We start from the raw sequence: 59,743 nt of genomic DNA, 5'->3' as shown, positions 1-59,743 counted from the left end.
AGGAAAAACAAAAACAATGACAAGTCAATTAAAAAGTCAACGAAGCAACGATGAGATTCAGAACATTTTTCACGGCGTCGCTGACTGACACAGAACAGAAAGTCACTTAATACTGTCACAGGTCAAACATTCAGTTATCAAATTTGTACCTCAGATGGAAAACATAAAAAGCATAAATAAAAGTGCTCACATACATCTTTAAAATTAGCTGCTATTTATTGGATGATTAGCAGAAAATCGGGCGCTCACTTTGGGTTCAGGGTAACGTAGATGAACCATGATGTTGCCATGTTGCAGTCTTCCCAGATTTTTAGCAATGTTGTGTTGTTGTTTTTTGGTACCATATTATCATGAGTGATCAAATCGAATGCCCAAAAATGATTTACAAAAAGCCAGAGCAGCAAAAACACCAGAATTTTCCTTTAAAAAAAAAAAAATGCAGCAGGTTTTTTTTTTTTTTTTGTAAACCTTCGATAAAACAGCCGAAATAGTGAAATAAATCACCCGCATGTTTGTTTGGTTTTTTTTCCAGCGTTGTAACGGTGCGTTCGGACCAAACGCCGAGCCGACGATCCGCACGGAGCGACTACGTACGGCGTGAATGTCCGCAAATTCACGCCGGGCAACGCAAAGGGACGCGAAACCGCTGCCGAAATTGAATTTAACTGGAGTGGCCGTGAAAAAAGTTCCAGACCGCGTACGGAGCGCTGGCGGCAAGAAATGAATCGTCCAAAACGCACCAAATCAAACGCAGCGAATCTTCACATTTCAGGAGCTGAAACCGGTTGATATTTGGCTTAATTTTCAAACGGGACGAGGACGCGACCCGCGGGCGACGGGAAAACACTGCACACGACGAAGGGACGCTACAATAAATAAAGCTGGCTTTGTATAAATAGAGTTCAAGTTAAAATATTGCTAATATTAGTCTTTATATGATGTGTGACTATACAATATAAATGTTACATTTGAAGTTTTTGTCGTGTTTTTTTGTTTTTTTTAGAAAAATCCTCGACTGCTTTGTATTTACAGGATGTTTCGTAGACTTTTCACAGATTTTCACAGGAAACCAGGCGAGGCGCCCTCGACGCTGGACGAAGTGTTCACGAACGCTGCCGAGTGTTTTTCCGTCGTCACAAAAGTCTTTTCAAGTTCAGGCTACGTAACGTTGACCGCAGTCGACGGTACCTTTTTTCTTTTTTAACGGGGTTCTTCCGAACGTTCCCGTAGCGCACATTCACAGTCTTCCAACAGGTTGTTTTCTTTTCTTTTTTTTTGTTTTTTTTTTCCTGAGCTGGTTCTGAAAGCGACGATGAGGACGATGAGAGTCGAAGGTTGAGCGTTCACAGGTAAGGCTCTCCGAACGTCCTGCGACACTCCATGACCCCGGTGCTCGGGGGACGGTCGGAGTTGTGGGTCAGCTTCACCAGGTTCGGCACCAGGCGGTCGTACGCCAGCTTGTACTCCCGGTCGAAGGCGTCTGAGGGGACGGGGGGGGGGGGGGGGACGGGACGGGGGGACGGACAACAACATCGTCAGAAGACACTCGACGCAGAGGTGCTTTTACGGTTTGTATTCTTTAAAGCTGCTGGTGTGGACGCGCTCCGGCTCTGTGGAGCAACTTGGCGTCTTTCAGCTCATTGTTTTGGTTTTATTGGCATCGTTTCCAGCCACGACAGTCAGCTGATCAACTTCTTGCCGAGCATCAAATCACAGACTGTAATCAGCCAAGTGCGGTTTGTGATGCTCCACCTGCAATGCCCAGTGACACCAGCAGGCGGTGTCTCCGCCCCTTTTTGTTGTGACATTAGGCCGGAGATGGGAGTTGTAAACACGAGAAATTACTGTGCGAGTAGGATTAAAGTACAAAAGTGGACAACTTTTAATTTTTCTGTCTGCTGTCTCTCGGAGCCGATTAGCTACTCCCGAGTTCAAGCTCAGGATATTATTAGATGATTACGTATATTAACGTACGGGACTATCTAGTCGCCATCGTTAAGCATTTAGCAGCTACAAAGTCAAGTGAGTTATTTTTTTTACAGTTGACCAAACAGCTGAACAACAACAATCTGGATTCAAACAATCAGACAGACACAAAACATTTAAGCCACGAAAGACAAAATGAGCAATAAAACAAAATTTAAAGAAATTAAAACGATATGTGAAGCCAAAACGACACACGAGGGCATAAACATAACAAATACATACGAAACATTTTATTTATTTAGGCCTAATGTCTTTTAATATGTTTTTTAAGTTCCTGGTATTTAAGTTTACGTTTTTTTAACGCTGTTCCAAAGTTTCGGAGCAGCGACTGAGAAAACTATTTAAAAAAAATGTTTTATTCAATTCCTGCCGTGTCACAACTTTTGAATTTATTCTATTTAACTTGAAATATTGAAAATTTGTATCCTGAAACTCAGCTTCAGTGAAGGAAATATACCCCAAAAAATTAAAATAACTACCATTGAAACAAATGTAAAATAATAATAATAATAAGCAGTGCAAAATGTAGAAACTCCGTCAACGTTGGAATATTTTTATATGTTATTATTAAAACATAAAACTACGACTCACCGATATCAATGTTGTCTTTTCCCAGAGCCACCAGGGAGAGGAAGAGGATGTCCCGGTACAAACTCCTGAGGAAAAGAATTGACGTCAAAATACAAACATGAGCTCTTTTTTTTTTTTTTTTTATGTAAATTTGTTGACATTTCAATACCAGACAAGCCCCCAGATATGTCGACCCCTGTCCGCCCTGCTGACCTTTGCCTCTTGACCCCGAGCGTCTGGCCGAGCAGTTGCAGCAGTTGACCCATCGGCCGGCTGACGTCGTTCCTCTGGATGCTCTTCACCACGCTCTGCAGAAACTCCTCGCTGAACGGCTTCTCCTCCTCCGGGACCGGCCGGGACAGAGGGTAACCCACGTCTGACACAACACACACACACACACACACACACACACACACACACACACACACACACACACACACACACACACACACACAGTTCAACTTCAGTTTGTTTGTAAGAAAAAGGCTCTCAGTCTGATGAAGACGACTTGGGGCTGGGTCTCTGTACCGGCATGAAGCAGTACTTCACTTTGAGTCAAGTTGGATCCAATAAACGGGACAATATTAGGAATTTACACTGATTTAAAAACAAATTGTTGAATACAAACTTCAGATGTACAAAAACGAGATCAAATTGTTTCACTTCAAATGCATCTTTTAGTATTTCAACAAAATAAAAATACCTTAATAGATTTTTTTTTTAAATTTTTTATTTAGTTTAGTTAGAATCATTAAAATAGTTCAATAAAACAGGCGCTGATGTTGTAATATAGTTCAGGTTTTAGTCATTTGTTTTTCATGATTTTATTTCTTTTATTTACTTCTTTGTTTTCAGTCGTTTATTTTTGGGGAATATTTTAAACCTGCTGCTTAGAGGCTCTAACAGCTGTTAGACTAAAGAGTTAAAAACAATTATTGCTGTATTGTATTGTTGGGTATATATTGCTTTATTTTTTTACAGTCCACTCTATTTTCTTTCATATTTTTTTCTTTTTTATCTGACTTGTTTTTCTGACTTCTCGTGAAATTCCCCTCAGAGATAAATAGTCAAACTTGGAGTTCACATAGTTTCTGTTTTTGTAACCTATTTAAACATTACTAATATGAATATTATTAATATAATTAATAGTGCAACATGATTTATTAAACCACTGATTGAAACCTCGATATCAGCCGCTAAGAACATCAGCGATGGATTTACGGAGTCGCGCCAGCGCGTCGCGGTTGTTGTTTTTTCTCGACACCCAGCCCCATTTAAACACCACGGCAACATCCATCTTTTAAGTTTCAACAAAACAACAACCGAATGTCCGCGTCAACGAGGGGGGGGGGAGGACGAACACAGGCGGACATTCGGGCGGAGATGCAAAAGAACCGACACTCCAAATACAGAGCAGGGAACTGTATTTGAGAACAAACACGTCAAAACAACCCCCGAAAGTGTCGAGACGGTTTCACACTGCACAGACACGTAAAAAAGTAACAGCTGACTTCAAGCATCAAGCAGAACGAGAGACGGGGGGACGGACAGAGCAGGGGACAGGACACCAAACAACAGGACTCGTCTGAGGGAGGAACACTCACTCTCTAACAACAGAGTACAATTAAGTCCTGAAAGACAAGAGAGCAGACAAGAGCCGGTTAGCACACGGATCACATGACTCCTCGGGTCGCCTCCACGCCTCCTCCTCCGTTAACAAATCCAAATCAAATCCAAATCAATCGCTGCGATCCAGCCGGGGAGCCGTTCTTCTCAAGGATGAACTCCAAATACCACGCTGACCATTTTAAATCACTGCATTTGAGGTTTTATATTTAACAATTTATTCCTCAAAATGTTTTTTTTTTTTTTGGCTCAGTTTAAACTCACAAAACAGAAAATAAGAACAACGACAGAAATCGGCGGGTTTTCGCTCCAAAAGCGGCAAAAACTCCCAAAATAATTTCCCAAAAATAAAATTCTTGCGAAATGAAATGTAGATTATTGTATATTTCCATCCACCGCGGCGCCTTTACTGTGTGTTTTTGCTTTATCCTACATTTGAACTCAATTTCAGTGAGACTCACTGAATGTGTTCCAGAGGATGTACAGAGGCTGGATGGGGTCCTGGTGCAGCTTCAGGTTGTCCCACAGGATCTGGATCAACACGTGTTTACCGTCCTCCGACATCCAGTGACGAGGGACCTGACGAGGGACACGACAACAGAGACGCCGGGAGTCGAAAATGTATCAATTTATGAATAAATAATAAACAATCCAGAGCTGGTAAATGAAAACTGGTCGGATTTGAGTTTTTAAGCATTAAATAAATGGATGAAAACTGGATTCAAATAATAAAAATGACACAAATATTTGACTATTTACTCAAACTATTTACATGATAAGATATTTTTCTTTACACAAGAGGACGGGTTTATTTGCTGTAAACTGATTAATTAGTTGTTTTGGACTTGAAAAACTCAAATTACTACGTAGCGGTTGTAAGCCTCCGCTAACCACTCAAGTTGTATATGTAGATGTATATCTGACCAAACACATATAGATACTGAACTCGCAGTGACCTTGACCGTTGACCTCCGAAATCGAAACACTTCATTGCCGAGCCGAAGGAAATATTTGTTTCAAATTTGAAAACATTTTCTCAAGGCGTTCCTGAAGAATTGCGTTTACAGGTGTGTGTGAAACAGTCTTCGACCTTTGACCTTTAAACACCAAAATCGTATCGGGCCATCGTCGGTACCAAGTGAATGGTTTTGCCAAATTTGAACAAATTCCCTGGAGGCGTTCTTGAGATACCGCGTTCCCAAGAACGGGACGGGCGGACGAGTGGGGCAACGGGAGGTCACAGTGACTTTGAACTTTGACCTTTGACCACCCAAATTGAGGCCGAGTGAAATATTGTGCCAATTTTGAAGAAATTCAATCAAGGCGCTCCTGAGCTATCACGTTCATGTGAATGAGTCGATTTGGGGTCACAGTGACCTTTAACCTTTGACCTTTGCCTGATCAGTTCATCCTCGGTATCAAGGGAATGTTTTATCCGAGTTTGACCAAATTCCCTCGAAGTGTTCTCGAGATGGACAACCGGAAAAAAAAAGCCTCCGTCTGCGGCTATCGTTAAATTTAACTCCGTTTTCGTGTGTTTTCGTGTATTTTCGTGTGTTTTCGTGTGTTTTCGTGCGTCCGACCTGGGAGTCCTGGTTGCAGTGCTCGGAGGTGAGGATGAGACCCGGCAGGTTGCTGGGCAGGTCCAGCCGTCTGAAGTACCAGACCAGGTTCCAGTAGATGATGGGGTGATGGTCCACCATGTCGGCCTCCGTGATCACCGGGTCGCCCTCGTTCTCCAGCAGACTCTCCAGCTCCTTCCACAGCACCAGCGGGCTCAGGTAGGGAACCGTCACCGGCTCGGGGTTGTGGAGCCGCCACTCCACGCTCAGCGGGTCCTGGGTGGGTCCGGAAAAATCGGAGGGGTTAAGATTTCAGCCAGGAGACTGAAAACTAGTTTTTCACAGGACGATTCATGACACAAAAAAAACATCCACACTCGGTTTTTCCTCTTGTTGCTTTTTAATTTTAATTTTTTTTTTCCTTTTTTTGTAAAACGGTTTTAAAGATGCCAAAAAAAAAACCGGTTTTGTTTGTTTACGGTTGTCGCATCACAGCAGGAAGGTTGAGGGTTCGAGCCCCGCCTGAGGGCTGATTTTTGGTGAAGTTCGACCAAATGTTTCGGGGAAATAGAAAATAAATAGATAAATAGATTTAGCATATTTAAACAAATATAAAGTGACAGACTTTTGAATTGACCATAATGTTGCGGTGAGCATGTCCTGAACAAAAAATGTCCCGTCGGCCGTAGACGGTGATCTATTGTAAATGTTTTGAAGTGTAGGGATGTGAAATAGCTGGAGGTTTAAAAATAAAAATAAAAAAAGTTTATTTCTACATTAAAATCTACAGTTGAGTCGTACCGTGGTTTCGTTCAGACGGCACGGCAGGCTGCCCGACGTCGGCACGCAGCGGTTGAACTGGGCCGCCTGGTCCAGAGGGCCGAAGACGCTGACGCTGCGGGCCATGGGCGCTCCGGAGGACAGCGCCCCCTGGCGGCGCTCCGCGGGGATGTCGATGCCCTGAGCGCGGGTCGATCGAGTCCTGCGGAGACGCATCACGTCCATGATATCAACTGTAAAACCTAAACTATATCCCTGAATAATGGAACCGCCGATCACTGCTGAATAGAGACATAAATAAATAAACATATATATATATATATATATATGTATACGGTCCATAACCTGCTGCTGAATGTTGATTTTGAATTCTTTATTACGATATGGGAGATCTCTTTTCTTTGTTTACACTTTTTATTTCCACAACACACATCCAAATAGTTTTCTGTCAGAATCGATCATTTCTGTCCTGTTTGTGTTTGTTTGTTTTTAAGTACATTAAGAGCAACAAAAAAAAAAACAGCTGAATTATTTGAACCCGAACAACATACTGAACAAAAAAAACAAAAAAAATCCCAACGGGGCCGTCGTGCACTCTTCATCCCTATTGCTCTCACACACACACACACACACACACACACACACACACACACACACACACACACACACACACACACACACAGAGAGAGCTTTGTTCGGACCAGGTGCTGCAGATCACCTCTCGCTGCTCTTTTACAATGCAGATGGGGAGAGTGTGTGTGGACGCAGCTACAGTAGCTTCAAAAGCATTGTGTAATCAGACAAACTGGAAGCTGCATGAGGATGAAAAACAACAACAACAACAACAACAACAAAAATCATGCAGCACATCTGAGAATACACGACGAGAACAACAAAACTGGAAACTGTGTCGAGCTTCCCGTTGAAATCTCCGTAACTGTGTTTCAGGACGTCGTGTCGGCTGGATTTAATTCACGAATGTGTATTTAATGTCCCGTCAAACTGTCCGTGGAGACGACGGCTGACGACCAGTCAGTGACGTTAAAATGAAATATAGAAGTTGTTTTCATTTGTCTTCATTTACAAGAGAACCGAAACGACATACCATAGTACGACATTTTCTTTATATTTTGGTCATACTACCGTATGACTTTATTTATTTTTTATATTTTGACAACATAACTGTAGTATGACTTTTTTTAAATATATTTTGACGACATACTATAGTATGCCTTTTTATTTTATATTTATATATATATTTATATATAGCATGACTTCTTTTTTTTTTGGACATTGTAAGGCTGTGTGACAGTGAATACCTTCCTGAGCAGTCCTGCACGGCGATCATGGGGGACGGGGGTGAGACCGCTGTTGTGGGACACGGCGTGGACAGAGTGGACGTCCCCGTGTCCAAACCTGTGGAGGCGGAGTACGATGAGGTCATCGCCTCGTCCACCGACGGGCTGCCCTTCAGGAAGAGCCTGAGGATAAGAGACGAGATCACGATCACGTCCAGGAGAGGCGAAATATGACGTCGAATGCACCTTTTGTAAATATAACTATAGAATGATCGTTTTTGATTGATTTATTGATTGTTAAATATAAAACAATGTGCCCCCAGGATGCCCCGCCTCCCGCCTACCTGCCGGGTCCTCGCATGTCCCTGATCTCCACGTTGAGGAAGGGCAGGAAGGGGTTCCCGCAGAAGGGGCAGGTGGTGTTCAGGTTGGAGTCGTCTGCCGTCCAGCCGGCCATGATCTCCTCGTCGTACACCAGGCAGTCGCACGTCTTACAGCGAGAACAGCTGGAGATCAGCAGCTGGAAGAAGGCGACGAGCTCCGTTCAGATACGGTTTCACCCACAAGGTGAGCTTACAGATTATTATTATTATTATTATACAACATCTTAATGTTTATTTAAAGTTCTTTCTAATTCAAGTTGCTTTTTTTTTTTTTTTTTTTGCACGTTGCAGTTGTTGAACAAAATCGAAAAATCTTCAAAGTTGCTTTTCTTTTTTTTCTTTTTTCTTCAGGCACTTTTTCAGACACAAAATGTTCGAAGATAAAAACGCAGACGAATGTGTTTCTTTAAACGATCAGGTGTTCATCGACCGCGTGTGAACAACCGGAAGGTAACGGCCAACAGCGACCACCAAAAGAGGGAAAGGAAGAAAAAGAAGTTATTCAAATTAAACAATATAACAAAACAACATTTATAATACTTTGAATAAAGTGAATTAAAATAGAAACAACAAGAAAAAAAAGCACAATTAAAGAAAAGAAATATAGAAAACTAGAGAAAAAAAATTAAAAATTATGAAATGAATTAAAAAATAGAATTAATTAAAAAAAAATCGGATAAAATTTGAAATGCAACCCTGAGAGGATAATATGTTGAAACTGTTCCTATGATCGCCGGCTGCATTATATCGTTATGCTGAAAGGTTTGTAGCTCCTGGTTTTACCTCCATGGCGTAGTTGTTGAAGATGCTGGTGTTGCTGGTGTAGCGCGACGAGCCGAGGTCCGACTTGTCCGGCAGAGGAAACCCGGGAGGAGAGAGGACGCATCCTGGAGGGAACACGTGACAACACGCCGCTTACAGATTTATTTACATGTATGTTTTACAGACACACGGAGATGGACGGCATCGTTTCCAAGGAGTGGTTCGCTTTTTGTGGTGCGTCACGTTTATTTTCTGTATTTTTAAAGGTTCCTTTTATGTCTGTTTTACACGACAAATGTGAGAATAAAGAATTGAACACTGAACCGTAAGTTAAAATATCTGAACAATCAAACTCCTGCAAAAATTCTGTTTTGGAAAAAACAAGTCACAAATCTGTGATTTTTTTTTAGGATAATTTTTGTTTTGTTTTTGTTGACAAAACTAAAATGAACATTTTGAAGGTGGTCCTCACCGGGGAACAGCGACGCGGGTCTCCTGTGGCCGGAGCCTGCAGCGGTGGTGGGGCTGCGCAGGGGGCTCCGTCTGGGGCTCCTGCGGGGGCCGTTCCTCTGCGGGGAGACCATGGAGCACTCCGACCCCCCGCAGGCCTCCTCGTCCAGCAGGGAGGAGCGGTCCGGATCTCCGACGCCGAGGAGGTCGCCGTGTCCGTCCTGGAGGAACAGAGGGGGAGTTCATGTCATCACGGACTGGACAAGAGTCTCCTCTTAAACCCTCGTAAGACTGTAATGATTGAAAAGGTGTCTGCTCTCTATTTAGTTGGTAAACGGAGTCCACGGGAACAAATAGTCAGACGTTGGAATGACCACAAGGTGGCAGCAGCACTCAAACTTGGGGGTCACGAGTTGCATCAGAGTTTTTATATACTGCAAGTGAGAGATGCTTGCTGGAGTGTTATGATACAGTCCCATCAATGTTTGAGCAGGTTTAAGCAACAACAAAAAAAACAACAGTTTGTTTTAATTTAAATATGTAATAAAAGTTTAAAATTCGGCCACTAACTAATTTCCTTCCTTTTTAAATGGAAGCGATCATGACGGCACATGAAGAGAAACGTGTATTTCGTATTGATTTACAAACATTTTGTTTGACGATATTACGTCACGGTGATGAGGCGGCGCTTCTTTCACTGAATCTCTACCTTGGTGGGCGTGGTGTACGTGGCCAGACGGGAGTACCAGCGGCTCGCCTTCTCGGCGACGCCCTTCCCCGCCGAGAACACGCTGGTCTTGAACACGTCCAGCGTCGGCGTGAGCAGAGTGTCCAGGGCGAAGGAGGAGGAGGAGGGCGAGGGCGACGCCAGGCCCGTCCGGTCGGCCCGCTCCCTGTAGGGGCTGGGTCGCGGGCTGGGGCTCGGCGTGGCGCTGGAGCTCCGGCAGGGCGGCGACGACCACAGGCGCTGGCGGGAGATGGGCCGGGAGGGCGAGGGCGGGTGGAAGGTGCGGGAGCGCGGCACGCCGGCCGTCCTGACGGGGGAGCCGTGGGGAAGGCTGGCTCGGCGGGGGGCCGGCTGGAAGGAGGAGGAGGAGGAGGGCTGGAGGAGGAGGAGCGGGCTGGCCGGGTCCTGCAGGTCCAGGCTGGGCGTGCGGCTGCTCAGCGGGCTGCCCATGTGGTTCATGTAGAGCTCGATCTCCCGGGCCAGGTCCCGGCGGGCGCTCGGCGTGCTCGCCTCGTCCCCGTCGGGGTCCCGGTCCTCGCTCTGCTGCTCGGCCGCCAGGAGGGACAGCGGGTCGTAGCCGGTTTGGATTCCCGTGCGTTTAACGGCCCCTCTGGACGCCGCCGCCGCCGCGCTCACGCCGCCGTAGCTGGCGCTGCGTTCAACGGCTTTCTTCTTGCCGTAAGGTTTCGCCCCCGTGGCGGGCTTCTCCAAATCCAGATCCTCCAAATCGAAAATGGCCTCCGTGTTGTTCCCGTCTTCATCGCTGGAGTCCTGCCCCTCCGTCTCCTCTTCCTCATCCCTGCGGTGAAGACCCCTCACGGCGCCCGCCTTAGCGACCACCTCCTCCAACCCTCCGAGAGCCAGCGAGCGAGGCCTCCTGTTCTTGCTGAAGTTGGCGGCGGAGAGGATCTTGGCGTCGGCGCCCAGGTGTCCCGCGATCTTGTCCGGGTCGGTCTCGCCCCGGCTCATGCCCAGGCCGAGGACGGTGGTGCCGCTGCCGGCGCTGCCCGCCACCTCCTCCAGGACGCTCTTGTGTCTCCTGAGCAAACTGTTGGTGCGAACCTCGCCGATGTCGTCCAGGGAGGTGGTGAAGAGGAGGCCCGCGACGTGGCCTGGCAGCGAGAGAGAGGAAGGACGACGATTAAAAAATGGATCTGCAGTTTTATTAGGAGGTCACACGAGAGGGGAGGAAATATCTGGAGCGCCTCAGGGCTCATTTCAGACATGTACGTTTACATTATGATGGATCTCGTGTGACCACTTGGGATTGAATCTCAATTCCCCGCTTTATATGCAAATTAATCCAATTAAAAATACGAGTAATTAAAACACGTGAACACGAACAGAAAAACTGGGAGAGAGGAGTCGAAACATTCATGTTCACTCGAGCCTCATTTGAAACCTCCGTCTGTTAGAAATGTATGAAGTATCCCACGTCTGTAAATGTCTGAACACTTGTAATTCACAACCTGAACCGTCAGACTCGACTCGACCACGTCGGTTCAGGCTCAGATTATTCAATCATCCCTGCAGGTTTGAGAGGGTCGGGCTCTGCGCTGCGGGGCATAAATGAACTGTGCCGGAGGGGGGCGGAGCTTAGAAAGTAAAACACACTCATCTGTTGGAAAATATCCCAATTAAGCCTGTAAACATGAAAATGCGATAAAAGACATAAACTACAACTCCCATGGTGCATTTCAATAAAAAAAAATTTAAAAAATACATATAGCTTCAATGTTTTGTGCTACAAAACCATAAATGGCTGATGTAGAGACATTTAGTGCACCAAAACGGACTGTTTTTAAAAATAGAGAATATAAAAAAAACACAGTTCAGGTACCACTTCACAAAATCTGTGAAACCGCGAGTTTGTCTTCACGTCACCTGCGCTGGCGGAGCTCTTTGGTTTAGACGCCGAGTCGTCGTACGGACAGCCGCTGCGAACGATGCCGCGAGGTCTGAAGGAGGAACCGATCTCCAGGTCCAGCTGAGGCAGGCAGTCTTTACTCCCCTTGGCGCTCTCCGTCTCCGACACTACAAACACCAAAACATTGAAATAAAAATGTCAGCTTGACACGCACCATTTTAAATCAAATGGGGGGAGAGGGAGGGGGAGTCCCACGTGGCCACCATTTTTATTTTACAGAAATATCAGGTGATGTCAGATGAGACCAGAGGTACTGACAGGAGCTGCAGTCGCTCTCCTTCTTGTCCTCCTTGTCGGGGGCGGAGTCCTGGGCGGCGGCGTCTCCTCTCCGGACCTCCTCTTTGGACAGCGAGTTATAACCCAAATCTGACTGATCTCCTACAACAGCAGAGAGAGAAAGAAAGAAAGAAAGAAAGAAAGAAAGAAAGAAAGAAAGAAAGAAAGAAACGACACGGTGTGAACGAGACGAGAGAAAGAAAAACAGGCGCTGAAGTCACGAGGTCACAGAAGTTATTAAAAACACGACGGATGAAAAAAAACAAAAAAAATCCAGAACTTCAAACGCACTTTTGAGGTCTTGATTTTTCAAGGCTGTTTTTGATGTATAAAGAAAAACAAACAAAAAGTGGATCTGCTGTAGCTGTACAGGATAGACTGTATAAAAGAAAAAAATGAGGCTGATGCGGATATGCGTTAAGCCGCAATACCACAGAGTGCCACCAGAGGTCGGCTCCAAAAAGACTCCGGTTTCCATTGACTCCCGTTCAACTTCTCATGAAATTTCTCATGTCAATCAAATGTCTTTCTAATTCGGTGTTGTTAGCTAAAGTCGCTCCTTCTTCTTATTTTACTGGCGGTCCATCTGAAAATAATCCCGTCATTAATTATAAGCTTCAAAAAGTTGCGTTTTTGAGGGGGGGAGGGGGGGGTCTGTTTGATTGACAGGCCGGTGGTGCAGTCAGGTTAACGGCTATCGTATCGTCGGAGTTTCCAATCAGATCGAGTCTCTCGCCCCTCCCCACCCCCCAAATATGGTCACTTCCTGTCCCAAAACCCGGCGCTGGACCAAATTCTGAACTGGCGGCCGTTTGCAAAACCGACGGGTGACGTCAACGAACATACGTGAACGACCGAGGCTTCTCTTCCCCTTTCATCTCCTTGATTTCTGGGGAGGGAGGGGGACGGGGGGTGGAGGGGGGGGGGGCGTTGCAAAGATCTGCAGTTACTGTATAAGAAAAAAATAAATAAACAAACTGCATTTTCACAGCTGCTAATGACTGCGACTGCTCCGACTGGAGGCCGACGCCTCCATCTGTCTCCACAACTTCCTCCGTCGGGTCTCCAGGCAACCGGCTGTCTGATGGATCCTTCTTCCTCTTTCATCCTCCCCGTCAACCTCTCCGGCCGCTCTTCTCCCTCCAGAATAAATAAACCATGAGCGCAGCGTTTTGGGATGTGACGCGCTTACGGAGCAGGACTTTTGCGACAAAACCGATTTCCAGGAGTGTAATAATCAACGAGACAACCCCCCCCTCCCTACTCCACCTCCCCACCCCCACCATCCCCTCCTCACCCCCCCCCCCAGCTACCGTGCAGCTTCCCTCCTTTAAAGTCTTTTCTCTGCGGTGCCGAGGTGCCGTCTCACCGTGATTAAAAACGATTTCCGTAATCACAAAGAGCGTGCCTCCGGGTAATTACTCGCCGTAATTCACAGAGACAAATCAGTCGGTGGGTGAAAGCGAAGACGTTGAAAAGTCAAAAAAAAAAAAAAAAACAGTGACATGAGAAAGAGAAGATCCCAAAAGGAGAGAAAAAAGGGACAGCGATGAAGGAAATAAACAAACAAAAAAATTCAAAAAATGTTGCAGAGCACGTTAAGAAGATGAGACAACCAGAGAGAGACTGAGAGGTTTACCTGGGTGGAGGGAGGCTTCTCTGAGCTCACAGCCCCCCCGGTGGGAGGGGACCACCGGGGCCCCGCCGCCCACGCCGCCGCCCCCACGGCCGACTGCATGCAGGGGCAACACAGGGCAGGGGTCCAGAGTGAAGGGCAGGGTTAAAGGGTCAGAGCAGAGCAAGGAAACCACAGCCGCAAAAAAAACAAAAAAAACAAGGGGGTCGGGAGGGGGGGGGGGGGCGATGACGTCGTGACGCACAAAAAAGGAGACGGACGGGAAGGTTCGGAAGAAAAAAAAAGCAAAGCGGGAGACGAGGAAGAGGCCGGTTCGGTGAGCGGGGGGGACAAATGAAGGAAGGAGATAAAACAAGATGTCATTGAGAGAAAGAAAAAAGAAGATGTGGAACAAGATGGCCGCCGTTGAAAAGATGGGGGTCACGCAAAGCAGCCGTTGTTTTGGGTTGTTGTTTGTTTTGTTTTTTGTGTACCTGTGCTAGATCTATCGTCAGCGGGGTCTACTTTGGCGGAGTCGGCCACGTGAGCATCGGCGGAGCTATCCAGGCTGCCGTGACTCACGGCGTCCAAGTCGCTGCCATCTGCCCAAAAACAACAAGATGTTAAAAAAAAAAAAAAAAAAAAAATAAAAAAAGGGAGGACGGGGCATCATCTCGAAAGTCACGAAAAAAAAAAGTTGATTTTGTATTTGCCGTCGATGCGTCTTTTTCTAAATAGAATCCAGTAAAACCACTTTGTAAAGATGTGAAATGAAATGAGAAAGCTTGAAAACAAAACCAAAAAAAAGACTTCAAATTTCTTCAAAATAAAAGCTTTTTATTTTTATTGAATAAATACAGTGACCGTAATACTTTTATTTATGGGCTCTATAAAATCCAGTAAAACCAGATTGTAAAGATGTGAAATGAAATGAGAAAGGATTTTTTTGAAAGCTTGAAAACAAAAAATGGACAAATTTCTTCAAAATAAAAGCTTTTTTTATTATTATTTATTGAATAAATACAGTGACTGTAATACTTTTTAATTATGGGCTCTACAGTTTCTTAATATTTCCTATAAAACAACTGATTTAGCATCAATTATCAGGAAAAATGACGACTCAGCAACTGATTAATACTAATTGCCTGTTTGAGTCTGCGTTCAGCAGCCCAGAAAATTTGCCACGTTTTATAGATTTCATAAAGTGAAGAGAAGAGACGAGTGTGTTTTACGAGAAGCTTCGCCTCTTTCTGGTCGACGGGGGGAGTCTCTTAAAAAAAAAAAAAAAAAAGACGGGATTAGCGGGACGGGGGATTAGCATGCGCCGGGTGTGCAGGTGTTCACTCACTCGCATGCAGGTGGGAGTTCAATCTGTGTTTTATAGTTTCACTTTTCAACTCGTGTAATACGATTGAAAAATGTAATTTAATTTAAAAAAAATAAAAAACGGTTGGTAGATTTTCTTTCCTGGGATTGTGATTTGTGGGCGTGGCCTGCGTTGCTCCAGTTTGCTCTGCAACAATCTCAGATTATCATCTGTTTAGATTATATTTAATTTGTTATGCATGAAACTGATTTTATTTAAACTGCACAAGTTTGTTTGCCTGTAAATTTATAGCTGAGAACACAGAAGTACTAAAAAGTACTTGGATCTATATTTCTTTTTATATAATTGTTGTTGTCGAGTCTCTACTTTCGTACTTTTGTTCATTTTGCCGCCATTTAAACTTTAAAACTCGCCTCTATTTTGGCCGTCTAAAATAAAGCGTTTTTTGGTAGATTTTTTTTTTAATGTATTTTTACGCTTGTATTGTTCTGTATTTTTATAATCAACACGAAGAAATACAACATTTATGTTCCTCTCATCTGACCGGAGGTGCGTCGGTTCCACTGATTTGCTTCGCCGCTCGACGTCAACATGTTGTTTAATGTTAGCGGCGCACTTTGTCCTGGTTGTTTTGGCGGCTCATTCGACGAGCTGACGTACGGAAAAGGGCTGCTGTCGGGCTCCTTGTGTGTGTGTGTGTGTGTGTGTGTGTGTGTGTGTGTGTGTGTGTGTGTGTGTGTGTGTGTGTGTGTGTGTGTGTGTGTGTGTGTGTGTGCAAGATTTGATTGGCCGTGTCGAAAAAAGGTCTTTTAAGTTTTCAGATTTTCACCGCAGATACAAAAAAAAAAGTACGACAATTTCAGTTGGACTTAAAAGTTTTCCCTTTAAATCTGGTAAAAGAAACCACGAAGAAATAAATTGTGCATTAAAACATGTTAAAACATCCCAGTTCTGTTGCGTCGGAGCGAAGCGGGTCGCCGGTACCTGAAAGAGGACTCTGGGTCAGCGGAGCCGGTCGGCGCAGAGCCTGCTTGAACTGAGCGACGCCGAGGATGACGTTTCTCAGCTTCATCCACAGGAAGTATCCTCCTCTGGTGCTGGAGGGCCACGTGCTCTCCAACACGGCCTGGAGGAGGAGGAGGAGAAGGAGGAGGAGGAGGAGGAGTATCAGGACAGAAAAGGGGAGAGGAAGGAGGAGGAGTATCAGGACAGAAAAGGGGAGAGGAAGGAGGAGGAGGTGGAAGAGGAAGAGTATCAGGACAGAAAAGGGGAGAGGAAGGAAGAGGAGGAAGAGGAGGAACAGGATACGGAGGAAGAAGGAGGAGGTGGAAGAGGAAGAGTATCAGGACAGAAAAGGGGAGAGGAAGGAAGAGGAGGAAGAGGAGGAACAGGATACGGAGGAAGAAGGAGGAAGAGGAGGAGGTGGAAGAGGAAGAGTATCAGGACAGAAAAGGGGAGAGGAAGGGGAAGGAGGAGGAGGAAGAGGAGGAGGAGGAGGAAGAGTATCAGGACAGAAAAGGGGAGAGGAAGGAAGAGGAGGAAGAGGAGGAGAAGGTGGAAGAGTATCAGGACAGAAAAGGGGAGAGGAAGGAGGAGGAGGAAGAGGAGGAACAGGATACGGAGGAAGAGGAGGAGGTGGAAGAGGAAGAGTATCAGGACAGAAAAGGGGAGAGGAAGGAGGAGGAGGAAGAGGAGGAACAGGATACGGAGGGAGGAGGAGGAAGAGGAGGAGGTGGAAGAGGAAGAGTATCAGGACAGAAAAGGGGAGAGGAAGGAGGAGGAGGAAGACGAAGAGTATCAGGACAGAAAAGGGGAGAGGAAGGAGGAGGAGGAAAAGGAGGAGGAGGTGGAAGAGGAAGAGTATCAGGACAGAAAAGGGGAGAGGAAGGGGGAGGAGGAAGAGGAAGGGTACCAGGACAGAAAAAGGGAGAGGAAGGAGGAGGAGGAAAAGGAAGAGGAGGAAGGAGGAGGAGGAGGAAGAGTATCAGGACAGAAAAGGGGAGAGGAAGGAGGAGGAGGAAGAGGAGGAGGAGGTGGAAGAGTATCAGGCCAGGAAAGAGGAGAGGAAGGAGACTTATATTAGAAAAACGTTGCTGTTAGATTATTGTGAAACTTCCCTCTCAAAGTGAAGAAGTTCTTTTCTTCATCTCCGAAATAAATTAATGAACTCGGCGAGTCAAAATTTTTGTGTGAATTCCGACATCAAACGTCATTCATTTGGTTCCAACTCCAACATTTTGAACTAAAACTGAACGGATCGTCGTCTCGTATAATAACATCTTTAATTAATTTTTCATCAAAGGCAGTAACTGCAGCGTTTTTTGTTTTTTTTAGATCCACAGTCACACTCAGAAAAAGAAAAAAAAAAAAAGAGGGGGGGGGGGCTGCAGCTGTCGGCGGCCGAGTAACGTTCAACAGCCTCCCGTCCGCCCCGAAAATAAACTTCAGGGAGAAACGCGATCGGTATGCCGCGGAAAAGAACCGCGTGTTCGGAGGCTCTGAGGATTTGGATCAGGTGAAACTGGAGCTGGAGATGTTGTTAAGTGTTGTTAAGGACGGTTAGCGCTCGTGATCGCTCCACGCGGAGTGTAAAAGTGCATCTTTACACTTCTGGTGTTTAATCAATAGACTGGATATAAAAGTGGTCGTAGCCTGCCGATGCAGAAGGGCCTTGAGCTGCAATACCACCGAGCGCCACTAGAGGTCGGCTCCAAAATGTCTCCGTAGACTCCCGCAATAAACTTCTCTCATCAAATCCAAAGTGAATAAAATGTGCCCATCAGTTATCTCTGTGTTTTTAGCTAAAGTCGCTCCTTATTAGTTTTCTGGAGGTCCATCTGAAAATAATCCCTCATTAATTGGAAAATAAACTCCAAAAACACGTGTTTTGGGGGGGGCGTGTCTGTTTGATTGACAGGCCCGTGGTGCAGTCAAGTTACAGCTATCAGTGGGGCGGGACGTAGTATTATCAGGTTTCCAATCAGATCGAGTCAGATCCAGTTTCATACAATTTCCATAAGAATTTTCCTTCCTGTCATTTTTGTTTTTTCTGATATTTTTTATTTGCATTTACATATTTCGTTTGCTGGTTGTTACCCGCAGAAAAAAAAAACCCTCTTCGCTCCTCTTTCTCATCCTTCAAAGATCTAAAGATGCATGAAAGGAAATATGAATAAAAACACCTGCAGCTGTCCGGTGCAGCAGCTGCAAGTGAACACAGAATCTGTTTCCGCCTGCTTCTAACATGAAATACGATCCTGGCTCCCACATCAGCTGATTTACTTCCCGCTCTCCCGGATGAGGGACGACCCTGCAGCGATTCATCCCGACACCTCAGTGTGATCACACACGCTGTCGTACAACCTTGAAAGAGGGGTTGGGGTGATTGGGGGGGGGGGTTACATTAAAAAATGTCACCGCTGTTTCTTTTCTCTTTCTATTTTGAAAAGCCGAGCGTCTGCGGAGGCCTTAACCGGTGATGAAGCATATCCGTTTTTCTGTAAGTAACATCCAGAAGGGAAATGAACCGGAGCGATTCACACGCAATAATTTATGCGGCTTATTGTGTGGTTGTGAATAAACGATCGACATGGCGGCTGCAATCAGGCGGCTTCAATCATCCGGGATTAAAGCTATATTTATCCGAGGCCACGGGGTCAACCTTTAGAGAAACTGGGAATTTAGAGCTCATATCACGAGACGTAAATCACAGTCGAAGATGTTACGTATGTAATAACACCGCGATCGTTAACAATCGTTCTCCTCTGCGTCTTTAAAGACTGAACATTTAAAATTCTTTCTGTTGTGCACATTTGCACGGCGGCCAGTTTCTCCAAACTTTTATTGCTCGGTCAGCAAATTCATCCATCAACTGCTGATGGAAAAAAGAAAGGAGAATCCCGTTGGGCAGTTGTCCCGGGGATGTGTTGTTGTTTTTTTTCGGCTGTCATGGGGCGCATTCGTCAAACTCGTAGCAGAATCAGCAGAATATTCATAACAACCCCAAAAAAAAAACCAGGAGGAACGGCGAAGTACGTGCGAGTCTCTGCGCTCGTATATTTCTATTGGACGCCGCGGCAAAATATCGGCAAAGCCAAAGAGAGAGAAAAGACGTACCTTGTTGTAGTAGCCGTAAGTGATGGCGTTGGGGTGGACGCCGGCCTTCTTCATCTCGAAGAGCACCCGGACTGCCAGGACGGGCTGGCCGTACTGTCCGCACAGCTGCATCAGCACCCGGTAGCAGACCTGCACACGTACACGTGAGTTACATCTTGAAAGTGTTTTTTTTTTTTTTTGGTGTTGAATTGTTTGTTTGTTTGTTTGTTTGTTTGTTTTTTTTGGGGGGGGGGGGTCGTACCTCATCGGGGGGCTGCAGCTTCTTCGCCTGCATCTTCCTGAGGACGTCGTAGGCGGTGCGGAGCGCCCGCACCTTAGAGTGGCACACCTTGACGTACGCGGGCAGGCAGATGAACCACAGGCCGTAGCAGTGACGCAGCAGACACTTGGACCACAGCTGAGGGATGGACGAGTACTTCTTGGCGATCTTCTGCGCCGATTTGATCTCCTGTTGGATGAAAAAAAAGAAAAAGAGTCAGAGCTGGAGGACGTGTGGGACTCCCCGTTGGAGTATTATGTGCGTCTCTCCTCATCATCGTCACCCCGGAGAATCACACCCACTTTCTTACTATTACAAAAACAAAAACAAAAAAAAGCTTAAATCTTTTAGCTGCTTTTGTTTTTTTTTTTTTTTTTTAAATGTGAACTGCTTCAGGCAGTTTTGTATTTATGCAAAATTTAAAAATGGACTCTCCTGAGTCTCGTTTGCCAAGTTTAGAAAAGTTGTTTTTTGTTTTTTTTTTTTATGTCAGGCGTTTACTCAGAACTTGAACAAATCAATCATTCCATTTGAGTGCCGACCTGCTTGGTGCGTCTAAACATGGGGGCGGGGCTTGCAGGGCAGCTGTGCCGGGCGGCGAGGCGGGAGGACGAGGTCAGCAGGCCCTCCACGGGGTCGAACAGGTCGAGACTCAACACGGGGAAACCGTCGTACCTGATGAAGAACACACGTTAGTGACGGCGCCGGTTCGCCATAACAGCCTTCGTTTCGTTTTCACGGAGCGGGGTTGTAAATTATTTTACGAATCAAGCAGCTCATCGTCTGCAGGGAAAGAGATATCGTTTAAAAAAAAAAAATCAAACATTAAAAGGATTTTGTTCAAGGTTACAATGACGTGAAAATGATTTTTTTGTTTTGTTTTTGTAATTATCTACAAAGAGAGCAGATAAAAAAAATAATTAAAAACCTGAAGAGCTGCTTGTCATTATGGATTATTATTGGCGCTTAGCTTAAGTGGTTCTGAAAAAAAAAATCTCTTGTTTTAAATTATTCAGAGCAAAGCATGACTGCAGAATACAAATTGCACATATTAAAATCCACATGGTTCAGTTTTTTTTTTATCTTTTAGTCGTCCCGCTAAGAGACCTGGACTCCTGCTGGTCCTCAAAAATGTATTAACCAACTTTCAACTCAACTTATTATTTAGATTCTCCAATTTTAAACAGTTAGTTTTGTGGAAGACATCGAGCAGAAAGACGATACTCAACAGCGCAGTAGTTTATGTTTCTTATTAAAATATTCGTCTATAAATTCCACAGTTTTATTTAAAAGCTTCAGGCAGGGTTTAAAGCACTGCTGTGAATGAGAGTTTTTCTGGTACGAAACCTTGCTTACAATGTAATGAAATATAAAGTATAAAAATTAAGTCAATAAAAGAAGTGCCAGAGACTGCAGTTCCGCAAATGGCCACTTGATGCTGGTTACAAAAGCGAGTCAACGACTGTAAATCCACAGACTGTATATAAAAGTGTTCGTAGCGTCCGGGTTGTAAAAGTGACGCCCGTGCAGAAGTGCCGTAAACTGCAGTACCACCGAGGCCCACTTGGGGTTGCCTCCACAAGGGTTTCTGACACTATAGACTCCCACTCAACTTCTCATTGAAATACAAAGTCAGTCGATTTTTTTTTTTTTTTAGTCGTTATGGTGTCACTCCTTATTTAGTTTTCTGGCAGTCCATCTGAAATTAATCCCGTCATTGATTAGATATCAGGCCTCAAAAAGTGGTTACGTTTGAAGGCGTGTCTGTTTGATTGACAGGCCTGTGGCACAGGTGGGTTTCTGCTGTAGGTGGGCGGGGCATAGCTCTTCCCCTCCAGCTCGTCCAAATATGGTCACTTCAAGCTACCGAACTAGCAAGATGGTGACGGACAAAATATCGAACTCGAGGCTTCAGAACTTTACAAACCGACCGTGACGTCACCCACCTCTTCGCCCATATTTGGATTAGCCCGGAGTTGGGGCGGAGTCAGGAGCCGCCACCCACACTGAGCTTCAAAACCGCATTTCAGAAAACCTACGGGTGACGAAGCTACATCCATTTTCTTATACAGTCTTCAATCAAAACTGTTTTCTTTTTGTTCTGTTATTTTTACCTGTAGCACAGAGGATGCTCCTCCCCCTCGGGCAGAGGAGGCAGCTCTGGAGGTGTGATGAAGACCGTGTGCTCGCTGCGCTGGGACTCATCAATCTCTATCAGCCGGGTCTCCTCCGGCTTGTCGCCGTCCACCTGCGGAACAAGAGCGCACGAAACATGAGCAGAGACGTCCGGGCGGAGGTACGGCGACCACCTCATTTATCACAGCTGAAGGCAAACAAGGAGCACATTTTGGAGGTTTTTAGGGGGTGGGGAGGTAGGGGGGGGGGGGGTCACTTTTTTTTTTTTTTTTAAACCTGAAGTATAATTTTAAAACAATTTTGTAGCTGCCACCCTGATTGCTGAGGGTTTCTACAGAGCGAGAGAGAGTCTGTGAGAGCTGAGGGAGGATGACAGCAGGTGACCTAGATTTCCCGAGTGAACACGCTTCCCCTCCCTTTTTTTTTTCTTTTCTCTCCTCTCTGCAGCCTACCTCTTTTCACCGTGCACAAATCTGACTGTGCAAGTCGGTTTCATTTGTCTCCCGACGCTGCAATATTTTCCTGAATACCGCCTCAATAAAAAAATGTGGCAAATCCTTAAAATGACAGAACGCGATATATACGTGTCCGTACCGAGTAGACAGTATGGCATGCTTTTCCCAGCATGCCTTTGGGGCGAAGGTGGGGCACACCCTGGACATGTATTCACACCAACGGGGAAATTTATAATCAAAGGTCCCACACCTGAAGTTGCGGTTCGAACCTCGTCCCAGGCGGGGATCGAACCCTGAAACCTTCTCGGTCGCGCGAACATCTGTAAGTCACCTTCTCTGGAGGTCAGTGGTTCGACTCCCCGAGTGGACAGCTACGACTGATTATCAATGTTGCTCGCAATTTGCTAACACACATGATGATGAAACAGATTTTTGTTTTGTTTTGTTTGTTTGCTGGTAAATTCTGGTTTTCTGAGGCCATGGGGAGAAGATGCAAACTCCACGTGGAGGAGGTTCGAACCAACACCCATCCGAGGCTCGAACCTCAACCTTCGAAACCCTGAATCTTCTTCCGGTTAATTGATAGTTAGTTGATATACAATTTTTCAAGAAATGAATGAAAGAAAACAGGACAAATATCACTGTGTCCACACACATCAACCTGGGGTTGATTTAAGGACACAGATGAATGATGGGAGCAGAAGTTGAGATGTCCAAACTGCTGAAAACTGGATCCTGCACCTCCTTAAAATGTGTCTCAATCACTTCGTCGGCCCATCGAATGCTTAAAAAAGGCCTTTCAATCCTCCAGCTTTCAACAAACCCCAAGCTGATGACCTGAGATGTCTCTTCATTAGTTTTCTCCCACTTGACAAAACTCTTGCGGAAGCCACAGGAGACATTATTCAACTGTTTTCAGACTAATTTAAAAATCAATGAATGTAAAATCAGCAGACATCCTTCAGCCCCTCTGAGGATTTACTGCAGCTCGATGTTTTGGAAACGTGTGAGGAAAAAGAACTCCCTCTGACTGACACTAAAGTGAAAAGAAGACAATGTACGCAGCCGGAGAGGACAGATCGACAGGTCGATTGTCGACTCTATAAATCTGCACCTCGAGGGAGCCGAGTTGGCGTGAGTTCATTCCGACGCAGATAATTCAAAGTGAAACAAAAAAAAAGGGCATTTCTATAGAGATTAATTATCGAGGCATCGTTAATGTATTCACAGCCAGCTCACACATTCCTTGGATTTTTACTGAAATGTTTCATAAACGGTTCATTAAATTCAACACCAGCCTCTGGACGACCATCTGATTCATTAGTATTCAAGGATCATCAATCAGTCATCGTTACATCAATGAGCTTTAAGTGCATATTAGCAGCGCCGGTTTGTGTTTGATACACGGCAGGTGTACGAGCCGGCAAATTAACTCGGCGGGAGCGTTAATTTTTAATTTAAAGCTGAGTTTCTACTTTCAACGGGACGATAACATGCCACGCAAACGTTGTTTTATTGCACAACAAATAGCTTCCAAACCCAGCGATCTGATTGGTCAACTGTACATTCAGAACGCGCTCAAATCATCATGACATCACACACTGATCATCACTGGTAAATATCACTCCGCCGTCTCAGTGGCAATATATAATTAGAGTTGAATTTCATGTAACATGTAATATATAATGTTGTTTTTACTTGTTATAGGTCCATTAAAATGTGACCCATTTGGTGAAATTTTTGGTCACTCTGAGCACCCGTACCGTAACACCAGAGAGAGGATAGCTAAAATCTTAAAAACACATAAGTCCATCGATATCTTTGTTCATCAGATATCTTACTTACAATAACACTGAGGTAGCTAAGCAGTTTAGTGTTTCTATGTGCTGTATTTATTCAGTTTAAGTAAGGAGAAAGAATTAAAAACGGACTCGATCTTGTCTCCGTTGCTAGGGCGTTGCTAAGGTCCGGCCTACTTCCTGGAGTAGTAAAACATTGCATACATTGCACCCTGCTGATTTGTTTACGTGTTGTTTCTATGTAACTATGTAAACCGACGCATTTGCGTTTAAATTCATGAGCGGAAAGACGTCGTTCGGAAAGTGCTGAAGTGTCCTACGGTTTTAAGTGGCCCTCGAATCTCTCGCGTCCTCACTGTGTGTGTGTGTGTGTGTGTGTGTGTGTGTGTGTGTGTGTGTGTGTGTGTGTGTGTGTGTGTGTGTGTGTGTGTGTGTGTGTGTGTGTGTGTGTGTGTGTGTGTTTATTGGGTGGTCAGGTGTCAATGTTGTTGCTCAGCCAATCAGGACGAGCAGAGAGTGACTAATCGTGACCTATCAGTGTCATGGTCCGTTTTTATGAGAAAGTGAGCCGCTTAGGACGCAGTTTAAGTGAGTAAAAATACTTAAGTGGACGCGGAGGTCATTACCGCTGAGAGGACTTTTTTTTTTCTGCTAACAAGCTAGCTTCGTTAGCCGGGAGGAGAAGACGGAAAAAACAACAACAACAACAACTTTTGTTTTGCAAAGAGTTTCTGAGGAAAAAAAAAAAAGAGACTCAGGCCGGGTTTCTTCAGGACAAAAGACGGTTACCCACATCTTTCTGCGTTAACAAGGAACAGTGAGTACAGACAGGTTGTTGTTTCTTTCTGTATTTCCTTTTAACGGTGATTCACCCAGTTTGGTTTTATAATAACAGATTCTTGTTATTTAACTCGAAGCAGAGCAGCTTTATTTTGTAAAGCACATTTCAACAATTCAAACTGCTTCACATAAAACCACTAAAAGCATGAAGACATCAGGCCAAAGTAAAGGATATTTTAAAAAAAAACAATTTTTGCACACAATTGTTGACAAAAGAACAATATTTTGGTGAGTTTTTAATTACATCCTAAATAACACCATTTAATGTTTGTTTGTTTTTTTAGTTTTTTCGTGTCGTCAATGTCTCTTAAATGCCTAAAAACAGATCGCACTAACAAAAAAGTTTTATATATATATATATATAAAGAGTGCACTACCACAATGTAAATACATTTTTGACTACGTGTTTTATTTAGTCGGTGAAGAGAATAATAATAATAATGATGTTAAAGCACACGTTTGAATGTAATATTTCTTTATTAAAAGATGTCAGAAACGAAAAACATGTAGGTGGCAAACTACCGTTTCCATGGTGACGTGGAGTTACTGCAGCTGTGCTGACGGGGACAGATGAGACTTAAAGTGCATCTTAAAGTACGAGGTCTGAGCTTTAATGGTGGATATATAAAAAAAAAAGAAAAATAATCAGCAGTCATGGAGGGAAGCCTCAAACCGAGAAGAGATTCGTGACAGGTTTTAGCGCTGCGGGCGATGATTGTATTCACGTCGGAGAGAAAGGGAGGCGAAGCGCTCGCTTTAAAGTTCATAATTCAGCCTCTTTAGTCTGACGGTAATAAAAGTTTGATAACAACTTCGGTCAAAGCGGTGAAACTGGTAAGTGTCTGTTCTTTATTGGTGCCGTCTAAAGAAAAGCTTTCGTTGCTCTTCTGTATGACGCGGCACATCAAAGCTGAACATAATGCTCTGTCATTTATTTTTATTTTTTTCTGAGCACATTTGTTTTTATAACCCGTTGCTAAAAGTATTAAAGTGGTCCAAGAAAAAAAAAAAAGACACAAATCAACATGTAAGTGTGAAACAGGATGTGACTGAAGGGACATCAGTGAGTTTGTAAGCACATAAACGTTGACGAGAGTTGTTTCAAATCGCACACTGACAAGAAATGACCTCATCATGTGAACACATCCCAGAAATTGACATGTTTGACTGACAGGCCTGTGGTGTAGTCAGGTTACAGCTATCGTGGGGGGGGGGCGGAGTATGTCGAGTCAGATCCTCCCCAGCATGTCCAAATATGGTCACTTCCTGCTCTGAACTATTAAGATTGCGCCGGCCGAAAACTGGACTCGAGGCTTCATCACGGCCGTTCAACAAACCGACGGGGTGACGTCACTGCTGCTGAGGAGTCGCAGACGATTTTCAATTTATGTTCGGTTGTAAAACACCTGAAACACACAGCTGCCGTACACCTGTAAGTTACATGTTCAAGAATATTTGTGCGACTCCTTTTGTTTCGCGCCGCCACCGCATTTAATTCGTTTTGTTGCTGCGATGAACTTCTGTCCTTTCAAGGATCAATACTTCTTAACCTTATCTCTCTGCTGTCTGTGTGTGTGTGTGGGCTGCAGTGTAGCTTTCTCTCCCAGAGACTAGATAATGTAATCCAGTCACAGTCAGCGGATTTAATCGCCTGTAAAAAAAAAGAAAAAAAAGAAACGACGTACAGAGAGCAGATAATGAGACCGCGGTAGGTCTGGGAGCTCAGACAGACGAAGCTGTGGATGCTCGGCCTCTGGATTTACTTCCACTGTGTCTCAATTACAGCCAGGACACACACACACACACACACACACACACACACACACACACACACACACACACACACACACACAAAAGAAACCCAAGGACGGCCAAGTCTATTTCCGAGTCTGTTACAAATGTCACCTGCAAAACCCAGTGACCCACAGACGTGACTTGGGAAGCGAAAGGCCGAGCGGACTTTAGGACCGCAAACACACACATTTCCAACTTTTAGCGCGCACACACACACACACACACACACACACACACACACACACACACACACACACACACACACACACACACACACACACACACACACACACACACACACAGTCTGGTAAGAGGGGAACACAGAGCCTGCGAGGACACCAGCTCAAACTACTCGAAACGCTCTCAGCGGAGAGAAGATCCACCGACAGCCTCTTCACGGAGATGAACCCGAGGGACGTACGAGAAAAAAAAAAAAAACTAACTTCAAGCTCAGTTAGCGCTTCAGAAACCACTGGAGCGATAAAAGCCCTTTACTCACCCCTCATGAAAAATTGAGGGCAGAAATCTCGCACATTGGATTTTCTGCAAAATATGCTTCACTACCGCTCCGGACAAACTGCTGAGGCAGCAAATTTTTAACGCGGACGGTGAATATTTATTAAAAACGCATCAAAATCGAGGGGAAGGTGATACAGGAATTTAAATTACGCTACAATTAAATGGGTGGGACGATACACAAGTTTGAAGGGAATTTATTCTATTCGAACACTGTTTCCTGTAAAAACCTATTGTGATTCTAAGTAATTTAGTCGTATTGCAGAGATTGTGCAAGATGCGGCGAGACCAGGTGAGAGTAACAGCAGACTTACCTTCCCTCCTTTGTCTGCGCTCCGCTCTGAATTGTAAAGCTGCTCGCAGATGGAGGCGGGAGGGAAAAAGGAGAAAGAGAAACTCAAGAAGTTGGAAGCAGAACGGAGACAAGTCAGAGCCCGACCGATATATACTGTTTGGATGATTTTAACCTGCTATCGCATATATATCGGTATTAGTTTATATGTGTTGTCCATTATAGAACATAAAGGATTCTTTGGAAAAATTTGAAATGGTTCTATGTGTTTTTTCTTTTTTTCTTATATTCCCACTAAGGTTCAGAGCTCAGCCACTCTGAAAGGTGAACCAATCAGCGACCAGCATCTGTGGGTTTGTCCCGCCCCTCCTTTACTGCGATTGGACGGCTGGGTACAATGCGACAAAGTCACGAGCACCTTGTTTTTTTTACTCTAAAAGTTGAATATAAAAAAACAAAAACGCAGCGTTCCCATAAAAAAAATAAAAATACGCTGTGCTCGGGGAAAAATTTGGTGGAATCGGTTTGGTCGCATGCTGATTACTTCCTAACATCAGCATCGGTCCCAAAATAAATCCAGTATCGGTCGGGCTCTAAAGAGAAGCGAGGTAACACAGAACAAAGTCAAAACTACTAATACGACTAAAAGTGAAACACGAGGAGGAAAAAAACAAAAGGACTTCAAAACAAAACCCCCCAAAAAAGATTGATGAACAGAAAAGTAACAGAAATGACTGGAAGGCAAAAAAAAAAGCTCATGAGAAACTCCAATGCATCAAAAATGAATATTATTTTTATTTAAACAAAAAGCTCACTTTGTCCACGCAGTCGTCGAAGAAGGCCAAGCTGGCGTCTTTGTCGCTGACGAAGGAGCACTCCTCGATGAAGCGGATGAACATCTGCGTCTTGGTCATCAGAGAGTAAAACTTCTGGTGCGAGCGGTCGCGACTCTTCAGGAACCCTGAGGGCACAAAATGTTCTACCTTTAGAAAAAAACAAAACACTTGAAATTAAATTTAAAAGACAATTTAAGTTACAGAAGCTCAACTCCGCATTCACAGGGCCGATTTACAGACGTGTTGACTTTTTTTTTTTTCTGTGCTTAAAAGAAATCCATTTCACCCTAAAAGGCCCTCCTCCCTCTGCTGTAGGCAACTTCCATTTGTCTTGGTTTGGATAATGGACGCCACAGCGTTATTAGTATAATGGCCAATTTGGGATATGCAACAAACGTGGTGAAAAGCTTCCTTAATAGATGCTGAAAGCAGCTTAACTGAGTAATAAGCCGCCGCTGTGAAGCTGAGAGCAGGACGGATGTTCGCTGGCTCGCAGCGCCGAGCTGGAGGCCAAATACTTCCTGCAATCTGATAAATATTTTAGCGCCGACGGGCCACTTGTAACTCGGACCATCAGTTGGTTCTGGAGGAAAAACAAACTCCTGTCAGGAGCTCCACGGTGCCATTTTTAATTTTTTTTATTTTACATTTAAGTACTGCCCTCTACTGCAGCCAAAAACATTAGCAGTGTCCGGGGGGGCTGATTAAGTAGTGATTTAATGATTAGTCCGTTTATTCATTACTTGGACTTCAGTGCCTCCATAAAACACGTCGAATCGCTTAGTTTTTATTGTTGTGTTGTTCTAAAACAAAAGAGTAATTAGCAAAAATGCTAATATCTTTGATAAGACTTTGATTAATGCTTCTTTTAAAACATTGAAAGTGAAGCGCGTAGAATTAAATGATAATCGTCATGATTTCTGAATTAAGAAAAGGAAAATATATAAAAATCAGAGTGGATTTCAGATGGCAATTAAAGCATTAGACGAACCTCAACTGACAAATTACGACAAATTATCATCACATGACAAAACGTACTTTGTACTTCACCATATTTAAACATCTAAAGTCCCCTAACAGTATTAACACCGAGTTTGATTGTCTTCGGAAAAGGAAAAACAAACCGTGAAACTCCGACACCGTCGTCGTCGTCATCTCAAAAACTCTGCAGCCCTTCCAACCCAAACTAAGTCTGTGTGTGTGTTTACTCGGGCGGTGGGGACGGACCATACGAGAGCTCATGCATTAAACAACGCCATCTGTTTGTGTGGGCCGGCCAGCTGTAGAGAGGAAGGCGCGACAGATGACGCGGCGTTAGTTGATACAGCGTATTAGGAAAGTCATTAGCTACTAATCGCGCACCGTAACCGAACCGACTGGAACTCGAGTGGCTTCGCAGCTCGACGGAATAACGATGGAAAAAAAAAAAAAAAAAAAAAAAAGGAGCGAAGTCGACTTTTCTTTGCTTAACTTTCATGGAGTGCCTGATTATTGATATGATTATCAGCCTGGCTCTCGGTCCAACGGATCCTAATGAAGACTGCACCGGAGATGTCCGCTGGGGTTTTTCCAGATGCTCGGGGAGAGCGAGAGAAAAAAAAATGGAAGCAATAACGTTAAGGAAGAGCTCAGGCTGCGTCGGGAGCCATTTGGGAAATTATTCTGCACCTGATGCTGAGCTGTAGCCCAAAACCACCAGCTCCTCCTGGGGGGGGATCCGGGGCCAGATGAGATATATAGTCCCTCCAGCAGGAGGCACCCAGGGAGGCGTCCCGATCAGATGACCCGAGCCACCTCAAACCGACTCCTTTCGCTGCCCAAAAGTTTCACGACCATCGGCGAAGGTCGGGAACGTAGACCAACTGGTAAATTCAAACGCTTTGGACTTGTCCAACACGGTCCGGGGTAACGCCCGCCACCCTCCCTCGTGAATAAAACCCCGAGATACGCATTCTCAAGCTTCTTCCAGTTTGTGGACTGTAAACAAACGTTTTGTGGTTGGATGACCCGCCCACAATGAAATGACCGTGTGCTTTCTGACGTTAATTCACTGGAAAGTGCAGAGAACCAATAATTTCAAACCGAGCAGTCAGTCAGCTGCGTCTTTTTTTAGGAGCTGGTGTTGGATTTTGGATTACTGGTATTAAAGCTGCAAAAGCTTCTGCAGTCGCGTAAACACTTTGGTGGGAATCACTGAGAGAAGTTGGCTCGTTACACCGTAGTGGACTTGTTATTGTTTCCTGTGATGAGCAGTTTGAAGTGGCCGCTGGGGGGGAAAGCACAACTCGGTTAAATTCATTCAGTCAGTTTCCTGTGTGACTGGACTTGGTTTCAGAGGGTTTTTAGCTCGGTGACGTCATTCCCGATACCTTGCAGGTCGAAGAGCGAGCTCGCGTCCGTGGCTTTCTCGGACGGCGCCTGGGTGATGGGTCGCAGGAAGGAGCGGTAGCCCTTCAAAATGGCCGCCATGAAGCGCAGGAAGGCCTCCTGGATCTCCAGCTCCAGCATGTGGAGACTCTTCCCGCAGCTGAGCTCCGACGAGTCGCTCATGCTCATTTCCAGCAGCCCGTCCGGCCGGTACTGACCTGGAGACGGAGGAAAATACATGTCAGCAACCGAGAGGTGGAAGCGTTACCTCCAGCCATTGACCGTATATGAAAGTGGACGAAGCCTCCCGTCCTAAAAAATAATGCAGAAGTGCCTTAAGCTGCAATACCACCGAGGGCCACTAGAGGTCGGCTCCAAAAAGCCTCCGGCTCTTTCTTATTAGTTTTCTGGAGGTCCATCTGAAAATAATCCGTCATTAATTAGAAAATAAGTGTTTTGGGGGGCGTGTCTGTTTGATTGACAGGCCTGCGGTGCAGTCAGGTTACAGCCATCGGTGGGCGGGACGTAGCATCCTCGGTTTCCATCAGATCGAGTCAGATTCCCCATCTCGCCCAAATATGGTCACTTCCTGCTCCAAACCGCTCCGAACTAGCAAAGATGGCGCTGGGCAAAATCTGAACTTGAGGCTTCATATTGGCCGTTCAACAAACCAACGAGGCGACGTCACGTCGCCGCTGCGGCTGAAAACGCTGCATCATTTGCATTTTGATGAAGTCGTTCTAACTAAAGGTCTTAACGCCTCTGAGCTGCTTTAAGTATTCACGTCAGTATTTGTGTGGCGAACGAGGATCAGGGTTACGTAATTCCAATGAATGAACTCACTTTTCACAAATGTCCAGGAGGCTTAAACTAAAAAACCTTTTGGCACGCATATCAATATTCAGCACTTCTGGCAGCGACCGGGTAGATTTTCAACTTCACTGAATCAGAAAATTAATTTATTCAATTTATCTGGCTCAATAAGCAGCGAGTCTCACGGCCTCTCGGTGGGCGCGCTCCTCCGACGGCAGAAAAAGTTGACAATAACACAGCGAGCGAACGCGGCAAGGGCAGACGGGTAATCAAGATATTATGGTGCGATGGGATTATTTCCAACTGTTGAATGTCAGAGAAAGACAATGGCGACCGAATGGAGAGCTAATTGTTAAGAGAAAAGAATCTAAAGACGACGAATGAAACCTGCGGTGACCTTTTTAATCAGCCACTAATATGTTGGTTTTAGTTTGGACACGTACAATGAGATGTTTTTTTATGAGATAAATTCTTCACTGAACCCTGAACTTAAAATCGCGAAAAGGAAACGTTCACAGAAAATTTACTTTCCCACAAACGCCTCAACAAATCAACCCGACATATTTTTCCAATCATCCCTTTTCCGCGAGTTTCTAGCTTCGGGACTCACCGTCGACCAGCTGCTGGTGGAGGTTGCTCAGCACATTCATCAGGTTTTTACAGGCTTTCTTTGGCAGGATCTTCCACGTGAGGGCTCGCTTATCTTCGTTGCTGGGAAAAACCAAAGGAAGCATACGTTGAGCCCTGGAGAGAGAGAGGCCGAGTGGCCAGAACCAACACGGCCTGCGGTCGGTGCCCGAGGGGAGGTGGTGGTGGTGGGGGGGGGGGGGGCAGACAGACCACCCTCACGCTATCTTGCTGGTAATGAGGCTAAAAAAACGAGGCGAACCATCGCTGTCCTTACCTGACGCGCCAGAAAATTGCATTCTCTTCACATTAAAACGAGTCTGACAACAAAAACAACTTCTTTTTTTTTTTTTTTTCCTCCACCCACTTTGTAGGAAAAAGAGCTCTCTAAACTCAGAAGTCACGACCTGGCAGATATATGCAGTTTGGGGGAAAAAAGCCAAAGGAACAAATGTTGAGCTTTTTTTTTTTTTTTAACTCTACACTACAAGAGCTACTATCTCCGGGAAGGTTTTAGGGTTTGTTTGTTTTATTTGTGCTCACTGGAAGATAGTGTTGGTGTCCAGGTCCACGCAGCTCACGTCCGGCGGAGGGTCGTAAAGATCGAAGTAGCGCGAGTCCACTCCCACGATGAACGGACAGGGGGCGCTCAGCACGTCGGCCAGCGCCAGCGGACACAGAGGGATGTACGGACACGGCCAGTGGAAGGGAAAGATCATCTGAGGAGGAGGAGGAGGATGAAGAGAAGTGTGAGATGTAAGAGAATTTCATTATCGTGGTTTATTCGCGTTGTTTTTAAAGGGTTCAACACGTTACCGCGTATAGAAGCGTCAAATTTACAGTTCAGCCTTGTTTAGGTTTTGATATTTGTAAGCCATAAAATCAACAAAATTCATGAATCTGCAACTTTCGGTCTTTTTCAAATTCAAAAAAAGATTTCCCTAAAAAAAGATGTTGTTAAAAAGATGATTAGAAATGAACGTAACTAGTGTTACTAAAATGAAATGCAGTAACTTACAGACACCAGAGCCTCGGTAACGCTGGTCAGCACGGCGGGTCGTAACGAGTGGACCAGGATCTTGTGTTCGGTGACGGCGAACACCAGCAAGGTGACGGCGTTCTCCGGTCCGAGGTTCTGGAGCAGCGTGGAGAACCGACCGCCGCTGCAGGGGGAAGGAGGGGGAGGAGGGGGGAAACCGTGCAATATTCAAGTTAAGTAAAAAAAAAATCACAGGATCTAGAAACCATCTCTGTCGCTTTAACATCTAACGAGTTCTAAAAAAAAACCTCAATCTGATTTGGTCATTCTTGTTGTTTTTTTTACCCAAAAGAGCTCAAATTTGATTATATAGAAAAGCTGAGATACACAAAGACGTGCAATTTTCTCGTTAAAGCAAATCTGTCTTGAGAAATGATGTCCCTGATGTATGCAAAAGTTTGGCGCCTGAGCAACCGACACGCTGTTGATTTCTGAAGCGAAAAAAAGACGCAAATACGACACCTCGCAGCAAACGGACATCTTTATTTAAATCTTGATTCACTTTTTTCTTTTTAATTTCATGAAAAAAAAAACTTGCTCTCTGACCTCAAGGCCACATTCAACAAGCAGCAACTGTTTAAAGCAACTGACTGAGGGTCTGAAAATGAAGCTAATTGATGCTTGCAAAGAGAAAGCTATAAAAAGATATCAAAGCGCTTCCGGCTGGCAATTTTCACAGTTCGAAAACATCATTAAGAAACAGCAGTTAAGGGGGGAAACTGTGGAAGACGAGACAAGACCTGGAAGAAGAAAAGATAAAACTGCACGTCTGCCGGGCTGAACGAAAAATGAGTCGTCATAAGAAAGCTTCGCACGTGACCTCACCACAAAGTCTGAACGTCGTGATAAGCGAGTGTCGTGTTTTTTTTTGGAAACGACAGCTGCAGACAAATGAAGTTCAATTCGAGCTCTTTGGCGACAATCGCCGAAAGTGTGTTTGGAGAAAAAGAGGAGCAGCGTTTGATGAAACGGACACATTTTAAAGGACGACGCGTGAAGAGAGAACGAGGGGAGAATGGATTCGTCTCAATGTCGGCAAATTCTGCACATTTCCTGCAGTCGAGTGGTGGAAGTTTGAAAAGAGGCCGACTTCTACAGATCCAACGCAGACCTCGGGAAAAAAAACACGATGAAACCGCCTTCAAATAACACGAAGCCGAAGCTTTTAGGGCCCTCGCAGCCTCCCGACCCGAACGCCATTAAACATCCGGCGGACGTGAAAAAAATGCGATCTGCCGAGAGAAAGGTGGCGGAAAATTCCTAAATCGGATCAGAGAGACTCTTGGATGGTAAAAAAAAACAACATCTGGAAGCTGTGATATCGAACAAAGTGGCGCATCGTATCTTGCATCACGTCTTATGCTCGTAACATTTGAAAAAAGCGGTCGCCGCGGTTTGTTTCCACTTCTTTTCACCGACAGGCGACCAAACCAAACTTTTGCATACAACCGTCATCCTTTTTTTTTAGAAATCGTGGGCGAACAAAGCGACCAGAAGGAACTCGGAGGTTCTTACCTGAGGGGTAACGGTGAGGACACCGGCTGGCTCAACATCAGGCTGTCGTGAGGGGAAAGCTGGAGAAAAGCTGGAAAGTGAGATTAAAAAACAAAAAAACAAGCGAGCACAGAAAAAAAAAAAAAACCGACTGCGCTGAATCATTTAAAACGCTCATCCATAATAAAAGGACTTAAACCACTGCACCCCGCAGGCCGTCCGAGACGCCGCCTTCAGAAAACAACACTGCTCTCTGCCAAACGGCGATTACTCGGCTCCGACGTGCGAAGAACAAGAAACATCGAGGCGTCGCAATTAAAACGTACCTGCACCAGGATGCGAGGCCTCTGGGAGGAGGGGAAGGGAACTTTGTGCATGAAGTGGGAGATGTGCCTGGGAAAGGAGAAGAATTAAAGGGGAGGATGTGAGGCCAAAAATAACAGCAGTGGGCGGCTGAATAATCCGCCGGCGCTGCCGTCTCCGGCTGCGCGAGCAGCAGGACTCACTTCTCGATGGGCAAGGCGTGAGGCCCGGAGATGGAGTAGCGATACAGGAATGTGAGGAACTTGCGGAAAGCGTCGAAGAAGGGCCAGTGGGAGAGCAGGCAGATGCACTTGTTGGTGTAGACGGAGCGGGGGTCGGTGGGGCTGGCGGCGGCGGTAGTGTCGGCGGGGGGGGGCCCGTGAGGGTCCGGGCTCAGGTGACCCAGCTGGGAGCGCTGCTGGTCCGACAGACACTCCGGCGGGAAGAGCTCGTAGAACTGGATGGCGGCGCCGTAAACCTGGAACATGTTGTTATAATATCACGACTCGCTGTAGTGACTGCACTGTAAAAAAACAAAAAAACACCCCGAAGACACGTTGCATCGCTTCTACGTGTACATCAGCGATGGGACGCCTTGGTTACGTACCGTAACCCCGGGTTCTGTGAGTGCAGCGGTCGCTATCGGCTGCTATTAACGGGTTTTTATCGTGACTTCATCGGCAAATGTTTTAGTGATTTGACGAATTGTTTAGACTGAAATATATTTTGAAAAGTTGTGGACGCAAATTCACAATTTCACAAAGCCCAATTTGATGTCTTCAAATTGCTTGTTTTATCTGACCAACAACCGAAACACAAAGATGTTCAATATAAGTGAAAGAGACCCAAGAATTTTTGAAATTTAACAGATTATTATTATCATATTTGCCAGTTTTATTTTTACTTCCTGATTTGGTCATGTTTCCTTGATTTTTGATTTTTGTGCTTTTAGCAGTTTAAACGTTTCGCAAAAAATTTATTTTTTTCCATTTTTGACAGTTGTTATTTCCTAATTTTGTGCTGCAGCGTACATACAAAGTTAATGCAGCTTTTATTCATCGAACATTAATCCTCCTAAATATTTCGTAGCTATTTCACACGGTGTCTGCAGCAGGAGGAGAACTTCTCCAAACTGAAAGACTTCCATTGACAGTGAAGTAGCGATCAGGAGTTTGCAGACGGGTGTTTTTATTTTGAAATTCACTGCATTTTCCCACCGTGGTATTGATAAAACTCGTATCTATGTTAATAGCTGTAATTAGCCGACGCCCTTATATACTCTCTCTCTCTTAAATACACCTATAGTCACCTTTACTGGCCGAACCTGAAGCAAAACGTTGTTCTAAATGAACCCTAAAACTGACTTTTAGCCCTCCGAACACAACTGCTCCCGACTCTCGAGGATCGGTTGTAATTACGACGAGAGGTAAAAGACCACATCACACACACACACACACACACACACACACACACACACACACACACACACACACACACACACACACACACACAACCTGTAATTGAAACCTCTCGTCAACCGTATCAGTCATTTTCCAGGCCGACTATTAACGAAGAGGGAGTTCAGAAAACCTCCGTTGTCTCTGAATCCTCCGCGCTCTCTTGGAATAAAAAGTGAAAACATCAATAAGCTCGTTGTTGTTTAACCTTTATTGAACGTCGGCACCGGGCCGAACAAACAGCGGCGGGCTTTTAGCCCGCGTCAGCAACCAGAGGCCAAAATAAATCCCGTCTGCTTCCTGGAAATATGACACTCTACCGATTCCCAGATCAAAGCTGGCGAGGCTTATCTGCCGGCGCCGCCTGTGCAGGTATTTAACGTTTTCCTCCGAGGTGACCCTCGCCTCTTTGTTTGCTGACTCGGTGAACTGAGGACGCCGGCGCGCATCTGCGTGTACGTTGAGAAATACACCTCGTTCATTGGACGGCGTCGTACTTCTAATCTGAATACGTACGGACGACCTCGAACAGATGCAACGTAATTACAAACAAAAACTTAATTTAATCTCTTCGTTTTTGATTAGTTTGATTGTGTGTTTAAAAACAGCCTGCGTTTAAATTGAGCACGTGAAGAAATATTTATAAAGGGGGAAAAAAAAAAAAGAAAACAAAAGACACAACATGTAGAAACATCGACTACATTTCAAAGAGAAATTTATATCGATATAAATCTGACACTTGTTGTTAGCAGTTAATTGGCAGATTAAATTTGATCAAACAAAACACACGATCACTATAAAATACCACGTCAACGATCAAAACACCCAACGGAATATATAGTTCAGGTTTTCTCCACCTCAATCAACAGTGAAATGTTGCTTACGTGTTTATGCATTAGTTTAAAAAAAATTCAATTAAAAAAAGTTTGCATCGTGTATAATTATGTTTTACTGAACGGGGCCATTCTGCATAACGAGAACTTTTATTTCTGATACTTCTTCCATCTCTTAGTTTAGTGTTACAGCCAGAAGTAGGAGGCAAAAAAATAAATAAATAAATAACATTTAAGAGTCTTCAAAATTGAAGTTATTCATGCGGAGATTAGTGTTAGGATTTTGGATATTGACAAAATGTCCCCTTGCTGGATTAATAAAGCATCTCTATCGATCTATATCTATCTATTAGTGTGGTTCTCGTAAGTATAGAAACACAGAGTCTCTATCTGACCTTGACTGGTTAATTAAAAAGCCAAGTCAGCATACACACAGTCCTCCTGCATGTGTTACAGCACATGCACTTTACACACCTCTACACACTAAAACACGACTCAGCAGCAGCAGCAGGGTTCGGCAGCGACCGTCGCCGCTGACCTCTAAATGACCTCGTTCAGGCAGAGATGCTGCTATTTAACATCAGCGGGCTTTTTGGATGTTGTGTTTATTTATTTATTTTTTAAGTCGCGTGATTCGTTAACATTCGCGCTTGTCGTCCCGACCGGCGTCATTTTTCGTGAACCGCAGAGTAAAAGATAACGCAGAAATCAGGAATTACACATTTCCGTCTCGGTGACCGTAAACAAACCCTCTACATCCAGGAAACAAATGTAAACAAAAACATTTTATTCACTGACAAACAATAACAATTTAAATTAGATTATTTATTTCTCTCTTCCTCTGGTGATTTGCAACAAAGCTGAAATTTACGCCAAATTGGTTCGTCCAAAATTATGGAATCGCTGATATATTATTTACGTCACGGTTTTTTGTTTTCATGTCTAACAACCGCGTGACTCCGGTTAAAGCTGCGCATGTGGCGGGCAAAAATTTAAAAGAAAAATAGACGCAGCAAAAGTGTTTACATGTCACAACGTGGAAGATTCTTTCAGTGATTGAGTTTCTTTAAACTAGAATTAAAGTTAAACAAATCTCCGATACATGATGTTAAGAAGAGAAGTTAGATCAAATCGCCTTAATTTAACAACCATGTTGTTATTTTTATTATTTTATTCAAAATTTCTCCCCTAAAAAAAAAAGATATGTCACATATGGAGTTAAAAAAAAAAACAATGGCAACCTGCCCGTCCCACTTTCCCCCTCATTGTGGTTTCCTGGTTCCCCCGTCGCAGCGCTCTTTTGAGTCTGTGGTCGCGTCAGCTGCAACCGACGACAGTTTGACTGTTGACGACGTCTTAACGGTCGCCGGCGAGCGTGTTCGTTAGTAAGTCGAGAGGAGAAAGGAAAGAGCGTACCTTTTCTCCGGAGGCTCCGGTGAGGACGAAGGTGGAGAAAACGGGGAGGGAGTATTTGGTGTTGGCCGGCCAGCGCTCGATCGTCGCCCCCATGGGAAGGCAGAAGAGAGGCACCGACTCCGGCAGAGGGAACGACTCGTAGTCCTCCTCTGGATATCTGCTGAATAAACCTAACGGGGGAGGGGGAGGGGGGAAAATAAACAACAACAAACAAACGAACCGAGCACTCAATTTAGAGAGCAGCGAAGGGCGACCTTCCCTTTGCGAATACCAATTAATAAAACTAACGCAGACGGCATAAAATTTGCCTTTTTCCCAATAAGTGGGAAAATCAAGATCAGTGAGCTTTAATCACCATGACGACGCATCACTCTATCCAGTCGACGCGTCGCTCGGGGAGAAAAAAAAAAAGCGCCCGGCTGCCTAATAAGCAATCGGCCCTGCGCTAATCAGGCCTTTTGGGTAATTAGTCGCCGTCAGCGGACGCGAACGAGAAACACCGAAGCGCTCGATGTTGTTGTGCGCGCTTCGCTTACGCTGCGGATAGTGAAAAAAAATAAACCGACTCAGAGCCAAGAAATTTGACCACAATATACGTTAAATGCTGGAAAGTTGCAAATGCGGAGCTTTACGTTTCCAACTTTTCTTCAGATGCAGCATCGTCTGACACGCTGTTAAAAATAATCTGACATCATGAAGGAACAATAAAACCTCGCGGAGGGAGTAAAAGAAACGAGACTATGTGGGTCACGAAGGCAACCGGAGCTCCGACGCAGTTTGTTCATCTCTGAAAATAACATTTTTAGTGCGACGTCATTCTGACTGATAAAATCCACCGCAGAAACAAACCCATCTTGTTCACTTCACCAGTTAAACTGACATTTGTCTATAAATATAAACTGTAAAGCTGGATTCCCCCCTCCACCCCTCCTCTCCCACCCCGCCGCCGGCCTGAAATCGTTCCAAATAAACTTCCTTTTTCCGCGAGCTGACTCGTCGAGAAAACGGATAAAGATCGTTGCACATTCACAGTCTGCTGCATATTCAAGACGTGTCAGGACAACAGTGGGTTTTTTGGCACGGCGAAGTCGCGACATATTTAACGGGGAATAATCTTTGTACCGCCATCTGAATACATACGCCGCCCTTTGAAGGGGGAGGCGGGGGAGGAGATGGGGGGGGGTTGATAACGGCACGACTCGGAGGCGTCGGCGTGCCCGGACTGGCGCTCGTGTCTGTGGACATTCCTGTCCACAATACAGAAAACAGGCTCAACGCTATGAATATTCACCGCGTCCGAGATATAAACAAGTCCGGATTTATTGCTCGTACAAACGGCAGCGGGTGACTTTATCTAAAAAAAAAAATAAACAAATAAAGTTGCACTCCGTTTTTCTTCACCTGAAGAAGCCAAAACAACAACCGGAGGTAGAAGTGAAGGAACGAGAGCGTCTGCGGGCCGAGCTTCACGTCCGTGTTTGGATCTGCGTGCGGGCCGGTTGTTATGGGATTAGGGGGAGGTGGGGGGGAGGGGGGGGGGGCTTACCTGCTTTGTAGGCTATTGTGTTGGTTTTGGCCACAGACTTCTTGTAGCACAGGTAGACGGAGGAGCCCCACTGGAAACAAGAAGCAACATGGGGACAGTTTAGGACCACTTTTCTTTTGGGACTCCAGCAATTACGACCTGATTACTTCACGTTAGAGATCCTTCATTGAACGAGTCCGAGACGAGTTCCGTTCGACCTCCCGGTGATTGAAGCCGCCGGAGCAACGCACTTCAAAACTCGGCGTCCAGTGTTCGTCGTCACCGTTTTTTCGATTTTGATTAGACCCCCTTCCAGAAAACTATCTTCATTTCAAAGTGATTGTTTGTTATCTGGATTTCCGATTTATGTTTTTCTGACTCTAAAAACTCGATTGCGGAAGTCTCTCTCTTTCTTTTTTTTTTTTTTAGCAAAACCGAAGGAGAAATTTCAAAATAGCTTTGTGACCGTTAACAAGTTTGTAGTCTGTGTGTTTATTTATAGCCAGTTGATCAGATATTAAGTTCTGCATGTTGTCAGTGTTTAAGGGAAGTGGGTCGTTTTATTGTGGAAATCCCCAAATGAGACTGTTTGGACGTGTGAAGTTCAGGGTGAACATTGTCCAACAACTTTAAACGTTTATTTACTTGTCGCATCACCTCGACAGTTTTTTTTTTTTTAATATATATATTTTTGCTTGAGAATTTGTTTTTAATGTAATTGTAGACATGGACTTTTAGGCTGATAATGATAATGATTGACAGTTTGGCGTCCCAACTAAAAGTCTCACTCCACTCGGGGATTTATATCTTGTAACTAAACATCAGCAACGTAGAAAGAAGCGATGATACATCGGATAAATGTTGTGATAATTACTCAGCGTGAGGGAGGGAGGGGGGAGGAGGAGAGGACGGGGCAGTTTTTTTGGCAACTAAAACGAAAGGTATTAAAATGATCCTCGCAACTTCTACATTAGTCAGATTGAAAAATTAGTGTTGCAACATCCCCAGATTTATTGTAGGAGCCTCATTTTCTCCTTCAGCGACCACGAGCCTGTAGATTTATGTACTGTACTGTACAAAACACACATATCGAGACACACACACACACACACACTGTCTTTGGTGGGGGTTGCTTCTTCTTCTAAGAACGGCCAATTGAAGACGAAGCTGACGCAGCAGCGACTTTGACAGTAATCTTGACGTGTGTGTGTGTGTGTGTGTGTGTGTGTGTGTGTGTGTGTGTGTGTGTGTGTGTGTGTGTGTGTGTGTGTGTGTGTGTGTGTGTGTGTGTGTGTGTGTGTGTGTGTTTGTGTGTGTTGAGTTTTTGTCACACACACAAAAAAAAAAAAAACACCTGGTCAACGGAGAGATAACGATTTGGTTTAAAACAATAAACCACAATTATTTTTTTTTCTTCTAATCAAGCTGTGAAAAGTCACCGCTTTAACGTACTCCTTTTAAAAATGATCGAAACGTTGTTGTCACGGCAACGAATGGCCCCAAATCATCTGCTCGCCGTGTCGAAGAGTTCCCGCCCGACCTGCGACCCTCGCGAGGAAATACGCACGTTATATCGACGTCAACCGCACTGCGTCAAAATTCTGCGGCGGCTAACCTACGACGACGGACGTTCATCGACTCTCCGCTGGTATTGTTTCCGTGGCAACCGACGCGTGACTTCGATTTAAAAGAAACCCGAGACGGCGAATTGTCGTAATAATCTTGTATTTCTGATTTTGAAGTGTGCAGAGAGGAAACATTCGAGGGAAGTTGAAAACCGAGGATTCAAGACTTCAGACAAAGGAATGTTTTTTGTTTTTTTTGACATTTCATTTTTCAGGCGAGGCTCCGGCGACATCGGCGATAGTCTGCTGGAATCCAAAAGGTCACGGGAGTTTCTGGAGGAAAATAAATCCACCCTTTTATTGTTAACAGACGTTTTCGACCAGCTCTCCGGCTGTAATGAAGAATGACATGTTCTTGGGGACGCCTATTAACCCTCAACCTGCTCCCTCCTCTCCATTTTCCTCCAGATGTAAGAATCCCTTTTTATGCACCGTATCCATTCTGTAAAAATTGGTCTCCAGGAAGAAGCCCTCAGTTTTTGAGTCTTTTGTTGACTTTGAAATTTATAAGACCAGTTGAATGGGAGTCTATGGAGCCGGAGGCTTTTTGGAGCCGACCTCTAGTGGCCCGCGGTGGTACTGCAGCTGAAGACACTTCTGCATCGGAACCATTTTTCACCAAAAGAAAAAAGTTTATTGTAAAAATGTGTGATTTAGCCGTCTCACCATGCTGCTGTTGAGATTCTTCTCCACCTTGCAGAAGGTGTGCGGCGGCGTCTCGCCTTTGCTCGGGACGATGATGCAGATGTCGGTGACGGCCAGGGCGGCGTGCGGCTGGCTCTCGGGCGCCCGGCGGTACGTGACGTAGATGCGCTGGGAGGAGTTGCCGCTGATGTTGCCCGGGCGACCGGAGGCCGTGGTCTGGATGAGGTGGCAGCCCTGCTTCAGCCGTTCCTTCCACTCGTACAACACCCTGTCAAAAAAAAAAATCACCCGCCGCGTTATTAAGCCGTGACGAATCGACGGATGAAACATTGCGGTTATTATCTCACTGAGTCACCGAGGTGGAGCTCCACATTTTAAATCCAACGCCGGGCATCGATCCCAGTTTTCAGCGGCCGACAGAAGGGAGCCGAATAGTCTGCTTCGTACCTCGTAATGTTCAAAGCAGCATCTGATGGCGTTTTTTATGAAAATCCAATAAGAGATCTTACGAGCTCATGAAGTTGCAATGACAGACTTAACTTTAAACTCAGGGCTTTTTGAGTATCATTATTATTAAAGTTTTTATTTTGAGCAAGAACTGAAAAATGATCTTGTAAAACGTGTTTACATGATGCTCACATTTTAACAAGAGTGAAAAGAATAAAAGTAAATGAATAACTTAAAAGTTCACACTAAATAATACACAATAATAAAAAAAATTTAATTAATAATTAAGTTAAATAAATATGAACATGGAAGAGAGGAGTAGCTTAAAGAACCGGTTTGGTTTACGTAAAATGTTTTTTAAATGAGGATGCATTATAATCGATTTCAAGATTTCCAACAGCTACTTTTCTCCATCATAAAAATATCGTAGATCGCATTAAAAACACATTTTAACCTCAATAAATTTTAGACACTTTGTGCCATCGAGTTGTTAAATCGTTGTTGGCAACAATTTTTGAGCCACCAGGGAAGACGGGGAGGAATTGAAATGGACAAATTACCTTTTTTTTATATATATATATATATATATATATTTATATATATATACTAGCTTTCTATATCTGCTGAGTCAGACGAGATGGGTTCATGAGCAGCACCTTTACCTGTAGCTGTAACTCTTCTTGAGTAAAGATTTCCAAGTTTCGTTACTCCATCATCATCATCAGCACCGGCAACTTCTCAGCGCGCGTGAAACCCGAGCGGTGAAGCTCCGCCTCCTCTTGAAACGTGAACGTCGCTTCATTGCCGTGAGCTTTCCGAAGCGTTTCAAGCGGTCTCCGTCGGTGCTGATGTGGATCGAGCGACGAAACTCGGGAGTACTTAACTCATTCGGCTGCTTTGTAAACGTCACGGTGCTACCAACTGTTCCCGCGGAACAGGCCCAGGCCCTGAAGGATTTGACCCTCGTCGTGTAATGAATCAGAAATTAGAAGCAGCACATATTCCTTTTGTTTGTTTTTGTTTTGTTTCTCCTTCTTCTTTTTTGAGCATCCTCGCCAAAATAGTTTTATTCCCTTTTGGAGATTCTTCAATGACGACTGAGTTTCTTTTTGCCAAATTTTGGGGGATTTTGTCGCCTCCTGCAGGTCCTCACACATTAAGGGCTGGCGTCAGTCGTAACGCACATTAACCCCCGCAGGCATCACAGATGGACACCGGAGGACCGCTAACAGGACGAGCACTCGGAGGCACGTAACCGGCGGCAGCCGTTTTAGACATCCCTCTCCGTACTTCTACCGGGCACTTATCCTCCATTACTGCTTCAAGTGATCTCGACACTATTTGAAAGCCGAAAAGAGAACAGAATTTAAAGTAGTCGACTCGGGGATTTTTTTTTAATTTTTTTTTTTTTTTATCTTTCTTTCTTTTCTTCGTTTGGTTTGTTTTTCACTTTGCTGCGTGTTGCTGTGCTCGGCGCATTTTTCCCTGCTGCTGTTACACCGGAGAGTTATTGTTATTATCATATTTATTTTTATGTCGGTGCAGTCGCCGACATCAGAGCGGTGCATTTGACGTCCACCTTTTATTGACAGAACCAGCAGTTCTGTTGAATTTGAAACTGCCCTTTGCGTGTTTGCTAAATCAGACCTTGAATGGAGTCTCTGCAAACAGCTGGGGTTGCGTAAGGAGGTCAGAGGTTTTACACGGTGTTTTTCCAGAGGATTTGGACTTTTATTTTATCCACCAGGACTTACAGATGCTACTAATAAAAAATTGGAAGAAATAAAACATTAATGCTCCTCATATTCTTTTCCAGCCCTCATTATCGAGATATTTCACAGCAGCCATTTTTGGACACATCAAAGTCAGAAAAGCACATAATTAATCACACAAAAAGATGACTGTGATCATTTAAGAGAGTCAAAGTCCAGAGCGATTTTGAATGTAGGTCAGTCCCTTTAAGATTTCACTGAACTTTTTCAGTTTCAGTTGTGATCAAAAGTATTGCGATTTTTTTTTTTTTGAGGCGTATTTTCTCCAAAATTGCGATGTATGATTTGCGGAGTTTTAAGTGAGGTTTTTTTTTTGGGGGGGGGGGCGTAAAATTGAGGGAATTACAAAAAAATTGCAAGTCTAGAAAGAAAAATGTCTTTTTTTTTTTTAAGCACTACCTGATAAAGGGATAAATATGTACTCACTTCCTTTAATAATAATCATGCTGCACATGCTTGCAGGTACGTGGTGGGCGGGGTTTAATCAATGCAACTGGGAGCACCTGGTCGGGTCTCCCAGTCATCATCACTCTTTCTCTCTCGGCACGCCGTCCGATCCACCTCACCGCTCCACACAATTATGTTATTTAACGAGGAGTTATTTTTGTTAATAAAAGCGAGTTTTGTTTAGTTTTTTTAAATAGTGGGAATTTTTTTTTTTTGGGGGGGGGGGGGGGTTTGCAAGCTCCCGCAAATATTGCGTAGTTTGCTTGAATTCGCGTTGATCATTACGATCGCAAGATTTCCTGGAGGGGAGTTATATTAGTTAGTAGCTCCACCGCTTGAGTCCAAATGGCTGCTGAATAAACTCAAATTGTCACAGATAATCCTAATTGTTCCCTTTTACGGGCTGTTTGTCCAATAAATGATGGCTTACACACACACACACACACACACACACACACACCCTCAGCTTCCCATTAGTCCTAGCAGTGTGTGTGAAGTGCAGCCTCCTCTGAGCTATCGGCACACTAAAAGCTGCTGATACGGTCCGAGCAGCGTCTCCGTGGCGATGTCCGATAAGCGCTGCGGTGTCGGAGGCCGAAGCGAGCGCCTCCTCAGCGCTGTCACCACCCGCCTCCGTAAGCACTGAACAAACAGGATTCAATTCAGAAGATGCTGCTGAGGAGGACACCTGTAACTGCTGCTTCACCTCCACACACACACAACAAAAAAACCACACAACGAGGGACGGAAAACTGCTGCACGGGACGGTTTTCAGCCACAGCTGAGCAGTTTTTTTGTTTTTTTTAAAGTTCAGAGCACTTTTCAGATTTTCTGGACCGAAGAACAGCGGCATTTTCACGGTGTGCAGAAAGCTGACGGTCAGAGAAACTAACGCGAGCGTGACAACTGCTGATCAGCAGCAGCTGATCATTACGGGGAACGAGATGAGCGACGCGCTGCAGTACATACGTACACTCAATGTATTGTATTATATTTGTTTTCTGTTTAACTTTCTATATTGATTCTTTGATATTTTTTATGAAGTCTTTTTATTTTATAAATATTCATATATATATATATAGTCCCAACAAAGTAAAAATGTAATTGTAATTGACTTTTTTTCTTTTCTTTCGTACGGTGTTGCTATGACGACCAGCTACTAAGAAGCAGGACTATTTGCGGTGAATAATCCAGAAAAGGTCCCTTGTTCTGACTACAGTCAGAGTCGGTGACATCTTTTAAGTCTCGTCTTAAAACATACTTTTATCGGAGAGCTAGTGGTGATTTTTTTTCTGATTTTAGTTGATTTTAGTGATCAATTCTTATTTCTTTTAGACCATGTTTTAATTGGTTTTCATGATTGTTTCATACGATCATTGTGTTGTTAGAATTCACTTGTTGTTTTGTGTTAATCTCTTATGTGAAGCAGCAGAAAAGAAATGAAGTATATGACCATTACAAAGAATCGAGCCGAGTCGGCATTAGTTTTTGCGCCGCCTCGTTTTGAATAAAAACGGTACTTACCCGAGGTCGGTGAGCGGCGGCTTGTCGCGGCCTCGCCGGTAGCACAGGAAGATCTGCGGCGCCATGATGCCGCCGTTGTTGAGGTCGGCCGACTGGCCGGTCGGCGTCGTCTCGATGCACGTGAAGCCCGGCGGCGCCTCCTCCCCCATCGAGCGGATCACCACCGTCACGTCGGTGATGGGCGCCTTGGGCTTGGCCGTCTTGTGGCAGACGTCGTCAAAGTGGATCTCCTGGTCCAACGGCTTGGACGAGTCCGTCAGACCGGCCACCACGAAGTAGTCGGCTACACGAGGGCCTTTGTCCTCCATCATTTCCCATCCCCGCCGGCTTGCCTTCAGAGAGAGAGGAGGGGGGGGTTAGTTTTGGCTCCGAAGAGTGAAAAGTATTTTTTTGTGGTTTTTTTTAACCTTTACTCTGAGCAGTGAAACGGTCCTGCTGAAGACCCGAGTGCATTTTTTTAAAGAGCAGCGAGGTGTTTCCGCGCGTTTGACTTTCTGCCTCAATGTTACAGGCCGCATTTAAAAAGAGGCTCTTAGGGAAGACTCATTAAAAAGTAGTTTTCTTAAACTCCTCTAAGAAGGGCACTTCTGCACATACCGAAGACTAATGTCCTCGGTTAGTGACTAATTATGTACGGTTATTATCTCGAACCAAAACCACAAGCGGTAATCCACAAAAAAAACTTGAAAATATCAAACGGTTCACAGGCCGAACGTTCAAACGACATTTTTTTCTGCTTCCGGACGAACGCGTCCGACCTCCGCCCGGAGGACCTTAAAAAGTTCAGGGCTACTTTCGTCCGCTTGACCGCTCGTCTTTTTTTTTTAATTATTATTATTTTTGTGCTGTGTCACAGTCGTCGTGCCTATTTCAAAGAAAAGCAGAGGAATCGGGAGCACCGAGGTCGGACCGGTGGGGGGAAAAACTGCTAAATCTGCATTTCGGGCCAAAGACGAGAGCAGAACACCAAATGGATGTTGCGAGGAGGAAGTCTGGCGTAGTTTAAAAGATCAGATGAACTTTTTTTTTACCTCCTTGATTTGATCATCGGGTGTATTCGGCTCTGTAATGAAAACAAGTTTGATTGGAAATGAGCACGTTTGCATTACACGTCAATCAACGCTTAATACGTACCGATAAATCTTGTCGATTTTAAAAACGTACTCAATACTGCAGCTGCGTCTCAAATCGCTTACTTTGCTGTTTATATCATGGCACCGCGCAGTTCACCGAGCACCCAGATGGTGTATTCATATAACGGTAAAAAAAACTTAAAAATTGGACACTTCTAACCTACAACAGCGGCCATCTTGGGAAGTCGTGCAAAAAACAATAACACAGAACGCATCGGGGGTTCAAGACGGCCTCGAATTTAGGAAGTGTGAGTGACGCAGCGGATATACGGGGAGTCGTAAGGTTGTTGTTTTATACGCCGACAGAACTTTTTCAGAGTTTGGCTAACGGGTGTGAAAGTCGTTTTAATTCTTCGATCGCCGTTTCTCATGGAGGTCCGATTTTTGTCCTCCCGAGAGTTTCTGCTCCAATTTAGCTGCGAATAATTCAACTGGACGAGGATTGTGATTCAGAGGGAGGAGGAGGAGGAGGAGGAGGAGGAGAGGTTGAATCAGCAGGGTGCCAAAAAAAAACGGCCAAACTCCAGCTGACATCACAGCCACATAAAAAAAACCAAAAAGTTTATTCACCGCGTCGTGAGAGATTATCACGAGTAAAACAAAAAGATTCCTTCTCTGTTCTGAACCAAGATGGAATTTTAATGTTTAACAATAAGAACAAACATTAAAAACCCACCAGCCACATTATGTTTGGTATGAAATCATGGCGACGTGAAGGTTTTTGTCCTGGAGGCTGCAGGCAGCAGCAGATGGAACACAATCCCACGTGTGTTCGTATTTCCTTCTTCAGCCGGGCCAGATTTCTTTTTTTTTTCTTTTTTAATTCTAATGAGTGTTTTGTGTTTTTTTTGTCTCCTGATGGCCGTTTTGGACACAACGTTTGGTGTGTTTATCGGTATGATGAAATGGCCCGAGCCAAAGATTATAAAACACAAACAAAGAGCGATGTGTGCTCGTTCCTTCGGGTTCGGGTCACGTCCGGCGTTTTGACAGATGGTGAGAAAAAAAGCTCGGGCCGCCGCGTTCTGGCTCGGACGCTCGGATTACCTCATCGTTTCATCGGGTTTCTTTTTCTACGGCGAGATGATGTCTGGTCAGCTGCGACAACGTGGACCCCAAAAAATGTTGAATATCGGTACCAGGACCGACAGCTTTGACCCGATACCCATTTAATAAAATCCATTTTAAGAAAAATAAATTACATGTTGATGGACTTTGTATTTAATGAGAAGTTGAATGGGAGTCTATGGAGCTGACCCCTGGTGGCCAACATGTTTAATCGGTATTGCACTTCATGGCTAATTAATGCAATGGCCTCATTTTTTTTTTTTGTATTTAATGAGAAGTTGAATGGGAGTCTAGCTACGAAAACTTTTATATACAGTCTGTGGTTTAAATATAACAAAAGTTAAGCATTTTTCAGCATGGATGAAGCTTAAGTATTGAAATTTGGTACCAAAATGAGAAGGCCTGTTTTAAATAATAATAAATAGCGTTGAAGCAATTCGATCCATCCCATAAAAGTATCGACACTCAGCCCCCATCCTATTAACAGCGTCCAGACCTTCGAGGCGTGCATAATCCCCCCTTCAGTTAAATCCACCTCGACACCAGCTCCTCTCCCGGGCCGGATAGCACACGGTTAAAAGTGTAAAGAGCGACCGCGGGGCGCTCACATCTGCGCTCCGTCCGAGAGGCCGCCGTCTGCGTTCGAACTTCCTGCCCAGAGCACAGAGCTCGTAAAACGTTCCCCTTGACGCTCGCGTTACGAAACGCCGGAGAAGACGGCGCGTGGGACGGGTGCGCTTCGGGAATCGAGCAGAATGTAAAAAAAAAAAAACACAGAAAATATAAAAATGGTGGAGTTAAAAAACTGGCTAAAATAAATGGTTTAAATCAGAAGCATACAGATAATAATAAAACCAAAAAAAAAAAGACTTATTGTTTTTATCATAACCCCGATCCAAAACTTTCGTCGACGTGTTCGGTGACAAACGGATGTGAGAGGAAAAAGAACAGGAAATAATAAGTCACACTTCTAATTTCACCTTCAACGTGTGACCACAACACTCGGTGGCATAAAAAACCTCCGCGTGACCATGTGTCTGAAGACCAGGTGAGACTTCCATGAAGGTGTGTGTGTGTGTGTGTGTGTGTGTGTGTGTGTGTGTGTGTGTGTGTGTGTGTGTGTGTGTGTGTGTGTGTGTGTGTGTGTGTGTGTGTGTGTGCAATATTCTTGTATTTCACCGGCGCCATAAATTATATTTCCTCATTGAGAAGGTGGAGTGATGATCAGGGTGTGATGTCATGATGATTTGTTCCAAATGTTCCGTTGACCAATCAGATCGCCGGGTTTGGAGCTACTTGATGTATAACTCAAGATAATATATACCGCTTGCGTCTAAACAAAAGCTCAACGAGATATTTCCAGAACTGTGTTTCGGTGAACGCTGCGGGTCGGCACCGGCAACTTTATGGGGCCACGTGTTCTGGAATCGCCCGAAAATATCCGATTGTTGGAGCGATAACTTCACCGACCTCGTCCAAAAAATGTCGCGACGGCCTTTAGACTACAGACTGGAATTAAAGATTCAAACATCGGTAAAAGAAAATAACACAGAAAGTAATGTGATTGGCAAGAAGGTTGATCTCGCAGAAAACTGCGCCGACACATTCAAATCTCATTAACGATGTAATGAAACACTTCGGAACGAGAGACAATTACATTTTCTCTGAAAAAAAAAGAACAAAGAACAAGACCAATATTATTTAGTTCTTGTGAATATATTTGTTCAAAAAAAATGACACCAGGAGGGATCGCAGATGCGTCAAAGTGCTGAGGAGGCATAATAACGGTGTTAAAAACACCCATTTTACTGAATGTGCCGATTTATTTTTCAACGCACAGATCATCCCTGGGTTTCCCTCCTTCCCCGGTCCAAAAAACGTGACTCACGCCGGCCGCCTGACACGTAAAGAATGAAAATCTGCGTCGCAGCTTAAGTGGTCTAAATCCAAACATCTTAATTTGCCGGCCGCCCTACTTCTCCCCTTGGCAGACTTGACCGAGAAGAAAAAAAGAAAAAAACCAAGCTGGTCTTAAAGGTAAACGCCCAGATCTGATTCCCTCCCAGCGTTAAAATAAATACCAAAAAAAAAAGAGGCTGTGAATGTTTATGGGGAGGATGTGCTCAGCGTGCGAGGTCACTGGAGTCCTTCTCAGCCGTCCCGGGGCGCTACAGAAATCATTTATGTCCGTCTGAATTATTTATGACGTGAGCTCATTCATCACACACACAAAAAACGCCCTGAGACACGATTTATTCCGACTTTCCGACTTTATTCCGACTATTCGTCTTTTGTAAAGCCCCCCCCAAGAAAAACAAAAAAAACATCTGACTACAGATTACCTCGACATGACGCGGTGGGCGGACGCCCGGATTATCGGGTTTCCTTCGGTTCCCGTGTGATTCTTTACGAGTGATGATCGTGCAGGCGGGAACCCGGAGAGAGAAAAAACAAGTGTAACTTTAAACCTGGCCCGGTGAAAGGGCCCGGTGCCAGAGACGTAGACAAAAAGCTCCCCGGGCCCAAAAAACAACAAAACTCGCTGACTCGTCGGAGTTCGATAAGACGTCCGGACCCCGGCGGGGCCTTCGAGTCGAGGGATTTTTTTTTAGGGGGGGGGGGTTTATGAAAAAAAAAAAACATGACAAAAGGGGGGGGGAACGATTTCCAGCTGTCTTTCACAGGAAACTCCGATCCAGCTGTTTAGACAACCAGAGCCGAGACTGCGGCCGGCCACAGCAGGGCAGACACGTGGAGGAGGTGGAGAAGGAATGCGCTCCGAGAAACGTAAACACGAGCCGGGTAGGAAGTCGAGCATCTGATTCCAGTTAGGGAGGGCGTCCGGCTACCCCACCCTCCAACCCCACCACCACCCCGTCGCCTTTTCTTTTCTTTTTCTTTTTTTTTAACGGCACCAGGTTCGCGTACCGTCTCAGAGGGGAAAGATAACCCCCGTGAAAAAAATAAGTTTTAAATCGTAACCGCCGCACACCCGACTTTGTTATTTAACCTCGAGTAGAGCGGGGGAAAAGAAACCAAAAAAAACGCAACTCCAGCGGTTTGTCCACGTTTTCTTGCAAACATCTCAGCGAGTGGAAGGTTCGATGACGAGAGTCGCCTCAGCTCACGACAATAATCGAAAGAAACTAAGTGCGATACACGCGTCCGACGAATTACGCGCATGTAGGTGAAACTAGGGGGGGCGCTAGTGAGCCACGTCGGCCACGCCCACGTTGGCCACGCCCCCACGCGCGAAACCGCTACGATACGTTGATTTTGGCCACGACTGATGGCTGTTTCCGCGTCTCAGCATATACAGGCCAAAGCAATAAATTACAGAATATAAAATAGGGGTGGTAAAAAAATATTAAATACAAAAAATGCACATTATATACAACTTGTATACAAATAAAAATGTAATAATATTAAATTTAACTAAACTGAACCACGAGTTTTTGAGGATGTTAAAGCCGCCAAAAAAAAAAGGCGATTAAACTTAAATAACGAGAAAAATGATGATAATAATACAGACATTAAAGGACAACGTGTTATTTTGTGCATTTACCTTCATGTAATGTTTCTACTATCAGCCACTTCGGCAGGTAACCGTGTTACTGCTGGTATCACTTCCAATTCAATTACACAACAGCTAGCGCTGAAGATGCACTTAAATTGCTATTAGACCGAAAGTGTGTGTGTGTGTGTGTGTGTGTGTGTGTGTGTGTGTGTGTGTGTGTGTGTGTGTGTGTGTGTGTGTGTGTGTGTGTGTGCGTGCACTCAGGAGACATTGTGCACAACAGATAGTTGGGTTGCATTAATCTTTGTCAACAGATATTCTATTGTTATCTGAATGAGCGACTATTTGTCGCCGTCAGTTTGGCCGTTTGTGGGTTTTTAACGTTATTGTAAATAATGTTATTTTACGACGAGTCAGCGTTTCGTTCATAGTTCGTCGTGTTTTTGAGCTGTAACGGTGGGAGTCGATCAAAAAAGAAAAAATGGGCCGACGGACGTTAGTTTTCAGAAACATAACGTGAAGGCGGATTCGTACTTTTTAAGTTTGATTAAAATCGAAAAGCTGGATAGGATATGAAGACGTAAATTAGCTTTACTCAAAACAGAAGAGGCGGATGAGGATTTTATTTTTACACATTTACAGCTCATCCGAAGAGGACGTCCGTGTTTACAGCAAATAGTTGTACGAAAGACGTTTTATCGTATTTCAGGGTTGAATTTCGGTTTATATTCAAATCCGGGCCGAACAGCTTCTTTGCGTCGTGTATGAATCTGTGCGAAAGGTCGCAACACATCAGCGGACTCCCCACAGTTTGTTTTTGAAGATCAGATTTGCAATGTAAGCAAATAGGTCGAAGGCGACTGAGCGTTTGTTGACAGGAAAAGTCTTAAATCGACAAAAGTTTTCATTAATCGTTTAGTCACAGGAAGACAAAACCTCAAACTACGTCAGAGATCAGAGAGAGATGTGATGAATAATTTACAGGAACATTTGTTCCCGTTGAGGAAGGTGGCATTGTGGGTAACCTGAGGGTGACCGGTCCTTGTTGTGTGTGAAGCCTCCAGCTGCACGCTGACAGCTGTGATATAACTTGACTGTAATCGGCCATAACTTGTAGAGATAACTTTAAAGTTTCAGTAGTTCTAGTTCTCCAAATGTTCTGCAGCGTGTTCGCTGTCCCAGAAAAGAGAATAATAATAATAATATTAATCCATCGGTAGCTGAGAAGCGGTGAATCTGACTCCGAAAAGCCGAGGATGCTACGTCCCGCCCACCGATAGCAGGAACCTGACTGCACCACAGGCCTGTCAATCAAACAGACCCCCCCCCCCCCAAAAAAAAAAAAAAAACCAGTCGTTTTTAGGTTATTTTCTAAGTAATGAGGGATTATTTTCAGTAGACTCTGGATCTCATGAGAGAAGTTGAATCTTTGGAGCCAGTGACTTTTTGAAAGGCAAACCCTAGTGGCACTCGGTGGTATTGCAATTTAATAGCACTTTCAGGCCCGAAAGGCTGCGTCCACTTTAATATACAGTCTGTGGCAACTACAGAAACTTTGAATGATTTTGTCTTCTTTTTATTTCCACTCTAAAAGCTCACTAAAATACCTTCAAACAAGCATCAAGGTTACAGTAGGAGGTAAAATAAAAAAAAATCGGCTGCTTTATCCAGTGGAAAAGAGCAAAAGTTCAGCTGCAGCTGGAGGGCACTTCTTTTGCCTTTTCAGGATTACACTCGGCAGCTCGGGGGACTAAAGTAACAGGTCGTAACTCAAGAGACGAGGATCAACGGGTAGAAAGTGGAAAGAACAGCGGCAGCCACCCACCCTCCGCCCCGCTGGGACGAACCTACCAGAGCATGAATATGCTAAGTAAGGTGCGTCGGTCTGAAAAGCATCGGGGAGCATACCAAGTGCCTGGAAAAAAAAAGTTTGTCGAATGATTGACCTCGATTTGAAAAAAAAGAAAAAGATGTTTGGAAAATGCAGTTCGAGTTTCACGACAGCGTGATGTGTTTGTTGTGGATAATTAAGCCCGAACCATGATGGCTGGTGGTGGTGGTGGTGGTGGGGGGGGGGGGTTAACGCAGCGGTGGCAGGCTTTTTACCTGCTGGCAGCTCGTTACTATTAACCTCACTTTTTAGATTTCACTTATAAAAAAAAAAAGGAATGAAAGCAACAACTCTTGATTAAGTTGCAGCTCAAATGTATGAGAATGTAACGCGGCTTTTTGAGGCCTGATATCTAATTAATTATGAAATTATGTTCAGATGGACCGCCGGAAAACGAATAAGAAGGAGCGACTTTAGTGAATGACATCATGACGACCTGTCGAAAAATTTACTGACTTTTGTATTTTAAGGAGTTGAAGGGGACTCTTTGGCGCCGGAGCCTTTTTGTAGCCGACCTCTAGTGGTCAATCGGTGGTATTGCAGTTTTAAGGCATTTCCGCATCGGCCTCACTTATCAGACCCGGAAGCTACGAACACTTTTATATCCAGTCGATTCCAGCATTGATATCCTTCACAGATGGAAGAAAGCCTCATTCGAAATCACAGTTGGCATTTGTAACAAAAACACATTATATCAGGTTAATCCGTCAGCCTCCGATCCAGGAATTCGGTTTCGGGTTTTTGGATGAAGTGATCCGACGTATACGGGAGGCATTTTTATCGGGATCCTTTTTTTTTTTTTCAGGGCACTTGATGCTCCACTTTCCTAAAAAAAAACGTCTCCCCGCAATCTGATTACAGCCGGAGAGGCTCGAAAACCTGAATGAATCTCTCCATCTCAGAAACAACATTTTATGTAGTGTTAAAAAAAATAAAAAAAAAAACAGCTGGAGGGTGAACAAAAATCACCTCCAATGCATTTCAAGGGCGTTTCTCCTCGTTTGAGATATGAAGGTAAATTACAGGAATCACAAAGGCCTCGTCTCCGCTCCCTATAGCGGATGTTTGCGTTGTGTGTACAGTATTAGCACGATGAAGTGCTAATAGCAGAGCCTTGCAGGGAATTAAACACCGTGTGTCTCCAGGAAACCCGATCTCACCGACCTGCCTCGTCTCCCGACCCTGATCTTTTAATTCCCCCGGCTGGCAGAAAAAAGCGTTGTCGGAGGCGGCTGCAGCTTTTGCCTTCAAGTCAAACAAGGTGATTTGTAGACACACACACGCACACTTTTTTTTTTCTTCTTCTTCTTCTTTCGCAGCTTGTTAGCGGTGAAAGTCTGGCAGGTTTGATTTAGGTATGTCTTTTTTTTTATGGCGTCTTCTGATAAAGCGAGAGCCCGTTTCTGTGTGAATGAGTGGTGGCGTGGGGGGTTGGAGGGTTGGAGGGGGGGTAATAATCTTTTACCCTTGTGAGCCCAGCAGACCAAACAGCAGCATAATGTGAGAAGTCAAGATAATTACAGCCTTCACCGGTCGGAGCTTCGACTTTGAGGCGAGTCTACAGCCAAAAAAGAAAACAACCGGTTCACAAGACTGCTGCACATGAAGGGGTTTGTGATTTTAATTGGCTGCCATAAGCAATGTAATCAGTGATTATAACTGTGTGTGTGTCACTGTTTAATTATTTTAACATTACATTAAGTTATATGTCAGAACTGATATTTTTCTCATTAGTAAGAATTTATTGGAACCTCCGTTCACTTTGGAGAAGCAGAAAGTCCAGTGGGGATGCATACGTATATTTTCTGCAGACTCCCAAAGGTCCATTCAGACTTTGAATGGACCTTTGTATATATATGTATATATATACATGTATATATATATTTATATTGTTTTCTACCTTTTAAACTCACGTTCTAGGCCGCAGCGACGACACCCAGCGAGCTGCCGTTCTGAAGCGTCGAGGTCAGCGTTTTTGAGGTCAGCGTGTGCGGACGATCCGAGGAAAGAAGCGTGCGGTACCGGCCTAATATTTAATTAATAACAGGATTATTGTCAGGTTGACCGCCAGAAAAAAAAAAAACTTGAGCTAACAACACCATAATGACTTGTGTATGGAGTATTTGTTGGAGCCGACCCCCCCCCAGTGGCCACCGATGGTAACGTCCACTTTTTATATGCCAGTCGATGGATTGTATTTGCGTGACGCCCGTGTTCAGGAAGAAACTCGCGTTTCCACGATGAAGCCGAGCGCCTGAATTCATTTTTGTCTCCCAGCAGCTGCCACCCACCCAAAAACCCGAGGAGAACATCCGTTTTTCTCCCTGCAGACGACGCTGTGAGCTCGCCGCTAATTAGTATTTGTGGATGTTATTCCCTGAGAGCGTGTAATCCTGCCATCTATAGCCGCTTTTTTTTTCTTTTCCAGTAACAGTGGCTCCTTTTTTTTTTTTGGCCACATCGGCGTTAAAAAAAAAAAAAAAAAAACGCCGACGCTGCGCTTTGACCTTTTGGCTGACGCAATATCCTGTTTTTTATCAAAGAAGTCCTCACATCACTCACGGCAGCTCGGCTTTCCAAGCAAATTTATTGCTGAAATATTAAGCTCGTGGTATTATGCAGTGAAGTGGAGCACAACGTCTGCAAGCATTAAGCGTCACAAACTCAAAAACTGGACTCCAAAGTCTTTGTTAACCGTCAGATATTTAATTTTTGCTCATTTTATTTGTTGTTTTAAATCAAGCAAAAACACCTGTTGCAACATCAAACAGACGCATTTCTATTTCTTAAAAGGAAAGAGTGTTTAAATTTACTTGAATACTTCAACAAAAAAATGGGGGGAAAAAAGAAGCTATTATTTAAGTTTATTATCTGCCACAAACAAATATGTGATTTTTAGTGGGTTTGAACGATGCAGTATAAATATTTTCAGTGAGAATAAAACTCAAAACATACCGGCTGTCGTTTTTAATTTTTTTATTTATTTTAAATCCTCAAAGCAAAATATTCAACCCGAAAAGAAAATCCACGTATTATTTTCACATACTGACTGAACCGTTGCACTGCATCCACGTACGGTTTGCAGAGCCGCTTCACTGCAGTTTAAATCAAAGGAAAATGGTTTTTCTTTTTCTTTTTTGGTATTGTGCATGAGAGAGCTTCTTTCTTTACGCCCACCATCAGTCAGAGATCCTCCAGAAAATCAGAGGAGAGAACCGAGAGGACAATTTCAACCCTCGCAGCGGCGGCAAATAGACCTGAGTGCTTATTATTATTATTATTATTATTATTATTATTATTAGGAAACCTCCCACCACACCAACCTGGAGGAAACACTCGGGCGTCGTCACATCTCTATGCTGCCCTTTTTCTCTCTCTGCTCTCCCCTCAGAACCCCGACCGGTTCCGTCGGAGGTTTTTCTTCCTGTTAAAAGGCAGTTGTTGTTGTTGTTGTTGTTGTTGTTTCCCTCCTAGCTCGCGTGGGAGTTGTTGAAATGTCGCGTTTCTCTGTATAAATGCCGTAAAGCTCCGCCGTGAGGACGTTGACGTGAAATAACCTGCGTTGTGATTTGGCAGCTTTATAAATAAAATTGAATCGGTGAACTTGGCAGCACACACACACACACACACACACACACACACACACACACACACACACACACACACACACACACACACACACACACACACACACACACACACACACACACACACACACACACAACAGAAAAATGCAGAGCAGGCTGGGAGATTTTTTTTAAATGTATTTTTACAGTGTAGGTTACCTTTCTGGTATGGGGCTGAGTGTTTTTTTGTTTTTAAATGACAGGCTTGGCGGTATTTCTGTCACGTGTATGATTTGACCAGACTTGTCTCGTTCCCGTGAGACACCGTGAAATGCAAAGGGGGGGGGGGGGGTTAAGTTTAAGAAGTTTAACCCCCCCCCCCCAGATAGAAGCTGTCACTTCCCCGCAGCTCCGGGGGAGGGGGTGGGGGGGGGGATTCCCATGATGCACCGAGCTCCTCCTCTTTCACTCTTTATGCATTTATATGACATCATTACACCTCATTAAGTTCATGCCTTTTTCTCTCCCCCCCCCCCCCCCCGAGTTTTTGTTTATTGTTTGTTGTCGCTGGCTTGCGTAGTTTCTCATGGAGGATCTCTATGCTGTTCTTTTCTCCCTCTGCTCTCCTCTCACCTTTTTTTTCTTTTGTGCCACTGTCTTTGAGCAAGGTTAAATGGGGGGCATATTTCCAGGCATAAACTGAAAATACCCCCTTTGGGCACGAGGAAGAAGGGGAAGTGTTGTTGTTGTTGTTGTTGTTGGGTTGTTGTTGTTGTTGTTTTTTTGGGGGGGGGGGGTATTTTTAGCTTTGAACCGCCACTGGAAAAAAAAAAAAAAGACATAACACCGGATGACCTTAGGTTTAATAGTGGCTCTCCACCAACGACCCGGTCACTAAAAATATAACAACCTGTGGCACACACACACACACACACACACACACACACACACACACACACACACACACGCACGCACACGCACGCGCGCGTTTTGCTTCGGAATGAACGGGGGGGGGGCACCGGTGGTGGTGGGGGGGGGGGGCACGTCGGTTGAAACACTGGCGAGGGTATAACTGACATTAGTGACAGATAAATGAGAAATAAATTAATTAATTAATTAAAAACCCGTCCATAAACGAGGCACACCGGAGCATTAGTTAGCAGCTGTTCCGGTAAATCCCTCACGAGCCACCCGGTCACCGGAACGGTTCATCATCTCGCACTTACCCCGTTCGTGAACGTCAAATCCCTCCACACAACTTCCCCCGGTGTCTGGTCGTCCTACCGGGGCTGCTGCATCACGGGGCCGACGAGGTGAGACGACCGGCGCCGGTGTTGTTGTTGTTGTTGTTGTTGTTGTTTTCCTCCCTCCCCTCGTCTTGAGCGTCGGACCGTTTATCCGTCACAACCGCGCGAGGCTGCCTCTTCTGTCAGTCACCGTGCCGAGCCGGCTGTCCGCTCCGCCGCCATCTTGGTTGTGATGGGAATCCGCTGACGCGCGCGCAGACACACACACACACACACACACACACACACACACACACACACACACACACACACACACACACACACACGTTCGTGTTTCCATCACTTCAGAGGACGTTGCGTTGACTTTCACTCATTCCCTGAAGACTTCCTCCAACCAGAACCACAACAGGCTGAAGAGGTGGAGGAAGGATGAAGGCCCCTTCACCCAAGCTGCTGTTACTACACTGTACAAATATTTTTACACCATTTCAAATCTTGCATTTGAAATGGTGTTTTTTTTTTTTAAAGTAGGAATCGTGAAGATCCCTTCCAGACATACATTAAAACAAATGGTGGAAGAAGCACTCAGATCCTTTACTGCAGTAAAAGTACCAACAGAGCTATGTAAAGTACAAGTACAAGCCCTGCATAAAAA

The 59,743-nt window shown here is 44.6% G+C and overlaps 1 protein-coding gene and 1 long non-coding RNA gene across 11 annotated transcripts; one reads left to right on the top strand and one right to left on the bottom strand.

Annotated features, from left to right (window-relative positions):
• Positions 1 to 945: 945 nt before the first annotated feature.
• Positions 946 to 59,326, bottom strand: LOC138624859 (C-myc promoter-binding protein-like). 10 transcript variants are annotated; one of them, XM_069705407.1, is made up of 35 exons: positions 59,068 to 59,326; positions 46,667 to 46,998; positions 42,498 to 42,744; positions 40,228 to 40,297; positions 38,682 to 38,851; positions 35,179 to 35,453; positions 34,999 to 35,065; positions 34,694 to 34,752; positions 33,158 to 33,302; positions 32,683 to 32,858; positions 32,123 to 32,223; positions 30,702 to 30,917; positions 28,312 to 28,457; positions 27,519 to 27,557; positions 21,779 to 21,912; positions 20,207 to 20,339; positions 19,647 to 19,853; positions 19,406 to 19,534; positions 16,274 to 16,415; positions 14,457 to 14,564; positions 13,987 to 14,079; positions 12,330 to 12,449; positions 12,029 to 12,178; positions 10,127 to 11,256; positions 9,440 to 9,638; positions 8,989 to 9,092; positions 8,167 to 8,342; positions 7,844 to 8,005; positions 6,546 to 6,726; positions 5,766 to 6,020; positions 4,644 to 4,761; positions 4,161 to 4,187; positions 2,770 to 2,932; positions 2,578 to 2,642; positions 946 to 1,480 (listed from the first exon to the last, which is right to left on the bottom strand). In XM_069705407.1, exons 2-35 carry the CDS (start codon positions 46,975 to 46,977, stop codon positions 1,344 to 1,346), a joined length of 5,955 nt encoding a protein of 1,984 aa, XP_069561508.1. In that variant the 5' UTR covers positions 46,978 to 46,998; positions 59,068 to 59,326; the 3' UTR covers positions 946 to 1,343. The 10 variants fall into 10 exon arrangements, with proteins under 10 accessions (XP_069561508.1, XP_069561509.1, XP_069561511.1 ...); XM_069705408.1 differs by lacking the exon at positions 4,161 to 4,187; XM_069705410.1 differs by lacking the exon at positions 13,987 to 14,079.
• Positions 5,896 to 8,226, top strand: LOC138624890 (uncharacterized). The gene is made up of 3 exons (XR_011311190.1): positions 5,896 to 5,963; positions 7,825 to 8,073; positions 8,146 to 8,226. It is a non-coding gene; the product is annotated as an uncharacterized lncRNA (long non-coding RNA).
• Positions 59,327 to 59,743: the final 417 nt, after the last annotated feature.

Source organism: Brachyistius frenatus, unplaced genomic scaffold, assembly GCF_029030835.1.
Source record: "Brachyistius frenatus isolate BFR_SWC_R1_liver_20210118 unplaced genomic scaffold, ASM2903083v1 Contig_56, whole genome shotgun sequence".
NCBI lineage: Eukaryota > Metazoa > Chordata > Actinopteri > Embiotocidae > Brachyistius > Brachyistius frenatus.
The sequence above is the reverse complement of the archived record's forward strand: the minus strand, read 5'-3'. Positions and strand labels throughout refer to the sequence as shown.

What these genes read in the sequence shown, in the direction of transcription:
- LOC138624859 (XM_069705407.1), bottom strand. Translation starts at nt 46,977, where the DNA reads ATGATGGAGGACAAAGGCCCTCGTGTAGCCGACTACTTCGTGGTGGCC. An exon ending in GACCCAGAGTCCTCTTTCAG is followed by an intron (nt 14,565 to 16,273) that starts GTACCGGCGACC and finishes GTTTTTGGGCAG; the next exon opens with ATGGCAGCGACTTGGACGCC. An exon ending in AAAGAGCTCCGCCAGCGCAG is followed by an intron (nt 11,257 to 12,028) that starts GTGACGTGAAGA and finishes TCTCGCTGCCAG; the next exon opens with GCCACGTCGCGGGCCTCCTC.